Raw genomic sequence first — 72,089 nt, 5'->3', positions numbered from 1 at the left:
CTCAGCCTCAGTTCCCGCTGGTTTTTCACAGCCAGAAGTGATGGGGACTTCTCTTCCTGGCACTGGAACCCTGAGCTGGGTGCCTGGTGTGGGACAGGGACCTCTCACTCCTTGGGGAGGACCTTTACAGCCAAGGTATCCTCCTGATACCTGCCACACGTGGCTGTGGGACCAACCTGTCTGTGCCTCCGCCTCTCCCACCAGCTTCTTTTTTAATTTTGTAATTGTAGGACTTCCATTCAGCTTGATTTCAGGTGGTTTTAAATGATAATTGTTATGTAGTTTAGTTGTAATTTTGATGTAGTTGTGGAGGCATTTACCAATGCTGCCGTCTTGACTGGAAGTCAAACAATTCTGTGTGTTGAGTCTTCAAGTTGTCTAACTCTTGATACCCTCTCTGTACTGCAGCTGTGCAAAAGCCTGTGGTTTGTTCCCTAGAACTCACAATAGAGAGGCTTATGAAGCAGGTACTGTCATTCCAATCTGATAGCTGAGGAAACAGTATTGAAAGCACTATGAACTTTGGTTTCAGCATTTAAGTCCATCAGTCAATCTCTGGATGCAATAGCTCCTTGGAGCTCTCCTTTCTTCCTTTCCTCAGAAATGGGGATGTTATAGGACAGTAAGAAGCTAGGAGAATTCCAGGACAAGTGGAATAGGGAAAATGAGACATAGAGTTAAACAGCAGTTTGCAGCCACCTAGTAAATCCTATCTTCCCCAAACAGGGACACTTAAGAGTAAATGGTTTGGCCCAGGCTGGTTTTGCTCAGTGGTTAGAGTGTCAGCGTATGGACCAGAGAGTCCTGGATTTGGTTCCTGCTAAGGATACTACCTCGGTTGCAGTTTGTCCCCACCCCTGTTGGGGCCGTGTGGATGGCAGCCAGTTGATGTGTCTCTCTCACGTTGATGTTTCTCTCTCTCTCTTCCCTCCTCTCTCCCTCCTGCTCTATCTGAAGAAAAATGTAAAAGTGTTCTCGGGTGAGGATTAAAAAAAAAGAGTAAATGGTTTGCACTTCTCCCCAACCAGAGGGTAAACAGTTTAAATCACCCTACTCGGGGAGACAGATAACAGAAATTCCATTAGTACATTTTGTCAACCATACCCAAGGACAGACAAATTCAGAGAAGAAATCTCATGTTGGTACATCAGTATAAAGCTGATGAATAGTCTATTGATCCTCCCCTAAGCACCCAGCTTTTAGAATTCCTGTAAAAGAAGGTCCCAGTGTGCTCTCCCTCCAGGGAGCATGCCCATGCCATTCCCTTCCCCCTCTTCTTCCCCCACAGCCACATGTCTCCTGAACGCCAAGGGATCCCAGGAGATTTGCAAGCAGGGGAGCAATGGGCAGCACCAGCTCCTCCTGGGCTAACCTCCCGAATCTGTCTCCAATGGCTCCCTTCTCTCTGACTTTCCAGTGAGCCAAAAAGGCCCAGCCTGGGCTCTCCTGCTGTTTCTTCGAGGCCCTTTCTTGTCTCACTGTCCTCATTGTGTTTTTGCTGCAGTAGATAAATTCTTGCTTGCTTTTCTATACTTCGTCTCTTGATTGAAATCTTTCCTTGAAGAAGACAGGAACTGAGGTCTCATCATCTCACCAGAAACAGGGATGTTTTGCTTTTCTTTCTTTTAGAAGCCACCACCACCTACTCTGTTCCTTGGGGGCTCTTCTCACAGGACTGGCTCAGTAGGAATTATAACCTCTCTTTCTTCGTTAGAAACAAACAAAATCAATTCTGACAATTTAGTTATGAGCACATGTTAAAAACGTATTACAGCCCGGTTGGTGTGGCTCAGTGGTTGAACATTGACCCATGCACCAAGAGGTCGCGGTTCCATTCACAGTCAGGGCACATGCCCAGGCTGTGAGCCAGATCCCCAGTAGGGGGCATGCAGGAAGCGGCCAATTGATGTTCTCTCTCTTTGATGTTTCTATCTCTCTCCCTCTCCCTTCCTCTTTCTCTACAATCAATAAAGAAAAAAAAACAAAAAACCTTAAAAAAATTACAATCTTGCTGTAAAAGCAAATACTTCTAGCAAGCCAGTTCAAAGGTTTTTCTCAGCAGAGACATATTTACAAGGGAAAAAAAGAGTATTTAGATGCAAAAAGAAGAGTAATTCTTGACTGTCAGCTTGGTGAGAGAGGAGCTAGTTTCTCCAAACCATTAACTTTATCCAGAAATAGCTTATATATTATCAGGTTCTATCCAAGATCAAATTTGGAATAATTTTTCATTTACATTTGGTAGTTCTAAAGAAAATTCCTTTTTCTCTGAAGGGTTTTTTCCCTTAAAAAGCAGACTCAGGAGATAACAAAAATAACAAAAGATGTTTAAAGTGTTTCTGAATCTTAAATAAATGTCTTAGAACCACAATCCTTGACCTTTATAGTTCCTTTTTTCCTTTGAGAGTAACTAGAAGCCCTGTGAAGTACAGGTTCCTCCCCCATCACCATTTGCATCATGGAGCAAGGCCTGGACTATAGTTGTTGAGCATCTACTATGGATTGGATTCTGTATTGGGCTCTTGATAGTATGTAGCAGTTCAGAAAAGGTCACCACTCGATGTGCCCCTGTGGTATGCAGACTGTTTTGAGCTAAAGCCAACTTTAGCCTTGGGCTGAAGAGAAACTCTGCCCCTCCCTTAACTACCTAGAAGAACTTGAATTAAGGGTCTTGCTCATAATAAGAGATTATCAGTGATAGCCTTTTTGACCCACCAAAATTTTATTTACTAAATATCTGTTCTTATCATCCTGCAATGACTCTTTGAAGCCCCCAATTACCTCATCCCTAGCACAGAATGTCTTATACACCTAGATCGCCCCTTTCTATCTCTGAACCTCTTGTGGATTTGGGGGTTTGTGACTCTGTCATGTATGCAGAGTTCCTGTATGTATTAAATTTGGTTATTTTCCTCTTGCTAATCTGTCTGATGTCTACTTGATTATTAGACTGGCTGAAAGAACCTTGATGGTAGAGAAAAATTTCTTCCTCCTCCATGCATACATTAATTCACTTCTTCTTTTTTTTTTCTTTTTCTTCAATTTTTATTAACTTACAATTTATTTTTGTTACAGATGTTTCTTGTCCCCCACCCCAGACCTCCTCCTCCCCATCCTGCCCCCCCACCCCCCTAGCATTGTTGTCTATGTTCATTGATAATGCATACATGCATATAAGTTCTTTGGTTCATCTCATCTATCCCCACCCTACCCCCTTACTCTGAGGTTTGTCAGTCTGAACCATACTCCATTCTAATGTCTCTGGGTCTATTTTGTTCATCAGCCACCTTGTTCATTATATTCCACAAATAAGTGAAATCATGTGGCATTGGTCTTTCTCTAAATGGCTTATTTCACTTAGCATAATACTCTCAAGGTCCCTCCATGTTATCTCAAAGGATAAGAGATCTTTCTTTCTTACAGCTGCATAGTATTCCATTGTATATATGTACCACAGCTTTTTTTTTTATCCTCACCAAAGGACATTTTTTTTTGCATTTATCTTCAGATAGAGCGGGAGGGAGAGAGGGGGGAAGAGAGAGAGAGAAACATCAAAGTGAGAGAGACACATTGACAGGCTGCCACCCACACAACCCCAACCAGGGCTGGGGACAAACTTCAACCAAGGTACATACCCTTAGTGGGAACTGAACCTGGGAATCTCCAGTCCGCAGGCCAATGCTCTAACTGCTGAGCCCAACTGCCCAGGGCTGTACCACAGCTTGTTAATCCACTCATCTATTGATGGACACTTGGGCTGTATCCAGATCTCGGCAATTGTATATAGTGCTGCTATGAACGTAGGGGTACATATATTCTTTCTGATTTGTGTCAGGCTTCTTAGGATATATTCCTAGAAGTGGGATCACTGGGTCAAATGGCAGATCAATTTTAAATTTTTGAGGAAACACCATACTGTTTTCCATAGTGGCTGCACCAGTCTGCATTCCCCTTTTCTCCACACCCTCGCCAACATTTATTGTTTGATGATTTGTTGATGGCAGCCATTCTGGCTGGTGTGAGGTGATACCTCATCGTTGTTTTAATTTACATCTCTCTGATGATTAGTGATGTTGAGCATTTCTTCATATATCTCTTGGCCATTTGTATGTCCTGTTTGGAGAGGTATGTGTTTAGCTCCTCTGCCCATTTTTTAATTGGGTTCTTTGTCTTCCTTATGTTGAGTTGCATGAGCACTCTATATATTTTGGAAATTAACCCCTTATCTGATATATCATTGGCAATTATGCTTTCCCATACAGTGGGTTCCCTTTCCATGTTGATGGTTGTTTCTTTTGCTGTGCTTTTGAGTTTGATGTAGTTTCATGTTTTCATTTTTTCCTTTGTTTCTGTTGTCTTAGGTGATGTATCAGTGAAAATTCTGCTGCGTATGATGTCTGAAATTTTGTTGCCTATGTTTTTTTCTAGGATTTTTATAGATTCATGAGTCACATTTAAGTCTTTTATCCATTTTGAGTTTATTTTTGTGTATGGTGTAAGTTGATGGTCTAGTTTCATTTTTTGTGCACGTAGCTGTCCAATTTTCCCAACACCATTTATTAAAGAGGCTGACTTTACTCCATTGTATGCTCTGGCCACCTCTGTCAAATATTAATTGAGCATAATGTTTTGGGTCAGTTTCTGTGTTCTCTGTTCTATTCCATTGATCTATATACCTGTTCTTGTGCCAGTACCAGGCTGTTTTGGTTATAGTAGCTTTGTAGTATAACCTGATATCCGGAATTGTGATCCCACCTACTTTGTCCTTCTTTTTCAAGATTGCTGTGGCTATTTGGGGTCTTTTTTGGTTCCATGTGAACTTTTGAAGTATTTGTTCTAGTTCTGCTAAATATGTCATTGGTATTTTGATAGGGATTGCATTGAATCTATAAATTGCTTTGGGTAGTATGGACATTTTAATGATGTAAATTATTCCAATCCACGAACAAGGTATTTGCTTGCACTTTTTTTATATCTTCCTCTATTTCTTTTTTCAATGTCCTGTAGTTTTCTGCAAATAGGTCCTTTACTTCTTTGGTTAAGTTTATTCCTAGGTATCTTAATTTTTTTGCCACAATGGTAAATGGGATTGTTTTTTTAGTTTCTCTTTCTGTGAGTTCATCATCGGTGTATAAGAATGCTGTTGATTTCTTGACATTAATTTTGTTTCCTGCTACTTTGCCAAATTCATTTATTAAGTCTAGTAGATGTTTGATAGAGTTTTTAGGGTTTTCTATGTATTATAGCATGTCATCTGCAAATAGTTACAGTCTCACTTCCTCCTTTCCAATTTGGATCTCTTTTATTTTTTCTTCATGTCTAATTGCTGTGGCTAAGACTTCCAGTACTATGTTAAATAAGAGTGGTTAAAGTGGGCATCCCTGTCTAGTTTCTGTTCTTAAGGGAAATGCTTTTAGTTTTTGCCCATTGAGTATGATGTTGGCTGTAGGTCTTTCATACATGGCCTTTATTATGTTGAGAAAAGATTCCTCTATTCCCACATTGCTGAGCATTTTTATCAGAAATGGGTGCTGGATTTTGTCGAATGCTTTTTCAGCATCTATTGAAATGATCATATGTTTTTATCTTTCATTTTGTTTATATGGTGTATCACATTTATTGATTTGCAAATATTGTACCAGCCTTGCATCCCTGGGATGAATCCCATTTGGTCATGGTGAATAATTTTTTTGATGTATTGCTGGATCCGATTTGCTAGTATTTTGTTCAGGATTTTGGCATCTATGTTCATCAGGGATATTGGCCTGTAGTTTTTTTTTGTAGTGTCTTTTTCTGGTTTTGGAATTAAGATTATGCTGGCCTCATAAAATGAGTTTGGAAGTCTTCCTTCTTCTTGAATTTTTTGAAATGGTTTTAGGTATGAATGGGTATTAGATCTTCTTTGAATGTTCAGTAAAACATTCCCATGAAGCTGTCTTGACCTGGGCTTTTGTTTGCTGAGAGAGTCTTGATTATATCTTCAATTTCCTTAGTTGTTATTGGTCTGTTCAAGTTTTCTATCTCTTCCCGGTTCAGTTTCCGGAGACTATGTGTTTCTAGAAATTTGTCCATTTCGCTTAGATTGTCAAATTTGTTGTCATATAATAGTTCATAGTATTTGTTAATGATCTTTTGTATTTCTGTGGTGTCAGTTGTTACTTCTTCTCTTTCATTTCTCAGTTTGTACATTTGGGTTCTCTCTCTTTGTTTCTTGGTGAGTCTAGCTAAGGGTCCATCAATCTGGTTTATCTTTTTGAAGAACCAGCTCTTTGTTTCATTGATCCTTTGAATTGTTGTTTTTTGTTTGTTTGTTTGTTTGTTTGTTTTGTCTCTATGTCATTTATTTCTGCTCTGATCTTTACTATTTCCTTCCTCTACTTGCTCTGGGGTTTTCTTTTTGTTTGCTTTCTAGTTCTTTAAGTTGTGAGGTTAGATAGTCAATTAAGAATTTTTCTTATTTCTTGAGGTAGGCCTGTAGTGCTATGAACTTCCCTCTCAGAACTGCTTTTGCTACATCCCATAGATTTTGTGTCGTTGTGTGTTCATTTTCATTGGTTTCCAGAAAGTATTTAATTTCTTCCTTGATCTTCTTGGCAACCCATTCATTGTTTAATAACATGCTACTTAGCCTCCATGTGTTCCAATGTCTTTGCATGTTCTTGTTGCAATTAATTTCTAGTTTCATTGCATTGTGATCTGAGAAGATGCTTGATATGATTTCAGTCTTCTTGAACGTGTAGAGACTTAGTTTGTGCCCTAACATGTGGTCTAGCTTAGAGAATGTCCCATGTGCACTAGAGGAGAATGTGAATTCTGTGGTTTTGGGGTGTAATTCTCTGTAGATATCTGTTAAATCCATTTGGTCTAGTGCTTCATTTAGAGTCTCTGTTTCCTTGCTAATTTTTTGTCTAGAGGATCTATCCAGTGATGTCAGCAGGGTGTTGAAGTCCCCTGCTATGATTGTATTGCTGTTGATTTCTCCTTTGAAGTCCTCCAGAAAATTTTTAATATATTTTGGTGCTCCTATGTTGGGTCCATATATGTTTACCAAGGTTATATCTTCCTGATGGATAGATCCTTTCAATAGTATGTAGTGGCCTTCTTTGTCTCTAGTTATGGTTTTCATTTTGAAATCTATTTTATCAGACATGAGTATTGCTACTCCAGCTTTTTCTTTCTTTCCATTTGCTTGGAAGATTTTTTTCCATCCCTTCATTTTCCACCTATGTGAGTCTTTTGTTGTGAGGTGGGTCTCTTGTAAACAACATATATATGAGTCATGCTTTCTTATCCAATTAGCTACTCTGTGTCTTTTTATTGGAGCATTCAATCCATTTACATTTAAGGTGATTATTGATATGTACTTAATTATTGCCATTTTTGTCTAGTGTGGCTATGTTTTTCTTTCTATTTCTTCTACTAATTACAGCAGTCCTTTTAACATTTCTTGCAGTGCTGGTTTGGTGCTAATATATTCCCTCAGCTTTTTTTTTGTCTGGGAAGTTCTTTATTTGACCTGCTATTTTGAATGATAGCCTTGCTGGATAGAGTAGTTTTGGATTTAGATCTTTGTTTTTCATGACCTTGATTACTTCATGCCACTCCCTTCTGGCCTATAGTGTTTCTGTTGAGAAGTCAGCTGAGAGCCTCATGGGGTTTCCTTTGTAGGTAACTTGTTGCTTATCTCTTGCTGCCTTTAGGATTCTCTCTTTGTCTTTAATTTTTGACATTTTAATTACTATGTGTCTTGGTGTGGGATTGGGTTTTTCTTACTTGGGGCTCTCTGTGCTTCTTGAACTTGAATGCCTTCTTCCTTCATCAAGTTAGGGAAGTTTTCTGTCACTATTTCTTTAAATATATTCTCTAACCCTTGCTCATTTTCTTCTTCGAGGACTCCTATGCTGCAAATGTTGTTACGTTTCCAGTTGTCCCACAGTTTTCTTAAGCTGTCTTTCTGTTTTTTTATTTTTTATTTTTTTCCTTTTGATTTTCTGATTGGTTGATTTTTTTCTACCCTGTCTTCTAATTCACTAATCCAGTCCTCAGCTTTGTCTACTCTGCTGGTTATTCCTTCCAATGTGTTCTTTATTTCTGCTATGTCATTCTTCATTTTCACTTGGTTGTTTTTCAATATTTCTGTATCTTTACTCATGGTGCTGAGGTCCTTACTCATGCTGTTGAGCTTCCTGAAGATCATGGCTCTGAATTCTAAATCGCTTAACTGCATTTCATGTATCTCATCTTCAGTAGAGTTCTCTTGTTCTTTCATTTGGGATTTGTTTCCTTATTTCACCATTTTGGCTATCTCAGTGGGTTTTGGAGCCTGCCAAATTTTCCCTGTGGTTGTTGGTGTTCTGCTGTTTATGGCTCCCTCTACTTGGTTTGGATGAGTGTGGGAGGATCCACGTTAAACACCACTGTCAAGTCTTACTTTCCTGCGTAGATTTGTAAGCCCAGGAAAGGTTCGGTTATCCTCTAGCTTTTTTACTGGAGGCTATTAGTCTCAGTTACTTGATGCACCTTGGGTTGTAGGCCTCAGCTGAATAAAAAACTCTCTCAGGTGTTCAGCACAAGAGGATTTCCAGAGGGTGGGGCAGATGCTGGTTGTTAATGAGCCTCAATTTGCATTTCTTTGGCCCAGCTGGGTGGGGTTAAATCTCTGAGGAAGGGGCTACTGCTTCTCCCCAGAGCTCTAGGAAGGAACAAGATGGCCACCACTCTATGTGGCCATAACTCAGCCAAAACTCTGAGTGCCTTCCAAAACCCGAGTGTCCCCACACAGTTCCAGCCCAGTCCGGCCTCCCTCTGCTGGAGCCCAAGGTGAGTGGCTGTAGCCAATTTAGTGCTCTGTCCCAGCCCTCTGTGCTGTGGAGCCAGCTTGGGATTTTAACCCTGAGGAAGCTGCTCACAGCTAAAACTGCTGCTTTCCATGGGCCCCCAGCCCACTCTCTCATGTCTCCACAGACCTACCAGGCTCGATTCAGTGTCCCTAGTTATATGGTTCGCTCCAACTGCTTTTCTGTTGCTTTCTCCCGATGATTTGTCTTTATTTTAGTTGTAATTTCAGTTTGGTCGTGGGAGAACCTCTGTGTAGCTTTCATTCACTCCGCCACCATTTTGGAATCTGGACTATTAACCGCAGAGCACAGATTGAGCAACACCAGGAGTCAGTTTACTTATTCTTCTTAACAGCCCTGGCAGTGGCACAGATTATTGTTGACAAAAATTCCAAAAGAAATTGAAAGAGAGTTTTATTCATATATTATTCACAAATCAAAGAATATAGCCCTTGGTATGAATCAAAGATTTGTTCAGGGTTCAGGGGCTGGGGGAGAAGAAGTTTTTTTAAAAGGAGAGGGCTGCTAGGGAAAGAAGGTTATAAACTTACATCATTCATGTTCTGACTGATGGGGGCAACTGAACTTTCAATGATAAAAACAATGGGTATCATATGATTAAGCATTTCTCACTGTCCTAGTTTCAGTTCAGGCTCACAGAACAAAGGCTTTTGGTCAAGCAGTTCCAATACAGGGGGTGTTGCTTATCAACCACATGGGAGTACAATTATCAAACAGTGCAGTCAGCTCAGGGGGTTGCTTGCTCTGCCAACAGTTTCAGAGCCCCAAGGGTAAAGCTATGCTTGGTAAGCAGCTCCAGAGTTCAAGCTGCAAAAATCCAAATGTTGGGCAATAATATAAGTGATGATATTAAAATTCTTATATGTCCTCAATATTACACCTATTTTACAGATGAAGACAATTGATGTCTCAGAAAAATCAAGCAATTTACTTAAATTCTCAGTTTTTTAACTACAATTTTTTTTTTTATCCTCACCTGAGAGCATTTTTCCATTTTTTGTTCAGACAGAGTGGGAGGGAGAGAGAGGAAGAAAGAGAGAGAGAAACATCAACGTGAAAGGAACACATCGAGTGGCTGCCACCCACATGACCAACCAGGGCCAGGGACAAACTGCAACCAAGGTACGTGCCCTTAGCAGGAACCAAACCTGGGTCTCTCTGGACTGCAGGCTGACACTCTAACCGCTGAGCCAAACTGGCCAGGGCTTAACTACAATTTTTTTAAAATATGTTTTTATTGATTTTTTAGAGAAAGAGGAAGTGAGAGAGAGATAGAAACATCGATGTGAGAAAGAAACATTGACCAGCTGCCTCCTGCATGCCCCCCACTGGGGATTGAGCCCACAACCTGGGCATATGCCCTGACCGCGAATGGAACTGGGACCTCTCAGTCCATGGGATGACACTCAGTCCACTGAGCCACACAGACTGGGCTTAGCTACAAATTCTTAAACTTCTGGCATATTATTTTATCATACTGATGAAAAAAATGTTTTCTAGATTCTCATTTATGTCTTGATTTGATTTGAATACTTTGAAATTTATTTTACACAGGTTGTTAAACTTTCATTGATTTATTCAAGGCTACTTATCTAGAAAGTGGAAAAAGTCCAGGCTTTCCAACTCTGAAATCTGCATTGCTTTCACTATGGTAAAGAGGTATTGGGCTATTTGTTTCATGCAAGGCCTTTTTTTTTTTAAACCACCATTTGAAAACAGGGATATTTCTTAGAACCTCAGAGCTATTCTTGGACTTTAAGATATTTATTCTTCATCATTTAAAACATTTTTCAAAAATGTCTTTCTTGATCATAAAAGTAATTCATGATTGGTGTTCAATATTTGGAATATGAACAAAATGCAAATCTCCCATAATTCTCCTACTCAGAAATGGCCATGATGAACATTTTGGTGTATTTACCTTGAGCCTTTATTTATAAAGCGTAAGTATTTGAACAGAGTTTAAATGCCATTGTATATACTATTTTATACTAAAAATACCTGCCATCAGCTAACTGGTGTAAACCAAGAAAGAGGTTTAGCTAAAAGAAAACAAAGAAATATCAGGGCTTATAAAGGCTCCTTCTCAGTCTGGCCCTCTTTATGTAAGTGCAGGATTCTGGTTAGGTCAATTGGGATTGGTTGAATTTAACCTGGTTGGCAAGATGGATGGCTCATTTCAAAGTGAAGAATGTAGCCCTGGCCAGGTTGGCTCAGCTGTTAGAGCGTCAGCCCACAGACTGAAGGGTCACAGGTTTGATTCCCAGGCATATACCTGTGTTGCAGGTTTGATCCCTGACCCCAGTCGGGGTCGTGCGGGAGGCAACCAATCAATGTGTTTTTCTCACATCAATGTTTCTCTCTCTCTTTTTTCCTCCCTCCCTTCCACTCTATCTAAAAATCAATGAAAAAGTATCCTCAAGTGATGATTAACAACAATAACAAAAAAGAAAGAATGTAGATGATATGTTTGTGATGGTGAGGAAGAGATAAAGTCCAGGCATGGCTGGGTTTAAAACTTTAAGGAGAGCTCTTTCTGCCATCCTGGAGCCTATGGGGGCCTGCTGGGAACAAGACTTGTATAATGACAAATATGTGAGGAAGGCTGTGGTCCAAGGCCTTTTTTGCTGGCTATAAACAGGGTCTCCGGAACCAGAGGGAGCACACAGCCCTTCTTAAAATTGAAGGTGTTTATGCTTGAGATGAAACTCAGTTCTATCTAGGCAAGAGGTGCTTATGTGTGCAAAGCAAAGAACAACACAGTGACTCCTCCTGGCAAAGCAAACAAAACCAGAGTAATCTGGGGAAAGGTAACTCATGCTTATGGAAACAGTAGCATGGTTTGTTCTAAATTCTGAAGCAACTTTGCTGCTAAGGCCATTGGACACAGAATCTGTGTAATGCTATATCCATGTTATGAGGATTTAAACTTACTGAAAAGTAAATAAAAGTGGAGAAAAACAAGTTTATGGTGAACATGCTGGGTGGAAAGTAAGACAAAGTTTTAAAAAAATTTATTTTTTCTTTATTGATTTTAGAGAGAGAAAAAAGGAGAGGGAGAGAGAGAGAGAAACATCGATGAGAAAGAACATCAATTGACCACCTCCTGCATGCCCCCCACGGGGGATTTGGCTCACAACCTGGGCATGTGCCCTGATGGGGAATGGAACCAGTGACCTCTTGGTGCATGGGTCGATACCCAACCACTGAGCCTCACTGGCCAGGCAAGACAAACTTCTTCAAGGCCCTGGCTCCATTTATTTCCCCTGGCTTAAGTGGCTCCACTTTGGCAAACTGTTCACACTGGATCACTTGTTCTGCATTATCAGGGCTATTATCACTGATACTTAGACCGACAGCATGAATTGACTAATTTTACACCAGTGTCTTCCTACTGTATAATTAAAAATGAAAAATAGCTTGGAAAGCCATAGGTGGACTTTACTGTAAACACTGTATGAATTCCTTTGAATATTTATAATAAGAGTATTTTTATTTTTCATAAAAAAAACAAACAGCACCTGCTATAGTTTTATTCTAGTTTTTCCTCACAGGATTTTCCCTTTGGTGGGTTACTAAAAAGAGGACTAATTTTCCCATGGGGATGTAGCTGGTAGTAATGTTAGGAGATATTGTCAGCGACACAAGTTTTAACTTTGGTTACCTTAACAAAAATGTCAGGAAGGAGTTCTTTGGTGCGCCCCACCCTGCAGCGTTGCAAGTCTGACAGCTGTGCATTTGCTTACCGTGCGGTGCCTGGCAGAGGGAGCCAGGAGAGAGAATGACTCTTCATTTTTCCCTTCTCAGTTTTGATGTTCAAGGTATGTCTTATCTGCTCATTCTATTTTAACACTGTTCTAAACTGTATTCCAGAAGAAAATATTATTGAGATATCAAGTGAGTATATTTGAAAACCAGTGGCGTGTTAACAATACTAGTTTAGTAGGTGTCTTCCACCAGAAGACTTATACCTCATTTGATTTCTTTATTGTTGAAAGTATTACAGATATCCCTTCTTTTTTCCCCTGTTGACCCCCTCCTCCCCACTCCCACCCCCTAACTTGGCTCAGTGGTTAGAGTGTCGGCCTGTGGACCAATGAGTCGTGGGTTCAATTCTGATCAAGGGCACGTACCTTGGTTACGGTTCGTCCTCTGCCCTGGTCAGGGTCTTGCAGGAGGCAGCCAGTCAATGTGTCCCTCTCACATCTCTCTCTCTCTCTCTCTCTCTCTCCATCTCTCCCATTCTATCTGAAGATAAATAGAAGAAAAAAAATGTCCTTGGGTGAGGATTGAAAGAAAAGGTTTATCCCATAATAAGCAAAAGAAGTATTTTCTAAATGCAGTCATAAATAGTTGTTTGCAACAATATTAAACTCATGTTTACTGTGGTTTTCTTTAAATTTATGTCTTTTCTTGGAGACCCAACTTGCTACCTAGCTTTGAATTATCTGACATTTCTCCCTAAATTAAAGTTCTTGGTATTAGGGGTGAGGAACAAGAAAGCTACTTTGTATTATGCTTTTGCTTTATTTGCATGGATTACATTTCTTAGTGGGGTGTTTTCTTCTTTTTTTCATATTACAGGTGTTTTAAAATTAGCAACAAAATTTACAACTCATGTTTCTTACTCCTTGGTTCTAGAACTGATGAGTTTGACAAGAGATATTTCAGTTTCTAAATTTAGCCCTAAAGGAAACACCTGCAACTAAGATGAAACTGGGTTGCCCATCAGTGAAAGAACAGCCCTTCCTGAGATAGCTCAGGCACAGCTAGTCTCCTTCCGAGTCCTCTCCCAAGGGCTCTCCTGGGCACTGTGCCTGGGCCACTCTTTTTTTTTTTTTCTTAATTCTTTTTTCTTTATTGATTTTAGAGAGAGAGGAAGAGAGAGGGAGAGAGAGAGAAAGAAACATTGATGAGAGAGAACATCGATTGGCTGCCTCCTGCATGCCTCCCACTGGGGATCTGAGTCACAACCTGGGCATGTGCCCTGACTGGGAATCAAACCAGCGACCTCTTGGTCCATGGGTCTACGCTCAACCACTGAGCCACACTGGCCATCTGCCACTCTCTTTATGCCTTTTGTGTGTCTCCATATCCTGTCACCCCAATTTGTCATTCTCTGGACCCTTTTTGTCCACTTGCTAACTGATGAAACTTTGTCACCTAAAAACTAGTCTGAATAGCTTAGAACTGTTCCTTACCTTAAAAGTAGTTTCAGTTTCTATTCACTGGAAAGGAAAATGCAAAATGACAAAAACTACTGAGTTCAATACTTTGAAACAAATTTGTATTTTATTTACTACTAAGCATCCACAAACTTCCCCCCCCCAAAAAATAGTTCATAGATATGTGAAACATTCTTCAGTGTACAGAGAATGCTCAGTGCACACATAAACTGTGGAGCTTACTAAACTGTGGAAATTCTGCAGCCACAGGATATTTCGGCTATATTAACGTCTGTAGAACCAACATCCGTACTGCTGCTTCCCCTTAAAATACACTTTACAAGTACAGGCAAACTGAATAATAACCAACTCATCAACTTCTAAAAAGCAGCCCTGGACTTCCCTACGGTGTATTCTTTAAGCGCACGCATACACACACACACACACACACACACACACACACACACACACACACCCCAAAAGGTGGAGGTATGCCACACTCCATCTGCCTTCTAGCGTCTTGTGAGAAAATAGCTGAGGTGTCTGACTTCCCGGAAGTTGAAGTTGGTTTTGGGTGCAGATGTTCGTAAATGGAAATATATACCTTATATGCCAGAATAGGAATAGAGAACAAGCATTGGAGATTATTATTAGTTGGCTTTTTAAAAAGTAACTGAAAAGAGGAATACAGAAATACTTATTTGTGGAGATTATGAACATGCAGGAGGGAAGAAAAACCTGTCCTAATGTTTAACAAATGGTTCTTGAAACTCAGTAAAATCTCCACTGAGAGCATCCTACTCAATTTAAAACATGTTCTATCTTAAATAACTAGATGGGAACTTAGGTGACTCACAGTGTTGTTCCAATGATAAAGACCCTGCTTAGAAGACACCTGAGAAGAATTTAAATTATTTCAGTGAGGAAAAAGCAATTTTTCTAAATTAGTACTGTTTTGGGGTTTTTGGTTGTTGTTTTTTAAAATATATTTTAATTGATTTTTAGAGAGAGAGGAAAGGAAAGGGAGAGAGAGATAAAAATATCCATTGGCTACCTTCTGCATGCCCCCTCCTGAGGATTAAGCCTGCACCAGAGGCATGTACCCCAACCAGGAATTGAACCAGTGACCTCTTGGTGCATGGGACAATACTCAATGCACTGAGCCACACCGGCTGGGCTAAATTAATACCATTTTGTATAGTTTGTAGCAGTAAATGTGAATAAGTATTTAAATGTCTAAATTAATAAATGGTTTAAATAGACTTTTTAATTATTTAATTTATATCCATAAAATTATAAATTAAATAATGTATATTTGAAAAGCTATATAATCAAGTTGAAAAGTGACCCTAATATTCAAGGGTGTGTGTGTGTGTGTGTGTGTGTGTGTGTGTGTGTGTGTTTGGAGGAGTGGAGGAAGGAGGAAAGCTCTCCCAGGTGACAAGCCTAGTCCTCCACCATCTGCCCTCATCATCCCCTTTAACAACTGCAGGCCAAACATTGTCTCCCAAATTATAAGAATTGCCTAGGGTGCTTGTTTAAATACAGATTCCCTGACCTCTGCCCAGAGATTGATTCTTCAAGAAGACTGGGGTAGAGATAGAAATTTGTATTTTTAGGCACCCTAGATGATCCTTAAGATCAGGTAACTTTGTGAAAGACTGGCTTAGGGCATTAAATGAAACATTTTGACATGAGTTTGAGGTACCATTTCTTGCTCATTATTTTATTTTATTTTTTAATCCTTACCCGAGGACATTTTTGCATTTATCTTCAGATAGAGCGGGAGGGAGAGAGAGAAACATCGACGGGAGAGAGAGAAACATCGATTGGCCACCTCCTGCATGCCCCACTCTGGGGATTTGACCCACAACTTGGGCATGTGCCTTGACTGGGAATCAAACCAGCAACCTCTTAGTGCATCCGTCAATGCTCAACCACTGAGCCACACCAGCCAGGTGGGCCTTAGTTTTTTACGTTGTTTTGGGGGATGAGAAAAATCCCCTTGCCTCAGCAGCTTATTAGTACAGATTGAGGAAGCACGGTTAATGCCACATCCACCTCACTCCTCCACCCTGAGTTTAGAGGCTAGATCATCAGCTCCCGTTCAAGGGGAAGGGGCTTGTCCAGCTGGTTCTCGGGAGCATCAGAATAGCACACAAGCGCAAACTTGTGGATTCTTGATATTGAATAAGACTGATATCATCTGAATTAACAAAGGACCCCATTGAAGTTAGATATGGACTCATGAATTACTAAATTCCAAGTAGAGTTAATTACGTATTATAGTTAAAGGTAGAAGCTATAATAATAGACGATCCTATCAGGACTGCAGCCCCTTGAGAACCCCACTTTTAAATACAACCCAGCATACAAAAACATCCAAGGGATGGCAGTGAAAAGTAAAACTGCTCTGGTAAACGCAATAGAAAGCCCAACCAAATGAAAGAAAAATTCAATAACTTGATCAGAATTTACCACGTGTTTCTTAAGATCTTAAAATCAAGAGAGAGAAGGAAAATACTTTAGGCTAGAGAGAAAATCCTCAGGATCTCTGATCTGGCCCATGGGCTCACTCTAGCAGTGCTTTACAAATTGCAGGGCATGACCCATTAGAGAATTGTGAGATCTTTTTTTTAAAAAGATATAAAAGAACCCAGTGGTGTGGCTCAGTGGATTGAGCATTGTCCTATGGATTGAGAGGTCCAGGTGTGATTTCCTGTCAGGGCACATGCCTGGGTTGCAGGCTTGATCCCCAGTAGGGGATGTGCAGGAGGCAGCCTGTTGATGTTCCTCTCTCACATTGATGTTTCTCTCTCTCTCTCTCTCTCCCTTCCTTTCGCTAAAAAATCAATAAAAACACACCCAAAAAATAAAAATAAAAAAAACATGAGAGAAATACTAGAATGCATTGTGTGCAGAAAGGATAGTACTTCATGAAGTTTTTAAAAAGTAGTATTTACAGCCCTGGCTGGTTTGGCTCAGCGGTTAGAGCTTAGGCCCAAGGACCAGAGAGACCCGGGTTTGGTTCCCGCTAAGGGCACGTACCTTGGTTGCAGTTTGTCCCCGCCCCTATTGGGGTTGTGAAGGTGGCAACCAGTCGATGTGTCTCTCTCACATCGATGTTTCTCACTCTCTTCCCCCTTCTCTCCTTCTCGCTCTATCTGAAGATAAATGCAAAAATGTCCTTGGGTAAGGATAAAAAAAAAAAGTAGTATTTATAAATATGAGTGTGTGATCGTTTGCAATGTGAATTGTGGTTATTGTGGCTCACAACAAAAAGTTTCAAATACACTTCATAAAGGGTTAACTCTGACAGTTCAGTCCCAGGGCAGTTTTAATCATATCATTCAGACATTGCTTAAGTTCACATGGTCATTCTGTTGGTTTCTTTTTAATAATTTATTTTTTCAAGATCAAATACTGAGGACCAGACTCCATCTCAGCTTTAACTGAGAAATCACTTATTGAAATAAAAAACATAATATTCTACAAAGAAAGACCACTGATTTACTGGGCCAGTATTAAAGGGTCTTATTATGGATTATTTATTTATTTATTTCTAATAATTTTATATGTGATTTAAATTTGCTTGTTTTTATAGAATTGAATTGTTCCTTGGAATAACATGACACAATTTAAAGTATCTTTAAAATTATGATAGGGACCATTAAAGCCTATGTTTTCACTTTATCATGACTAGTATTTAAAAAAATCCTGCAGATGCTGGTGGTACAACTGAAATAAGATTACTGCCTGAACTTTACATGAATTCGTGAGAAAACAGCTATTCCTGAGGACCTGCGAGGCCAAGTTTGGCACATTTTAAAGTATCATTCAACCTTTCAAAGTTCTAAGTGGCCTAAAAGAAGCTCTGCATCAGTCTTGTATTCCATAGTCTTAGAAAGTCAAATGGCTATAAAAGGTAGTTAAACAGGGATTCCTCTCACGTCTGCTGCTGCTGCTCGTGTCAACACAGGAGAACACAAACATCTACCTTCGGCAGCTCTCTAGTTCCCGGGGGCAAACAGACTGAAAAGAGGAGTAACAGTAAAATAAACTTTTATTAAATCCAATTCTGGAAATGATATGCATAAGTTAACAAAGTATGAACATTTAAATAACTGACATTTGAAACACACTTTCTAGCCAAGGCTGTGGCAAAGGTTAAGTTGTGAACTTGAGTTGGTACTGTAATATATGCAAATACAATTGGCACCAGGTGCCATCTGTATACATTTTTTTAAAAACTCACACTTTTAACATAATTTACCTCTTAATCATAAGGGAAGGCATTGCAATAAACATTTCTACTTTCTCAGCCTACTTCTTATGATATATTTAGTCTTACTGTAAATTGATATTAAATATAGGTATTGATCTGCTACTGGTTGAACAACTCATCCTCTCAGATGCTGGTTATGGCTATCCATGGTCTCTGATGGAGAGCGGTCAAGTCCTATAGAACCATTGTGAAAATTGACACCTATAAGGGCCTATCTAAAGTTAGAGTAGTTTGTTATTTTTAGATATTAAAATCCTTCCATCTCCAGTATCTGCCTTTTAGCTATTTTACTAAACACAATCAATGTCTGGTATATAATAGCATTCCTCTCAATAACTGTTGAATGAAAGGAAATTATAATTTCTCTCAGAAAATGACTGACAAAGGAACCCAAATTCATGGTTCTTCTTATTTACCTCACCATGTGGGCATGCGGGTCCAACTCTGTTAAGGGAAGATGAACCACGGCCGGAGAGGGAGAAATGGACCGGGCAGACAGCATCTTGCAAATTCTTTTAAGGACTGTGACTGATATCTATAATGAAGAGATAGGAAGGGTGTTAAGCAAGTGAAATGGTCAGAATTGCGGAGGTGTAGAAAGATCATTCTGCATCTTGTGTAGAGAATGTATGGATGGGTGGATGAGGCAGAGACAGTTAAGAGTCTATTGAGATCCAAATAAGAGGAGATGGAGGTCTAAACCAGGATAGCGGCAGAAGAGATGGAGAGGAGATTCAATGGAGGTTTGTAAGGCTGAGCTGAAAGGAGAGGTGATTGATTGGAAGAGGTGAGCAGGAAGCAGGAGTCAAGAATGAGGACCCAGTTTCTAGCAGGGACGCAGGGAGGATAGTTATGCCATCACAGGAGATTTAGCGAGAAAGAGGCCAGTTTGATTTTGGACATGTTGGATTTGAGGCTTCTCTTCCAGAAGAGTCCAACAGAGGTATGCTAGGGGCAGTTTTGAAATACAGGTCTGAAGGATTAGGAGTGAAATGTTATCTTTTTGAACTTTAATCCAGACCAGTATTTTATGTTCTATAAATTATAGTTACATATATATTAAATAGACAAGGGTTGAATACAGCCTAGATCAACAGTTTATTCTCTCTTGATTTTCTTAGAAAACCGAATGGCTATGAAATGTATTTCATTTTTCTTCTGATATGTAAACACTCTGTTAATGTTATTTTTGGCAATAGAGTTCTTGACTGGATCAGGGAGAAAAACGTAATATTTGTTGATTTTCATCTGAGTGAAGCAAATTTAGAAGACTGCTCCTACTGATTCTCATGTAAGAAAAGGTATTTTAAATATCTCAGCCTTCATAAACCTATGCAACAGTAAATCCTAAACTTTAAGTCACCCTTCTCATATTTGTGAAAGGAAGCATTTAAGGGGACAATTGATGAGGCTGCTTAGAGTAGTAGCCAAGAGCGGACTCTTAAGTCAGACTCCGGACCTTGTGTCTTACTAGTAATATGATCTTGACCAAATTATTTAATCTCTTTGGACTCAGTTACCTCATCTGTAAAATAGGAGTGATAAGAGTACCTACCCTTGGATCTATGAGAATAAGTTATGTAAACACACATAAGAGCAGTATGTGGCACACGATGTGTACTCAATATCTATTATTATTAAATAATTGTTAAAGAGAATGTTTTCTTTCTCCTAAATGCAACATCATCACTGATTAAATATCCTGGAATTATTTCAGATCAGGTTTTCCATCAGAAACAGGATTTCATATATAAGATATAACATCTAATGCGAGCCCTCTCTGAGAACTCTGTAAAAGGCATTACAGAGTGGAATCTTCCTAAGCAAGTAAGGAGCGCTAAGATGGACTGTTAGCGCATTTCCAGATGTCTAGGGATGAGGGCCAGAGCAGCAGGATTAATATCTGAAGTTTACTGAAATAACAGTTCTATAGTCCAAACAGGTATGTCACCATCAACAATAGAGAAGAGGATTTAAAATAATAAAAAGTAAAAGTACAAATCCATAAATAAATAAGTGATTTATCCTCATTTCCACAAAATGAAAGCTGGTTAATCAGGATGAATACGTATTTTACTAAAGGGACCAAACAGAGCCAATAAAGCAGTAATATGCGTGTATGGTAAACAATCTCACAAATATGAAAGACCATACTTCCTTTTCACCAAAGTGACCAGTCTGCTTCCTGAAAGATTAATTATGAGTATGCTTACCATATCATGAGTGTATGACACAAGCTTTTCAATTGGCAGTTAACATTTGTGAAAGCAATAGTTTAACAATGGTTATAAATGACGAACCGCTTAAAGTAAAACTTAATACTATACTCAATTATAAATTACACCCAGTCCATATAAGTTGAATGCATACCATACTTTAATAATCAAGACAGTTGACTGTTTTTCTGGAGTATATTTCAAACAGTTAGCATATAACCCGTATATAACAATATTGCTGTTTTTAGTCATTTTATATTTAAGGGTTCAAAATATATTATGTTCACAAAATAACACTGTCAGTGAATGTCAACAGTTTTTATTTATATTCCTTCAAAAACACTCTACCCTGGTCGTACACACAAACTACATAACTGAAAATAACCGAAGATGATAAGTAATTCAGAGTCTCACCTCCACACAGAAGTTCTAATTGCCCTAGAAACCTGTAGCTCAAGTTCTCAACCTCTGAAAATGAGCAAACATGTTCTAGAGCTGTAGCCAGATATTTGGGCTTTGTATTAATAGCATTGGATTTGAGACCTAAATGTGGCCATAGACGTCACAGTAAGCTAAGTCCCATATCAAAAATAAAATGCAAAAGGAATTGAGAGGTTGTGATTTCAATGGCACAAACTTCGAAAACTGAACGCTTAGACATAACTCCTACATCTCTTTATGTAAGAATTTGTTGCCATGCTTACAGGTCTGAGGCAGTAATCTATATATTAGTGTGTGATTATTCAAAGAGTGTACTGAGTACCATGAACTTGGGTCCTTATGCTGCAGTATTAATTTTGCTGTTCCCCCAAAGAATCCTTTGCTTATGAAGTAAATAGGCTCTTAAGGCACATTTTAACAAAAAACCCATCATACTCAGCTCAAAAATGGAAGCTCCTTCTGGTTACAATAACATACGTTTATATATATATAAGTAATGTGTGATTTATCAGATAGGCAAATGTCTCTATCTTGAGGATAAAGTCACATTAGAAAAGCAATTATTTTTGTGTTTGCTCAAAAAAGCATTATGTAAAAATTATTAAAGAATTAGATCTATAAGAATAGCCCACCCATACCAGACCTGTTGGCAAAGGTCCAACAGAGTATAGGTCTGAACATTAGAGAAGACTTCTCTGGAACCCTGCGTTCCTGCTCACCCAGGTTTCTGAGCAAAAATTATGAGGGGGGTTGGGGGTCCTTCATGCTTTTTAGAAATTTTCTTCCAAAATGCACAGCCTCTTGGGAGAGCTGAAACCTTAAACCCCAATCAGCTACCATTTTAAACTGCAGTTACTAGACTCAAAGGAATGGGACTTGGAGAGAGGAAGGAGAGAGGACAGAAAAAAGTCTCAAATAGAAGTGGGATTATTTCAAGGACAAGTTGCTTTAGGAACTTGATACATTTTGCTAGGAGCAGCTTTGATATCCCTATGAGCCTCTGCTAAAAGAAAAAAATATATATATATTTTCTAATACCCACAAGCATGCCTTAGGCACTGACCCTTGGGATGGATCTAGAATGATCTACTTGGAATGGTTTGGGATGGGGATAGATTTAGGAGTCTCCTAACTTGCTACTAAAGTAAACATAAGAGAAAGAATTTCATGGAAACAAATATATAGCTAACTGTAATGCCTCCTCTGGCCATTCTCTTGCCATTGACCTTGAGGGGTTTTCAGGATAACTTTTCAGCTGTGCAGCGCTCTGCTGGCAAGCTGAGCTCTAGTTCAATCATAAGGTGGGAATAGGCAGAGTCTACAAGGTACGCCGTCACAGATGAGAAAGACACTCAGAGGTGACAAATGTGCCCAACAGGATTCCGCTCTATGGCAGAGATCTGAGACATTCTCTGTGATCATGGAGCAGTAATAACAGCTGGTCCTAAATAAACATTTCCAATGTTGCACAATAACAGGTCCATTTCACAGGGACCAAACATACAGACTTGTGTATATATTTTCATATCTGCAGTTGCCAATCACCTACATTTGGGAAATCACGTGTCCTCTGATGTTACTTTAGCCTGGGTGGCAGGTACAAAAAAACCTCCAGAATCCCTGCACTTCAATGACATTCTTTATTTGTCTCCAGTGATCGGCATCGTTTTGGAAGTCTGGTCCCAAAGGTTCTAAAGCACAGTAACACAGCAAAAAGAAACCACCTGTCTGTATAAAACGCAGATAGAGAAGTGTGCTGAGGTAAAGAACTTCGTAGAAACTGTGGAATAGGGAAGCACTGCCATAGCCATAGAAATGTTTAGATAAGTTCGGTGCTAATATTATTCATCAAAACTCCTGTTTGTATTAGTTATAAACAAGGGACAGTGCTTCTTGCTCCTGCAGCTTGCTGCCCCAATCTGTTCCATTGCCACTAAAAAATGACTTTTTTCTCAACAATTGGTAGCAAAGATTCCCAAATGTATAAAAATTCATTGCTGATGCATTACATTTTGATTAATTTCTGATTGCCATATAGCTAAGAACTACCATATGCATGTCCTTCACACCAAGTACAGAAAAGGCTTAGAAAAGTTATTTTATCAAAGTTTAGTTCAATGAAAAAGTGCAAAATATATACAGTTCCTGGCAGTTCTCACACAGGATTTTTCTGACTACAGACCATAAAAGTTTACATTTGTGTCATAAAATTACAGTGGATTTAACTTCATTGTTAATATACAAGTTTTTGCTTCAAAGTGCTTGCTTTATTTAAAAAAAGAAAACATCAAGAGGGTTGCAGGAATTATGTTTTTACAACAAATTTATGTTATGTGTCCCAGTTTCCTTCTTCTTCCTTTAGTGCAACACAGTGCAGCAGCCAGACTGAAAGGTCTGATTTCAAAAGCTGTTCCTGAAACCTCCCCTACAGCAGCACTCTCGGGTTTCCATTGGGGGTGGCTCCTTTTTTCTTCTGCAGCCGATTTTGAACCTTTCGTGATTTCACCACTTTCATTCTTACCTCAAAAACTTCATGGATGGCCTTCCGGAAGCAATGAAAATTATAGTCAATAAGCCCTGGAGATGAAAACAAAAATATTTAGAAATGTCACAGAAATAATCTCCATCTTTTCATGTTGGCCATGGCAAGGATTAACCAGCAGGGGGCAGCAGAGGAGCGGCCTTAACATAAGGGCCACAGACTGCCCTAGGAGGTCTGCAGCTGGTTATCAGGAATTACATGCAAAGTTTTGTGAATGTATATTTTTCCCTAGGAAAAGTTTCCAGAGTATATACTACATTTTCAAAGGTATCTATAACCCAAAACATTTGAAGAACCAAGTGAGCAAAACTTCTGACTTTTCAGAATTAAAGATTTTTTACAATAAAGATATATATATATCTTCAATGAAATATTTGTTTTGTTTTGTTTTTTAATCCTCACCCGAGGACATTTTTTCATTTTTTGTTCAGGTAGAGTGGGAGGGAGAGAGAGGAACAGAGAGAGAGAGAGAAACATCGATGTGAAAGGAACACATCGAGTGGCTGCCACCTGCACGACCAACCAGGGCCGGGGACAAACTGCAACCGAGGTACGTGCCCTTAGTGGGAACCGAACCCGGGTCTCTCAGGACCGCAGGCCGACGCTCTACCGCTGAGCCAAACCAGCCAGGGCTTCAATGAAATATTTATTAATTACTTTTCTCCAAAAGGCATTATTAAATTGACTCTTTGTGGAGGTAGACCCTGACTTGGAGTGTGGCTGAGGTATCAAAGCCACAGTATCAATCAATATTTACTGGATATATATTATATTTAAACCATTGTCATAAGCCCTGGGGAAAGCCAAGTCCCTGATTTTAGAATAGTAGCAGTCACCTCAGGTCAACTCAAGCTCAGGAATTCAATGACACTCAGTTCTTTTTTTAATCCTCACCCGAGGACATTGTTTGTTTGTTTATCTTCAGATAGAGCGGGAGGGAAAGAGGGAGGAAGAGGGAGAGAGAAACATCAATGTGAGAGACACACTGAGTGGTTGCCACCCGCATGACCCCAACAGGGGCCGGGGACAAACTGCAACCAAGATACGCGCCCTTAGCGGGAACCGAACCCGGGACTCTCTGGTCCATGGGCCAACGCTCTAACTGCTGAGCCAAACTGCCTAGGGCGACACTCAGTTCTTCAATATCATGTAAACTTTAAATGGAGAAATAGTAGGGGAGAATCTTCTTGTATTTTCAGAAATTAATTCATAGTACAATAATAAAAGATAATCCAAAGTCTTGAGTGTATTTTTCATCATCATTAGTTTGTTAGTATTGAGCCCAACCTTATATTTATACCAATTAAGATAAGCAGTTGGTTCTATTTACTATCTTTGCACTTTTTTTTTCTTCTTTATTGCGTTTAGAGAGGGAGAGGGAGAGAGAGAGATGGACACATTGATGAGAGAGAACATTGATTGGCCTCCTCCTGTATGCCCCCCACTGAGGATCTGGCCTACAACCTGGGCTTGTGCCCTGACTGGGAACCGAACCGGTGACCTCTTGGTGCATGGGTCGACGCTCAACTACTGAGCCACACCAGCCAGGCAACTGTCTTTAAACGTATTAAAACAACTAGCCCAACCATTATTTCCATCCACTCGGGTGATGTTTCCAGAAACCCAAAGAAAGAACTGAGATTCCAGCCAAGGAGTGAAATTCTTCAAACTAGTCATACAACTAACTGCAAGTGAGCCAGAGGCCGCCTCAGCTTCCGGAGCAGGAAACCCTGACTGACCTCTGCTGCGTCTGCAGTGGATGGTGACCACACGTGCAGAAAGAAAAAGACTAATGAGGCAATAAGGCATAAATAAGAAACAAGGAGCAAAGGAGTGATCTTACTTAGTGGGAATTTGGAAATGAGATGTGAGAACCACCTTACAATTCTCTGCCTATCATACATGCAAACAACTGCTTTACGAAGGAAGCTTAGCTTGACCGGTTCAACGAGAAGAGTGAATCAAACACTCAGCCTGGGAAATGTCAGACATTCTATTGATAGTTTTTGACAAATCTTAACTTATTTATCTTCGCACATTTTTACATGTGAAAAAAATAAAAAACAGTAATCTTGCTGCACTTAAAGTTTTAAAAGTAAAAATGTAAAAATTCACAACTGAGGTTTTTAAAGGAAGTAAACATTCATAAAAAGAGTCTGCTATTTATTTTAACCCTTTTATTAAAGGCAGTTGAAAATACAAGACATGAACAGAACAGAGACTAGCTTCACCACCAAAAACAGCTATGACGGTCCCACATTCCTCTCTAGTCCAGTGGTTAACAACCCTAGCTGCACATTAAAAACATCCAAGGAAGTTCAAAACAATGAACAAACCTCAGGCCCCCCTCCCAGGAATTCCATTCTAATTATATGGAGGAGGACCCAGATGTCCGTATGTTTTAACCACTTCCCATCCCAAGGTGCCTACAATGTGCAGCTAAGGCTGAGAGTCGTGCATCTGCTTTCAGTTCTCTCCCTTCTGCAAAGTAATCACAGAGATCATTAATGAAACCTCAAAAGACAAACATGAAGAAAAGCTCATCACCAAGTGTTGATTATCAGCACCAATAGGACTCAGCAATATGATATTCAAGCAACAAAACAAATCAAACCACTCCATGCATTTACATGCATAGGTTCTTTTTATTTATTATTTTTGTATCCTCACCCAAGGATATTTTTCCATGTATCTTCAGACAGAGTGGGAGAAAGGGGGAGAGAGAGAAACATCGATGTGAGAGACACATCAACTGGCTGCCTCCCGCACGACCCCGACCAGAGCCAGGGACAAACTGCAACCAAGGTACATGCCCTTGACTGGACTCGAACTCGTGACTCATTGGTCCATGGGCCGATGCTCTAACCACTAAGTGAAACTGGCCAGGGCACATAGGTTCTTTTTTTTTTCCCCCTAAATATTTTTTATTGATTTTTAGAGAGAGAAGGGAGAGGGAAAGAGATAAAAACATCGATGAGAGAGAACATCGACTGGCTGCCTCCTGCATGCCCCCAACTAGGGATCAGGCCCACAACTTGGGCATTTGCCCTGACCAGGAATCAAACCGGCGACTTCTTGATGCATGGGTCGACACTCAACTACTGAGCCACACTGGTCAGGCACATAAGTTCTTTTAAAAGACAACTTACCTAATAGGGTAACCAACTCATCCAGTTAACCCAGTTTCAGCACTAGAAGTCTACTGTACCATGAACCCCCTCTGTCCCAGACAAATGGAGATAGTTTGTCATTCTAAAAAGTACACAACTTTAACATGATGGATTTACACCTAGTCTGCTTATTTACATTTATTAGTTATGACATTAAAACTGGAAGACCCTACCTTAGCTAAATCAACATCAGAGTCACCATCAGTAAGACATACAAACAGGCTTAGAGAGACAGAGAGAAACATTGATCAGTTGCCTTCCATACATGCTCTGACTGGGAATCAAACCAGCAACCCAGATATGTGCCCTGACCTGGAATTGAACGGGTAACCTTTCGGTGTACAGGACGATACCCAACCAACTGAACCACTCCAGCCTGGCTTACCAGTTTTCAATGATTAATTTTTAATGCTAATACCCAATATTGAAAATACAGCAAAATTGTCACACTCATATTCTCTCAGTAGCATAAACCCAAAGTTTTTGTAAAGGACACTTTGGTAATAATGCATTAGAAGCCACCAAAACATGCCTACCCTTTGATCTAAGTAATTTCAAATGGAAGTTTTTCCTGAGGAAAATAACCAAAGATGTACACAAATATTTAGTGCAAAGAAGGGCATCATAGATTATTTATAACATCAAAATCTAATATAAATTCCTAACAATAGAAGAAACTAATACAACCATTAAAACGATGTAGTAAAAAAGATTTAGTAAACTAGAAAGATGTCAGTAATAATTTAAGTGACGGTTATAAAGTATTATGATCATACAATCTCATTTATATAGATAAGTTATATATGAAAAAGGCTGGAAAGTTATACAGAATATGTTAATAGTATCTGAGTGAGAAGCTTATCAATAATTATTTCTTTTTTGCTTATTTGTTATTTCTAAATTTTCTAAATGAATCTATTATTTTTGTAATGAAAAATAAAAATCTAAATTATGTTTTCATGCTCAATAAATTAAAAAATATGTCATGATATAAATAAGTGAAAACAACAGGATATAAAACTAAATAGACAACCTGGCCCCACTTTTGTTGGAAGGAAGAAGGAAAGAAGAGATGAAGGAAGAGAGGAAGGGAAGATGAGACGAGAAAGGGAGGGAGGAGAGGAGAAGAGAAAGAAAGCAAATTTCAGAAATTTAACATGGGTTTTAGCTCTAGATGATAAACTTGAGCGTTTTGTTATTTATACTTTTCTAAATTTTCAAAGTATTTTATAATGAACATGTATTGCTTTATAAGGGGAAAAAGGCTAATTCAGTAAATGTTACTATGGACACTTTGTTGAGAATTTTTTTTTACCCAACAAACGGGTAACTCATACCCCAGGTAACAGCAAAAATCCCTAGGTGCAGCAGTAAGGTGGCATTTCCCAGTTTAGGCAGCAGGGGGGAAATGAGTATCTTCATGAGGGTAACTGCTTTGGTTTTGAAATAACACTAAAAAGATATTTGGTGATGTTATTAAGTATAGTTATGTCTTCCCTTTTCGGAATCATGATGCCATCCCTCTGTTTTGAGGACTAAAGAATATACAGAGGCAGAACAGAAGTTAAACACTGTCCTGCGTAAATGTTGTGTGAGTTCCCTCCTTTACATGGGAGCAGAAGTGGTCACATGCCCCTAAAGCCTTCTAGAGGTGTGGACCGGGAGGGGGGCCCTCCCCTTAGTGAGAAACATTACAGCTTGGCAACACCCCAGCTAGCTTCACCCCCAGAAAAGCTAAGGCCCCTGGGAAGATGGTTGCTTCCATTTGCACCTCACTGCAGCGTCCACCAGAGGGCAGGCTGGGTCCCGGATCCAGGAGCCAAGGCGCCCAGGACTCAGTCTGCAAGCTTCAAGAGGCATGCGGCTCCCCCACCCACATCCGACAGGCATCAAGGCAGTATTAGTCTGAATGGAAATGCTTCATTTAAATCACACGCAAAAAGTTACCTTTTCTCTCAAAGCTTTCCTCTCTGACAAAGCAAACAAGAGCCAGGAACTTTGTCACCTCTTTTAAATAAAGAACTGTGGTATTATTCAGCTTTATAATGGCTGTTGATTCCTTGTCATAGGGGGTTCCTGCTCCATCTTCTTTGAGACTAAATGGGGACAGAAACCAAAACACATTTGACCATTGAGAAAGAACTACAAATTGTAACCTGGCAACAAAGACCAGTTTTAACACAGAATGATAATGACAAGTAGTTTACGCTTACAGTGCCTTTCAGCTAAAGATCTCAGAAACACACAATCACAAGAATGTACAAAGTGCCTGACATTCACTTTCCTACTGACACAGTGAGTGGCTGTTGCGGCAGCTGGGCACCTCTCCAGGCACCTGAGGAACACAGGTGAGGGTCGGTGATTAGCTCCCCTCCCCTCCACGGCCTGCAAGGGCTTCTCGTTTGCTCATGGTTGAATAACCAGGCTGTCAAAGGCATGGTCTGATGGAAGACCAAGAAGGACTAAAGAACTGCTCCAAAGTAAAGAAGCCTAAAGACACATGGCAGCCAAATGCTGAACTGGATGCTGGATTGGGGCGGGGGAGAGGGGGACGGCGATATAAAAGGTAGAAGTGGGACCACTGGTAAAATTTGAATATGTACTATATATTAGATAATCCAGTGATGGAGCCATGTTAAATATGCTTACTTGGATAATTAAAGTGTGGTCCTGTAAAAGAACGTCCTTGTTCCTAAGAGAGAGATGCTCAGGTAACTAGGATCAAAGAATCATGATATCTGCAACTTACTCCCAAGTAGTTCAGAACAAACAAACAATATGGAATAGAAAGAGAGTGATACTGAATTATGATAAAAATTGGTGAATCCCAGTAAAGGATATATAGGAATTCAGTGTACTATCCTTGCATATTTTCTGTAGGTTTAAAATCTTTTAAAATAAAAAGGTAAATAGATTGGTCTATATTTTTTGCTTTATTTTTATTTTTTTTATTGAATTTACTGGAGTGACATTGGTTAATAAAATTATACAGATTTCAGGTATATAATTTTACATCACCTGTGTATTATACTGTGTGCTCACCACCTCAAGTCAAGTCTCCTTCCTTCACCATTTATCTATCTCCCTTATGCCCTTCTACCTCCTCCCATCCCCTTTCCCTTCCAGGAATCACCATGCTGTTATCTGTGTCTATGAGGTTTTGGGGGTTTTTACTGTTGTTTTTTTGTTTTTCTTAGTCCTTACACCTTTACACTCAGCCCACAACTCCACTTCACTCTGACGCTGTCAGTCTATTCTCTACCTATGAGTCTGTTCCTACTTTGTTGTTTATTTTGTTCATTGGACTCCACATATGAGTGAAATCAAATGGTACTTGTCTTTCTCTGACTGGCTTATTTCACTTGGCTGCAGACACAGATGACTTGGGTTTGAATCCCAGCTTACTTATTATGTGAACTTGGGCAAGTTAGCAACTTCTTTGAACCTCAGTTTTCTCATCTGTATACTAACAATAATGATTTCAAAGTTTCCTAATGTAATGAATAATATATATATATCACTGAGCATAATGCTGAGATGATGTAAAATGCATAATGATGGAGAAACATCTGTAACAAAAATTAATTAATAAAAAAAATAAAATAAAATAAAATAAAACGCATAATGAATGTTAACTGCTATTATCATCATTATGACCTTGTGTGGAAGAAACAAAATTTCCTCTACCCTCAAGGTTCTCCTGACTGGTCTAATAAATAAACATGAGACAGCCCTGGCCATTTTGCTCAGCGGTTAGAGCATCAGCCCACAGACAGAGAGTCCCAGGTTCGGTTCCCACTAAGGGCATGTACCTCGGTTGCGGTTTGTCCTCAGCCCCAGTTGGGGTTGTGTGGGTGGTAACCACTCGATGTGTCTCTCACATTGCTGTTCCTCTCTCTCTTCCTCCCTCTCTCCCTCCTGCTCTATCTGAAGATAAATGCAACAATGTCCTCGGGTGAGGATAAAAAAACTAATAAAAATTTTAAAATAAACAAAAATGAGACAGATATGCAAGAGAAAATAACCAAATGTAATACATATGTAGTATGGGAACCTTGCATACATGAGAGTCAGAGTCCCCACATGCAGGAGAGGTTCAGAGACAGAAAGGGGGATCCAGGTATATAGAACATTCTGAGCTAGGGATGAGGTAATACACCTTATGGGCTTCAAAGGGTCATTGCAGGATGATAAGAACAGATGTTTAGTAAATAAAAGTTTTTGCCCTGGCCGGTTTGGCTCAGCGGTTGGAGCGTTGGCCTGCGGACCAGCGTTCCGGATTCAGTTCCCGCTAAGGGCACGTACCTCAGTTGCAGTTTGGCCCTGGCCCTGGTTGGGGTCGTGTGGGTGGCAGCCAACGATGTGTCTCTCTTAAGTCGATGTTTCTCTCTCTCTTCCTCCCCTCCCGCTCTATCTGAAGATAAATGCACACACAAAAAAGTCCTCGGGTGAGGATAAAAAAAAATTAAGTTTTATTTGCCATATAGGTGGGTAGAAAGGTTAGCATTGATAATCTTTTATTATATGCAAGGTCCCTAATTCAAGTTCTTCTAGGTAGTTAAGGGAGGGGTAGAAGTTTCTCTTGAGCCTGAGGCTAACGTTGCCTTTAGCTCAAAAACAACCAGGAAAGGTCATGGATTCCTGGTCAAGGCACATATCCAGGTTGCAGATTCCACCCCTGATCGGGTGGTTCAGGAAGCAGCAGACTGAGGTTTCTCTCTCACATCGGTGTATCGATGTTTCTCTCTTTCTCTCCCTTTCCCTTCCTCTCTAAAAATTTCAATAAAAAATATATATATTAAAAAAATCTGTATACGACAGGGGCATAGCTTGGGGTGACTAATTCTAAATCCCCTAGCCTTAATGATTGAAATTGGACCCTCTGAAACACTGATGTAATCAAAGAGTTACGTATCCTTTCTTCATGGGCAAAGGAGCACTTCCCTGTACCTCTTCCCCTTATTTGAAACCGTGTTTACATTTTCTGATTAATGTTGCTTCCAAAGCTTATAAATAATTGACCAGAAACCTGACTTAATTGGAATTGTGCTAACTAAGCCTTATTAATACAGCATAATAATTCAGCTGCTGCTAAACCTTGTCACCTGTGCACAGTAACAGCCAGCACCGACTGAACATGTACTCTGCCATGACACCGTTCTTAGTTCTCACCATGCATTACACTGTGTGGTGCAAGAGTTCTCTCAGGTAGGTACTGAGGAACTGAGGTTGGGGAAAATAAGATAACTTGGTCAAAGCTGATGGTGGGGTACAGCCAGGACCTCAAAGTCATCTGACTAATTTTAGAGTTAGTGCTTTTAATCTCATAAATGTCACAGGGAGGGGGGGATGACAAACCAGATTAAATAAAAATACCTGAATTATAGAGTACTTAAAAGGAAATGTAGACCCTGGCTGGTTTGGCTCAGCGGTTAGAGCGTCGGCCTGTGGACCCGGAGAGTCCCTGGTTGGGTTCCTGCTAAGGGCACGGTCCTCAGCTGCAGTTTGTCCCCGGCCCCAGTTGAGATTGTGTGGGTGGCAACCAGTCGATGTGTCTCTCATGTCGATGTTTCTCTCTCTCTCTTCCTCCATCTCTCCCTCCCGCTCTATCTGAAGATAAATGCAAAAATGTCCTTGGGTGTGGATAAAAAAAATTTAAAAAAAGGAAATGTAAGTTTTTAGTTTTGAGAGTATTTTTAAAAATATACTTAATGATTTTTTTTTTTTTAAGAGAGAGGAAGGGAGAGGGAGAAACATCAATGAGAGAGAACCACTGATTGGCTGCCTCCTGAAAGTCAGCAACATGGGCATGTGCCCTCATTGGGAATCAAACCAGTGACCTCTTGGTACATGGCATGATGCTCAATCAACTGAGCCACACAGGCCAGGGAAGGTTTGAGAGTATTTTAACTGGCACATACATAGCTACTTAAAAGTAAGTTGTGGAGTTAGTTTTTTAAAAGTTAGTTTTTTATAAAATGATGCAACTCACTATAACCTATGAGAACAATAAAGAAAAAATTTAAGAAGTGTTAAATATCAGATGTTAATGATGTTTTAACAAAATTCTTAACTTTGTACTATTTTTAAATACTGTTTTCCTAGACTAAATTTCTCTTGCTTATAAAGTAATGTTCTGAGAATAAAGTGAAACATTTAAAAATTGTAACCAATGAAGAAAACTGCATTTAAAATTTCCAAGTAAATATAATGCTATGCTATGTAGACACTAAATATTGTTTTTATTACAGAGAAAAATTCTTAAGTGATAATGTTAAGTGAAAAAAGCAGGATATAATATTAAATATACAAAATGATCACATTTCCTAAAAATTACACAGAAATATGAATAAAATATATAAAAATGTTAGTGATTATTTCTAGGCAATGAGATTATAGGCTATTTTAATTTTACTCTTTATACTTTTACATATTTTTTGCCATGAGCATGGATTACATTTATAATCCGAAAAAAAATAAACATTAAACAAATGGAAAAACAAAAAGAAGACCCAAAAAATTACAAGTAGAAACTGGTAAGGTTTTATGACTGCAACCACTATTTTCTTCAGATTTCCATCTACAAAGCCATAAAAACACATGGGGATGGGAGGTATTTTAAAGTGTACGTGTGTGTTGAGCTGATAGGCCTTAGCAGAAGCTCAGCTGAGATTCCTGAGCAGATGGACTGAGGCACTAGGTCACCTGCTTCTAAACCCTGCTGGTCTCCAGGGAGCAGCTGGGAACTGGCAGCCAGCCGGCTTCTTGGGCTGCAGTACACATCCCAGCCCTCCCCCCGTTCACTGGGCTGGCTCCTTGCCGGGCCAGCAGACAGTCTGGAAAACCCCAGGGCCATCTGTGACCTAGACTGGTTCTCACTGACCCTGGTAGGTTCCCAGGAACAGGGCACTCTACCCCAGAAACACAATGTGCTGGCAGGACCCAGCTACCTCCTCCCAGCCCCTCCCGCCCATGTTTGTTTAGCTGGGTAAAAGTAAGTCTGATTAACATAATTTACAGAAACAACTTACCACTTACATCTAATTACTATATGGCACAATAATGATTATGCATATCGTTAAATATGTGCCAGATTAATTGTGTTGTTCATTGTATTTGATTACCACAGCAATCTAGACTGTAATCAGGAGACATTCAGCTTCCTTGGCTATTTCAAGGTCATTCACTTAAAGTTTAAAAACATAGATTAATGTAGGTCACACTCACTTTAGGAAATAAGGTATATTTCTAAAGCCAGATGGTGCCCTGGTTGGTTTGGCTCAGTGGTTAGAACGTCAGCCTATGGACCAGAGTCCTGGGTTCGGTTCCTGCTAGGGCCATGTACCTCGGTTGCAGTTTGTCCCCGGCTCCAGTTGGGGTCGTGTGGGTGGCAACCAGTTGTGTCTCTCTCACATCGATGTTTCTCTCTCTCTCTTCCCCTCTCTCCCCCTCCTGCTCTATCTGAAGATAAATGCAAAAAAAATAAAAAGTCCTTGGGTGAGGATAAAAAAAAAACCAGATGTTTAATAATAATAGTAGTAATAATAATAGCAGCTATATTTATCCAGGATTTACCAGGTGAAACCTAATGATATTTCCTCTTCACTACAGCCCTTACTTTCCCTTTCTCATGACAGAAAGGACTGTGTTTGCACGTGTGTGTTAACAGAGTTAACAGAATCTGAACTGAGCTGGCAAAGGATTTCAGACAGTGGAGGAGAGAAGTGGCGAGACTGTCACAGAGGAGGAAGCTGCACAAAGCAGGTCACAGTGAGTAAAGAGGAGGATGAAGAAAGGCTTCAAGTCGGCAATGATTGGATGAAGATATAAATCCAACATAAACAGACAGCAACACTTTGATATCTTAAGAAGACAAACTAGTTCATATCCATTCATCCGGTATGACACCCATTCAGCAAACTTATAATTATGTGAAATTTTTTATATGTCTGGTAACACAATCAACTTTCCTCCCTCCTTGTGTACTTTATATGATTTTAAGTGTACAAAAAGTATTGCTTTCTAAGAATGTAAGACCATACTAATAAACAAGCAATGTTGTTTGCTTAGTTTTAAAATTCTCTGCTGCCCACAATAAAAGACAATCAAAAAAGATATTACTGGAGGGATCATTTCGTAACTTATATAAATGTCTAACCACTGAAATGCTGTACACCTGAAACTAATATAATATTGAATGTCTATTGTAATTGAATAATAATAAAAAATAAAATTATATTTAAAAACAACCCAGTAGTCATCTCCTGTAATGAAGAAGATAATAGAACTGTTGTTAATATGAGATATTTCTTTAGAGGTCAAGGATCCTATTAGTCTCTCCGAAATATGTAAGACATTATGATATGATGACAGATTTTCAGTAGACAAATCCCAGGAATCAGTTAGGCTTGAGTTCAAATTCTAGTTTCGTCCCTTATTGACAGTGTGAGCAAAGATTAGAAACTTAACCAGTGTGAACCTCAGTTTTCCCGTCTTTAAAGTGGGATAGTAATTCCTGCCTCATGGAATAGAGAATTAAATAATATAATGGATGCAATGAGATTATTAGCATAACACCAGGAATTTCCTCAATAATTATTTGTTATTTATTATTGAATGCTAAATGGTGTATTTAATTACAGATCTGTCACTTAAAAAAAAGTATTAAAATCAAATAAGTAAATGCAAAATGCCTCAAAGGTTATGAAAGAGAAGAATCACTTGATTGTAGCCTTTAACAATGTTTTACACTTACCCATAAATACAAGAGATGTCAATAACCACATCGATCATATCACAGCAGAGCTCATAGGTCTGCATATCTACCGGGGTACTATCAGTTGCAATATAAATTTTACTGACCACATCAAATAGAAATGCCTTTTCAATTCCAGAATTCTGAAACAAAACAAAAAGAAGATGCTGACTTAAAGCAACAGCTGATTTCAGACCAGGTCACAGTTACATAAAACTATATGCCATCCTCTATGTAAAAAATGTACAAGCAAAAGTTAAGTCACTAAGATTTTAGGTTCTTCCATTTTATTACAATTTAGACCTCATTGTCATATACTTCTTTATAATGGACTTGCATAGGAAATGAAAGTGGAATTGATTATCATAAATTATTTACTGTAGGTAAACAAGCTGAGTGGTGGCCAAGTAAAAACACTAATAAATTTAAGAAATCTGAACAAGCAAATGCAAATTGTGCAGTGAGAATTAATGTAATCACAACCAACAGGTCTGCTTCAATTAGCTGGTAGTTTATAGGACTCATTCAGCCAGCACATCATTCGGTCTTAACTGTGTGTCTTATCGCCAAACCAACTTTTATGCTCCCTACCTCTGGTAGGGCTCTGTTAACACTGAATGACTGCCTAGTTTGAATAAACACTCCAATTTACCAGAGAAGTACAAGAATTCATTTTGGGAGTTAAATTTTAAAGGACCCAAGTAAACAACCTGCAGAAGCAACCTCCAAAAGTAATACTTCAATGATCTTGAAATGCTGTAAGAGTAAGTAGAAACAAGGTAGTTTTCACTATTGCAATATTATTCTTAAATTCCGCAAATGACACAAGTAGGATGATATTATTTACTTACTGAGATAAAGATGTTTAGCAAATTCTCCAGGGTGGGGAGTTGTGGAATTAATTTCTGAACCACTTTGCTAAAAGCTTCAAATATTGAATGATCATATATGCTTGTCAGATAAAAGCTGAAAGAGGAAACAATATTTCATCACGTTTTCCCCTTGACTGAGGAAGAGACTGCTTAGGCTCTGGCCTAACACCAGTACCCTGCCTTCTGTAGCTACACTCCTCACACACGTTCTAGCCCTTCAGGATTCGAAACAGCCTTGGTTTTATAAAAACTGAATGTCTTAATACCACATGATCTCACTTATTTGTGGAATATAATGAACAAAAAAAGCTGATGAAGAAAATAGACCCAGAGACATAGAAAGGAGTACAGTTCAGACTGACAGACTTCAGAGGTGGGTGGGGGAGGGGTGATATAAACCAAAGAACTTATATGCATGTATGTGTAACCAATGGACATGAACAGTGATGCTTGGAGGGAGGGGGGCGGGATATGGAGGAGGCTGTCTTGGGGGGAAAAAGGAGAAACATCTGTAACAAAAATAATTTAATTAATAAATAAAAATTTTAAAAAACTGAACATGTCTTAACAGGTCATTCTTCCCCACCACCCAAAAAACAAGAGCTGTGCCCATTCTTATCTGCTGACTGGCTGGACAGGAAAGCTTAAAAATGCAAAAGAAAAAAAAAAAAAGCTTAAAAAAAATGCACTGTAGCCCGGCTGGTGTGGCTCAGTGGATTGAGCATCATTTCATGCACTGAAGTCACTGATTCAATTCCAGGGCAGGGCACATGCCCAGGTTTGGGGGCCAATCCCCAGTAGGGGGCATGCAGGAGACAGCCGATCAATGTTTCTCTCTCATCAATGTTTCTCTCTCTCTCTCCCTTCTTCTCTCTGAAATCAATAAAAACATATTTTTAAAAAAATGCATTGTAGGGTTCGCTTCGGCAGCACATATACTAAAACATGAAAGATACAGAGAATAGCATGCCCCTACACAAGGATGACAAGAAAATTTGTGAAGCATTCCATATTTTTTAAAAAATGCATCATGTGTGTCCATAGCAGCTTCCTTACATGCTGTGAGAAAAATGCACTACGGATCATCCGTACACATGCCTCATGGGCTGGTGACAGTTAGATTATTCATACTGAAGCATCTAAGTTTTTCATTTCCCAGTTTCTAAGATCAATGATACATGTAGCACCCCCAACCAAAATGACAGAGAAATGGTTCTCCTCTGTGAGTATTGCTATTTGAATTATCTTCAGAGTTCGATACTATCCTATTTATCAAGAACTGCAGACTGCAGCATCAGTTAACTTCCTGGGTTACACTCATGGATTCTGTGTCACGTGTTTTTCAAAGCGGGGAACCCTTAGCTTGTAAACCCCACTGCTTTCCCCAAAGATCAGAGTCAGCGCACGGAAAGCCTGCTTCCCCAAATACTGTTCCAATGTCTACAGTACAAAACGGGGTAAAAAGGTCAATCACTGCCCATGCCAAAGCACTTGTGGTGACTCTGGACCCCAAATTTGCTTTTTTCCGTTCATTACTGTGATCCTGAGGGGTTTCTGTTCTCACCTGAGGTGAATTTTTTCTAATCCAGCATCTGTGAGGTCGTCATTTGCCCTCTGATGAATATCTCTTTGGGTTTCAATTTTGTGGTCATCTGACAGACCATCCACTTTATGAATAAACACCTCGAAGTTGATGTCGGTGTTCACTTTGTAGGCCCTGGTCACTGTGAGGTGCAGCCGGGCCAGGGCTTCCATGTAATCGTCCTGGGGACAAAGCGCAGTCCTGTCAGCAGGGCGGCTCTGCCCCTCAGCCCCCACGCTGCCTCGCGTGGAGCCCTTCCCCCAGCTTCACCGTGGGATGCCTGGCAGACGGACACGGCATCTATCCCCAGGGTACCGCGCGCCCTGGCTGGTTTTGCTCAGCGGTTGGAGCGTCGGCCGTGGACTAAAGAGCCGCGGGGTCAGTTCTGGTCAAGGGCACGTACCTTGGTTGCGGTTTGGTCCCCGGCCCCGGTCGGGGTCGTGCGGGGGGCAGCCAGTCGATGTGTCTCTCTCGCATTGATCTTTCTCTTTCTCTGTCTCCCTCCCTCCCTCCTTCCCACTCTATCTGAAAAAATAAATAAATAAAAATAAAGGGTACAACATGATGTTTTGATACACATGTATGTTGTGAAATGATCCCCCCAATCTAGCACCTCACCTCACAGTTAACCATTTTTTTTCCCTCCCACATTCATTCTTAATTTGGAAATCATCTGGGTACAATCTCCAAAAATATTTTGCAAAAGCCCAATAAAGGTTGGTTTCATAGAATTCAAGTTGAAAACTTACTCTGTGAACAGAGAGATGAAAAAGAAAGGCCAGAAAACAGCGCTGGAGGTAGTTAGGACCAGCTTGACAGTCATAAAGATCAGAGCTGCAATTTGTGAATCAAAAATCCACCAAGGTCACCCAAGGCCTCCCTTGGAATACAATTCCTCCCAGATTTTCTAGTCTTTTAGTAAACTGTGATGAACAACTGGAGATGAAAACATGGTAAAGGGTCACCGGGAGGAGCCAGGAAGAAAAGACTTTAAGAACCACTGGTCTGGAGCAGCCAAACTGGGCCCACACTGTTGTTTGGAAACAGTTTTACTGGAACACAGCCACACTCGTTTGTCTACATGGTATCTATGGCTGCTTTCATGCTACAAATTTTCCTCTGTGGAAATGCCTCCGAGATGATATAACCTGTAAAGCCTAAAATATTTATCATCTGGCTCTTTACAGAAAAAGATGGCTGCCCTGGCCGGTTTGGCTCAGCAGTTAGAGCGTCAGCCTGTGGTCCAGAGAGACCCGGGTTCGGTTCCCGCTAGGGGCATGTACCTCGGTTGCAGTTTGTCCCCGGCCCTGGTTGAGTCGTGCGGGTGGAAGCCCCTAGATGTGTCCCTTTCACGTCGATGTTTCTCTCTCTCTCTCTCTCTCTCTCTCTCTCTCTCTCTCTCTTCCTCTCTCCCCCTCCCACTCTATCTGAACAAAAAATGGAAAAATGTCCTCGGGTAAAGATAGAAAAAAAAAAAAGACAGAAAAAGATCGCTGACCCATGGTCTACAATCATTGCCCCAAATAACATAATACTATTTTTTTTTCCTTCCTACAAATGAAACCTTTATAATGACACCTGTATATGCATCTCTTTGCTTAAAAAATATCAAACATTAGACACTGAAGCCCTGTGTGTGTCTCCCCCTCCTCTCAGCCCTCCCCCTCCAGAGGTGGCACTATCCCAAGCTTAGTGTTTATTCACTCACCTTTTGATACCTTACTACATACATAACTATCCTTAAACAACATACATAATTACATTGTTCTAAAATTCATAAAAATATCAAGTTACATGTATATTATGGTTTGTCTTTCTCACTCAACATTATGTCAGTGAGATTCACCTACACTGAAGTGCATAACTCCTTTTAACAGCTTTATAGAATGTCACTGTATGGCCTGGCCAGTGTGGCTCAGCAGCTGAGCATCGACCCACGCGCCAAGAGGTTACAGGTTCAATTCTGGATCAGGGCACATGCCCGAGTTGTGGGCCAAATCCTCAGTGGGGGACATGCAGAAGGCAGCCAACTGATGTTCTCTCTCACTGATGTTTCGCTCTCTCTCAAATCAATTTTAAAAATTGTTTTTTAATTTCATTATATGGATGGCCTATAATTTATCACTGTTGACAACTGTTGATAGACTTTCAGAATGTTTACAGACAAGGATAATGTTTCTAGACAATGATAATCTTTGTGTCTGTTTGTGAGTTTTGGGGGCACACCCTGAAGGCTGACCTGTTGGGTCATAGGAATGAACACCTTGAATGTGACTAGACAATATGTAAGAGTACCAGACGCTCCAGACCCTCACCAACACTCAGTGTTGTCATATCTCTCAATTATTGCCAATTGAAGGTGTGAACAGGTCTTATTTTTACAGTAAAAGAAAAGGGATCTGCTAGACAGTATTCAGAGGACATTTCACCGCCTATTCTGACTCCAAACCCGGACCAATACAGAAAGCCAATAAAACCAGGGATGTTTCTGGCATTCTCGTCCCCAAACTAAATTTATAAAAATATGGTCCTACTCTCCAGATAAATCAAAATAGTAGAGATACTAATAAGAAACTATGAAGGACAAACAGCAAATGGAATCGTTTTCATTCTCACAATCTAAGAGTCATTTAAAATGAAAGAAAATGTTGGACAATAAACTAGCAGATTAAGCATTTGGGGAAAATTCTAGAGGAATAATTTGCAGTACTTTTTTAATACCTTAAAGTATTTTGAATAAAAACTAAAGTTATTACTGTACGGTTCCACACATATGAAATTCTAGAAAAGCAAACTGATCTACGGTGACAGGAAGCACATTAGCAGGCCTGGGCTGGGTGTGGGGACTGACTAAAAACACAAACGTATCCTTTGAGGTGGCAGAAACAGTCTACACGTCTTGATTGTGAGGTAGCTACAAGGTGTATACATTTGTCAAACTCAATGAACCATTCACTTAAAATAAAGGCACTTTATTGTATGTATATTAACCTCAAAAAAAGTGTCATTGCTTATGTCTTTAACACAAGCAAGAGGGGAGTTAGAGGGACAGAACTGTGAGCAAAACTAGCCAATGTCAAGACAGCATCACAGTCTCAAAGGATTAGAAATTGCTATTCTAACTGCCCTGCCAGGCATATAAAATGGTCTGATTACCAACTAACTGATGAAGTAATATGTAGCTACTTGAATTACAAATGAACCTGGCTAGTGTGGCTGTGTGGATTGAGCGTCTTACCATGCACCCGAGAGGTCACAGTTCAATTCCAGGTCAGGCACATGCCTGGGTTTCAAGCTCAGCTCCCAGTAGGGGGGCATGTGGGAGGCAGCTGATCGATGTTTCTCTCTCATGGATGTTTCTATCTCTCTCTCTCCCTCTCCCTTCCTCTGTGTCAAAAATCAATAAAAATTAAAAAAAAAAATTACAAATGACATTAAAAAGAAGAAATACTTAGTTTATTAGAGCAGAGGGATAGTGGATGATTTTTCCTACTGTGTTTGTTATTATCTTCCATAACAAATAAAAGTAAAGAAAAAACATACTGCCTGGTTCACTAAAAAATTAGATCTAGGGCCCTGGCCAGTTTGGCTCAGCAGTTAGAGCATCGGCCTGTGGCCCAGAGAAACCCGGGTTTGGTTCCCGCTAAGGGCACATACCTCAGTTGCAGTTTGTCCCCAGCCCCGGTTGGGGTTGTGTGGGTGACAACCAGTCAATGTGTCTCTCTCACATCGATGTTTCTCTCTCTCTCTTCCCCCCTCTCCCTCCTGCTTTATCTGAAGATAAATGAAAAAAAAAAAAAGTCCTTGGGTGAGGATTAAAAAAAAAATTAGACCTAGGAATTATAGATGTGTGTCCCAAGGCACACGTGGAATGGCTCCAGGGGGCCGAGGGGGCGCTGGAGGTGTGTTGCACTCTGTGGGCTTAGCTGGGGGGCTGGGGGCATCACACATTTAGGTCGTGAGAAATGACTCTGAATGCTTTCATTCTCTTTTATTTTACAACATTCTGTGAGGACACATTTTCTCCTTGGTGATATATGTATCTCTCAATCTTCTGATTGTGAGGAATTCACAAGCAAAAAATAACAATATGAGGTGTCCAACAAACAGAGCACTGCTTAGAAATAAAGAAAAATGGCCCTGGCTTGTTTGCTCAGTGGTTAGAGCCTTGGCCTGTGGACCAAAGTCTTGGGTTTGGTTCCCGCTAAGGACATGTACCTCGTTTGCAGTTTGTCCCCAGCCAAGGTTGAGGTCATGTGGGAGGCAACCAGTCGATGTGTCTCTCCCACATCGATGTTCCTCTCTCTCTCTCTCCCTCCCACTCTATCTGAAGATAAATTCAAAAAAAAAAAGAAAGAAAATGATATTCAGGAGCAGTTGATATACTTCCCTACTGTGTGCTCATTTTAGTGCTTGTCTTGCAGATTCCCACAAACATGATTTTCACAGACTGCTTCCAATAGAAAAGTATGTTAGACAGACTTTGAATCTACTGACTTAATTACTTTATATGTTTTTAAGTAAATGACAGGTCTCAACAATGTTTTTCCTACCCTTTTTAAAAAGTATAACTTAAAAAGATGAATTTTGCAAGCATTTGTATACCTTTCTCTGCCTTACAGCTAAGAAATAAACAAAAAAACTGAGAAACAAAATAAAACAAAAAAGACATTTATCAACCCAAACTTAAGGTCCAATTTCATGTGCAGGTAGAATTAAAACCAAATTATGGTTGTAATTTAACCTATTTTAGCTCCATCGTATAAATACCCGAGATGGATTTGCTTTGGAAACTGAAATTCCATAAATGCAAATTGCTAGGTCAGCACAACATGGTACTGAAGTGAGTATTTACTTACTAAGCCACTGTCTTGAAATGATGAGTCATGTGGTTGGAATCTACTCACTCACAGGCTGCCACTACCTAGTACAACTACACAAACAGTGGCCATGTGACTTAGGGAAAATGGAGCTTAGAAAAGAGATAAGGTTGACATCCCTGGAGCCTCACCTCCCATGCAGCAGCCTGTACACTGGCTGCTCCTTTCCAGCTCCAGGCTCCCTAATTTATGGTGCTGGCAGACCTGAGACAGGAAGGCAGGGGATACTGCCAAGGCCACAGATGGGCCAGAAAACAGATCACTACAAGTGGGACAGCCAGAAAAGCAGCGACTGACAGCAGGCCCTGGACCTGATGCAGGTGCCTACAAGCACGCACTTCTGGATGGGTCCAAGGGAGGAGGCACTGTTCCTGGATCGGGCATTGGAATTTGAAGTCTCTCCCTCTATGCCCCAGCAGAAAAGAAAGAACCCTTTCTAACCACATGGCCAAGCTCCTACAGCCACACTAGAAGTACAAAGTGCAGTCGCTCGAAATGAAAAGGCTTTAGTTGAAAATTTCGTCATTCTATTAAACACTTAGTTCCGTGCATGCTCTCTAGCATAAGCCGTCTTCCCAGAAAACGGTTTTCCAAGCGAGGGCTCAGACCCATTATGATCGAGTCTTCATATCCCTTCCCTGCTAACTACACTGATACTCCTGCAAGGGCTGGGTGTGCTCAGCCCACCTGTCTCATTGTAGGGCCACAGTTTGGGGGAAATGTCTGGACCCAGATTTGGAGTTGGTATAGTGCATTCCTGTAAGGCTCGTTGCCTTTTATTCCCCCACAACTGCAAAAGGGAGCCCTGGGGAGGGCCTCCAGGCTGGTCACGCATCAGTGACACTTTCTAAGATACTTGGACATGGAGAGTTCGAAGGGCATCAAGGTTCCCAATCCGGCTCCCTGTACTCTTTCCTATACTGACCTGCCTCAGGTGCACCGGTAGTCCCGCTGCTTCCCTTCTCCACCTCCCCTGTACCACAGGCTTGGCTCCACTTACCAGGGGAAAGGCTCAGGGTATAAAATCCCAGGTGCCAAAGAGACCACTCAGAAGGCTGGTCGAGCAACTGATAAAGTGAACGACTCAATGCCTGGGCAGTACGTCCAAGGGCTCCGACTTCTTTGCTCTCAGAAAGGTGAGGAGGACCCAATCAGCATGTCTATTGGTAAACACTAAAAATAACTTTTTGTGATAAAAAATTGGGCAATTTAGGGAGTATAACTTGGAAGGAGTTTAAATAATTGAGTGAATGGCTCAGCTGGTGTGGCTCAGTGGTTGAGCGTCAACCCATGCACCAAGAGGTCGCCAGTTGGATTCCCGGTCAGGGCACGTGCCCAGGTTGTGGGCCCAATCCCCAGTGGGGGGCGTGCAGGAGGCAGCCAACTGACGTTCTCTCTCATTGATGTTTCTAGCTCCCTGTCCTTCTCCCTTTCTCTCCCTCTAAAATCAATAAAGAAAATAAAATTTAAAAAATAAAATAAAAATAATTGAGTGAATGCTATGCCAAAACCCACCCTCTATCTACCTATTTAGGTGAACAAGGTTTCTCAGTGCTTACATCTATACCAACAAAAAATGAAAATAGAACCCATGCTGGATCTCATCTTAGTCAAGCTTGGATACATGAAATTGGGACTATAGCCATCTCCTTAACAGAGATCATTATCTCAAAATTTACTTTTTATGTTTAAATTACCTATAAAATACGTAATCGTTAAGCTGTCTTTACCACTGTGCACTAATAATTACAATAATTTTCATTCAGAAGAAAACCTTTCATACTTGAAACTTTATCTTAATAGGAAATAGTAAACATTTTAAAATGTAAACTTATATACTTTTTTTTTTTTTTTGCACAGACCCTATCGAGAACATCAGAGGGGGGCCATGTACTTGCTGTCTTTGGCCTGTACGGAGGGCCCCTCCACCCAGGAGGTTTCCCAGGTCTGGGATTTGCGGAGAGGTACACAGCTACACGGCTCCCTGCATCATCGCGTATTGGCCAGGGTTGCATGAAGGGAGACTTCTTTGCAAACCCTGAGAACCCCAACCGAGCAATGCTCATTTGGTAGAGAAGTCTATTCTCAATTCTAAAAACCAAACCCCAAACTCAAACCACCACAAAGGAAACTGTTTGAACCCAGGGGAACAACTACCTATGCGAGGGGGAGAGGGGCCTGCTGTCCCACTGTACCCAAGACTGGGCTTTACCTGGGAGTCTATGACAAATATCAGTGCTCCTGTTCCCCGGAAGATCATCTCATAGTCAAATGTAGGGTCAAAAAAGTCAATCTGTCCTGGGAAGTCCCAAATCTGAAAATTCACGAAGGAGCTGTTGGACACATCTTCCCGGCAGATCTTATTCGTGCTCTCCAAGAACAGTGTTTCGTTGGGAGACATTTTGTGAAAGACGACTTTCTGAATAGATGACTTGCCACTTCTCCTCAGGCCCATGAGCAGGATCCTCGGCTTCACCTCAGTGCTGAAGGGATCGCTGAAGTCCAGAACTAGAGAAAACCACAAAACAATAACGAGGGTCAGACGCGTTCACAGCGGTTAATTCAAGGAGTTTCACTTCCACCTCAAATGTGATTTACGATTCACAGACAGATCAACTTTTCCAAATATGGAGAGTGCTAGCTAGGTCGCCCCACTCACTGAGGGGCCAGCCTTTAGTAAGTGCAAAACACTGAAAAATGCTGGTTCACTACCTCTCATACCATCCCAGGGGCCAGAAAACCATTCCACGTCATAAGCAGGGAATCCAGAGTAGAGGTATTCTGGAGCTGATCATCTGGAAAAATAATCCAGTGTTTGCTTTCCAGCGCAATGCCCTTGTTAGCCTGAATCGTCAGGGTCTCCATGCATTTACCCTCCCCGCGTTACCCTCTCTTGGCCAGTGCTCTCATATGCCACAAAGGCCTGGAAAATGGGCATGTCCTAGACGCCTCAGACTCAGACTGTGTTAGAAAGAGGACATAAACTTTGTGGGAGGCACACCTCTCTCAGGCCCACCCTGGCTCTAAGCCCGCACTGACCACTTACATTAAAATTCACTAAAATTAGGACTCCAGAACCACTATGCTATGCCCCTCAAACTAATACAAAATAATATTGAATTGTAAACTGTAATTGAAAAAAATAAAAATTTTAACACCTCCCCCCGCCAAAAAACCCAGTTCCTAGAGTAGTCAAGTTCATAGACACAGAAAGTAGAATGGTGGTTTCCAGGGACCAGCGGGATGAGGAGTTACTGTTTAATGGGTAGAGTTTCAGTTGGGGAAAATGAAAAAGTTCTGGAGATGGATGGTAGTGATGGTTTAACAACATTGTGTGTACACTTAACATCACTAAACTGTACTCTTAAAAACGGTTAGCCCGGCTGCAGTGGGCGTCATCCTGTGCACCAAAGGATTGCTGGTTCAATTCCCAGTCGGGGTACATACCTGAATTGCAGGTTCGATCCCAGGTAGGGGCATACATAGAAGGCAACCGATCAATGTTTCTCTCTCACATCCCCTTCTCTCTCTCTCACTTCCTCTCTCTAAGCATGTCTACAGGTGAGGGTTTAAAAATAAATGGTTAAGAGAGTAAATTTTATGTTGTATATGTTCTACTGCAATAAAAAAAAATTCTATTCCTCACTTGCAAGAGTCATGCTTCAGGTATTCAATAGCCACACTAGGCACGAGCACAGACATAAAACACTGTCATCATCACAGAAAGTTATAAAGATCAGCATTACTCTAGTCGCTGGTAACAAAAATTCAATCCTAAAATCCTTTGTTAAGGGTCCTGGAGAGATTTGGCATCACTGGATAAAAGTAGGAATTGGTATAAAAGTTCAAAACCCCATTGAGCTTTCTCTTTTCTTTGATCTTGAAACATATAATGTTAGTTCCACAATGTTCTAAACAACCACTTAATTTCTGAGAAGCAGCCCTACTTTACCAAGAGTGTGTATATTTACAGAAGCAAAGGAAGTATCACTTAGTGGTTATATTTTAGGGCCTGAAGTCAAGACCTGGGGTTTGAGCTATGAGACCCTGGACAAGATGCTTAGCTTTTCAGAGTCAGTTTCAAATCCATAAAATGGAGTTAATAATGACAATAAAAACCTCAAAGAGCTGATAATTAAATGAGATCAAGGACCTAAAATGATGATTAAAAATAAGATCCATTCAGCAAATGGTGCTAGATCAAACTCGATATCCAAAAACAAAAGAATGAAGTTGGAAACTTATCCTACACCATATACAGAAACTCACTCAAGCCCGGTTGGTGTGGCTCAGTGGTTGAGCGCTGACCCATGCACCAAGAGGTCGCCAGTTCAATTCCTGGTCAGGGCACATGCCCGGGTTGTGGGCTCGATCCCCAGTAGGGGCACGCAGGAGGCAGCCGATCAATGTTTCTCTCTCATTGATGCTTCTATCTCCCTCTCCCTTCCTCTCTCTCTAACAAAAGAAAAGTCGATGAAAATATTTTTTAAAAATTAACTCAAAATAGATGAAACATCTAAATTTATGAGGTAAGATGATAAAACTCTTAAAAAGAAACATAGGTATAAATCTTGATGATCTTAGATTAGGCAACAGTTTCTTAACTATGACACCAAAAGCACAAGTAACCACAGAAAAAATAAACTGGACCTCATCAAAGTGAAAAACTCTGGTGCTTTAAAGGACACTATCAAGAAGTGAAGACAATCCACAGAATGGGAGAAAACATTTGCAAATCATATATGTGATAAGGGGCTAGTAGCCAGAATATAAAAAGAACTCTTACAATTCAATAATAAGACAACCCAATGAAATACAAAGGATCTACAGAGACTTTTCTCCAAAGAAGACAGACAAATGGCCAATAAGCACATGAGATGATGCTCTACATCATTAGCCATCAGAGAAATACTAATCAAAATCACCATGAGATTCCACTTCACAGCCACGAGGATGGCTACAATAAAAAAGACAGAAAAGCCCGGCTGGTGCGGCTCAGTGGTTGGGCATTGACCCATGCATCAAGAGGTCACCAGTTCAATTCCTGGTCAGGGCGCATGCCCAAGGTTGTGGGCCCAATCCCCAGTGGAGGGCATGCAGGAGGCAGCCTCTCAATGATGTTTCCATCTCTCTCTCCTTCTCCCTTCCTCTCTCTCTAAACAATAAATTTAAAAAATTGAAAAAAAAAAAAAAAAGACAGATAATAACAAGTATTGGTGAGGATGTGGATAAATTGGAACCCTCAGACACTGCTGGTGAAAATGTAAAATGGAGTGCTTTGAGAAAAAAAAGTCTGGCAGTTCCTCAAAAGGTTAAACATGAAGTCACCACATGAAACAGCAATTCCACTTCTAGAAATATATTCAAAGGCATGAAAGCATATGTCCAAACAAAAACCTGTACATTAATGTTCACAGCAGCATTATTCTTAATAGCTAAAAAGTGGAAACAACTCAATGGCCATCAACTGATGACTAGATTAACAAAATGTGGTATATACATATAATGGAATATTCGACCATAAAAAGGGAACAAAGTACTGATTTATGCTACAACATGAATAAACATTGAAAGTGAAACAAGATACAAAAGGTCACATATTGTTTGATTCCATTTATAGGAAACATACAGAATAGACAAATTCACAGACAAAGGTACTTTGTGGTTGCCAGGGGCTGCAGGGAAGGGAAAATGGAAAGTGACTGTCAATGGGCGTGTGATTTCTTTGGAGTAATAAAAATGTCCTAGAATTAAATAGTAATGATGATTACACACCTTTGTGAATTTATTAAAATCACTCATTTGTATACTTTAAAAGGGCAAATACTATAATGCGTGAAATATATCTCAATTTTTAAAGGCTTCATGAATAACCAAATTATATAAAATAATAAATAAAAATAAAATAATAAATAAAAATGAAGCTTGGAGAAAAGTCAAGAAAGGAAAACCAACATTTTAAGAAAGACAGAATATAGGCAAATATGGAGATATAAATACATTAAATTCTTTTTCTAAATTTCTGTTTGATTTCTTTCTGAACTACACCTCTTAAATCTTTCTCAGTCCCGTACTCGAGCCTAAGCCTACTCAAATAGAGACTGAAAAGTAATCCTTTATTTCCCTATTGTAACACAATTTTTTCCAAAAACACACGAATACTTGATAATCTACTTAATTTCATTTACTATAAACAATATTTTGATGTTTCAATTTACAAGAGGTGTAGGTAAACACACCAATTTTGGGTAAAACAATAATAAATAAAGTAAGCAGGTGCAGATGTACACAGAAACTATTATAAGCAACATCTCACCCCCTCCTACCCACACACTTTTCCAGTTCAGCTTAACCCAATCCAACAAATTGCTGATAAGGTTGAAGCAGTGAGGGGACATAAACTACCAAAAAAAGTCACCAGCTTTCTTCTTCGTTAGTGATTATATGCTACCCATTCGCAGTACTGCCATTACAACTCAATCTTAGAGAAGGCAGGACATCTCAAAACTGACAAATCATTGAAAAGTTCCCTAAGAAACACACAGAGCAGACTGAAGAGGGAACCTGCAGCCTTGCCGTGAATGGAAGGAAGAGTTCTGCTGCAGAAGGTAGAGCTGGTGGCAGCCCAAACAGGAAGGGGCAGGAAGACAACCAACAGGGTCGTTATTTGGAGAATCAAAGTGAGAAGAGCCAAGGACATAAACTGCTCCACTGCTTATCTACCTAACACCATCCTGCACACACTCTAGAGCATCTTCCAGGAGGAGCGGTGAGCCTGGAGCTTGGGGGTGAGAAGGAAGGCAGTGTTCCAGGAGCTAGTGATGCCCCAGAGGAACAGAGAGCAACCCCACTCCAAATACCCTGACCTCACCTGACTCTCACTACAATACGTGTGGAGATCAAAAGGTGGGAGCAGCACCACTTTGCTTCAGACATTTCCTCAAATGAGGAAAGCCAAGAGTATAGAAGAGAGGAGTCCCAACAAGTGGAAGAATGTACACCCGAAGAAGAAGAAGTCATAATGGAATCAGAGCAAACTTTGAAACCAAGATAAGAGAAAATACAACATTCATGAAACAAGGACAGTTTTCAAATAAGAGCAGTCATGAAAAAGGGCCTTAGAGGTCTTGAAAATAAAAATGTAATTTTAGGGGAGGTAAAGATAAAGGGATTGAAAAGCAGAATAAACACAGATAAAGAGGGTAATAGCGAACTGGTAAATCAAATTCTCTCAGAGTGCAGTACAAAGGGATAGAGCAGTGGAATGTGTGAAATGAAAATTAAAGTGACATCAGAAATAAGATTCAGAAGCTCTACTATGTGCCAAAGAAATTCCAAAAGAAGAAAATACAGAATATAAGGGAAGGCAATATTTAACTAAATAGATAAGCCTCTTCCAAACTAAGAAAGGATAACACTCAAAAGGAACAAAACAAGCAATTTAAACAAAAACAAGCCCACACCTAGAATAATCATAGTAAAACTTCAAAACATCAAAGGTAATAAAACTCTTCAAACCATCAGAAGGGGAAAACGATTCCCTACAAAGAAATCAGAAAGACAACAGACTTCTTAACAACATGGAGTACAAGAAGAGAATGGACTAGAACAAAATCTTTAAAGGACGAAAGGAAAATATCTTTGAACTCAGATTTATATACCCAGTCCTACTATTTTTCAAATGTGGGACTGAAATAAAGACATTTTTAGACATTCAAGGACTCAGAAAGTTTATTGCCCACTTAATCTCTTTGAAGGAATTACTCAATGATGTACTCCTAAAAGAAAAATACACCCAAAATGTAGTGAAATGTATTAAGCAATGGAAAACAAATTTTAGTGAAACCTATTAATTTTAAATTACTGATTTTAAATATTAAAATAGAAACCAGAAACTACAATTTCAGACAATGCAGACATGTGACATTGGTGAGGGAGAGGTAGGATAAAGGTAAGTAAAATAATGCTCTTGGTTCTTGTTAGAAAAAGTTATGCAGCAGTTTTTTTAAATTTAAGGATAATCACCTCAAACCAGGGAAAAAATATTAGAAAAGGGTTCAGAAAACAGTTTGGTGGTCTTAAGAAGTTAAACAACATCTATTATAGTATTCCAATCATTACACTGCTAAGTATTGACCCAAAGAAATAAAAGCATATGTCCATACAAAAACTTATACCCAAAGACTCATAACAATTTTATTTGTATCAGCCAAAAACCGGAAACAACCCAAGTGTCCAAGTACAGGTGACTGGATAAACAAATTGTGGTGCATCTCAACAAGAGGGAATAAACTATTGATATACATAACACAGATGAATCTCAAAATGATTATGCCGACTGAAAGAAACCAGTTGAAAAAGGACATATGCTATAATTCCATTTACATAAAATTCTAAAACTATAAACTACTTTTAAAAGTGATGGATATGTGTTCCTCTTGATTGTGGTGATGGTTTCACAGGTGTAACACATATCAAATCTTATTAAATAGGTACACATTATTTTGTCAATTATATCTCAGTACAGCTGTTTTTTAAAAATGTACTCTCAAGGAAAAGAATCGTAAGTTAAAGAGCTTTAGTTCTATTATCGCCTCTCAAACAGCCAGTGTTAAGTCAATGCAAGGTAGGGGATAAACGCCCATGGGTTGTAGGGAGTAACCCAGTGGATTACAAGGGTTATAAATACAGACTTACAGTGGTGCAGGATTTGAATGGGGTTCAGGTGGGTGAGGGGGAGGAGGCTCTCCAAGAGAGGGGAGTCCAAGTGTTAGCAAAGGTACAATGCCTTGCATGGAACAGGAAAATACGCGTGCAATAAAAAGTCATAGCAACCACTGTGCTAGGCACCGTACACACTTCATCCCATTCATACTCCTTCAAGAATAGATATTATCCACATTTCACAAGAAACTCAAGCTCAGGAAGGTCAAGTAACATTCAAACTGAAGGTTGGACCATCCAAAGTCTGTGCATTCATCCTCTTTCTGCTGTGCAACACTATTTCCAATTAAAGAGAGCAAAAGTCCACATTAAATTATGTATAAGCACAAAAATATATTTAAGTGTTTATAAATGTCTTTATTTCTCTCCAATTTATACTGCTGGGTGCAGGTGCAGATTTTAACTTATTTTCAGCAGGGTCTCTATGTGGCATGATCATCCAACCTGGTACCCTGGAAGTTGGATCTCCTCCCCTTGGGAAAGCAAGAAGGTGATGGAGACCATAGTAATGAGAGGAGGGGGTGTATATGTAATGTTTACCTACAAAGAATGGCTGGGAAGTGAATTATACATACAGCCATAACAGACACATACAGCTGTAAGGGAAATGCCGGACCGTTTTCAAGCAGGCCACCAACTGCAAACAGCCAGAAACGGTGGCCCATATCAGCAAGAGTACCGTCAACGCTTGGAGACCCCTCCGACACACAAAGACACATTTTATCACATTTAGCTGGTGTGTAGGGAAATGTACTGAGTGTCAGGGACCTCACTAGACATTTCTACAAACTTTATCCTCCCCATGAGATACAAATCTGTTTTACACATGAGGAATTTGTGGGACGTAACCTGCCCAAGGTCACAGGGTTGGTATGTGGTGCAGTCCAGACCCAGAGCCTTAGCCACCCATCAGGTGGCATTAAACAAAAACTGCAACAAAGAAAAAGGAAGAGATTAGAAAATATCCAAGTACATCATGCATGATAAGAGTAAATACTGCTAGGTTTATTTATACATAGGTGGTGCTGGTTCACAATATAAGTGTATTTTTATTGTGGACCACAGTTAAAATTTTTTTGTAGCTCAGCTGGTGTGGCACAGTTGGTTGAGCATTGTCCCATACACCAGGAGGACACAGGTTCTATTCCCAGTCAGGGCACATGCTCAGGTTGCAAGTTGTGGGCTCGATTCCCAGTAGGGAGCATGCAGGAGGCAGCCAATAAATGTTTCTCTCTCATCTATATTTCTATTCTCCCTCTCCCTTCCTCTCTCTGAAATCAATAAAAAAATATATTAAAAAAAAAATTGCAGGCCAGTGCTATTGATCAGGAGAGGTTTCTTACCTCAGAAAGGACTGCTGACAAAATCTCCCCTCTAATGCTCTCCCACCCTTTCCTCGAGTATCTCTGCTTCTGAAATCCTATGGGGTTTCTCCGTTTCTCAGGTCTCATTCCACTCTGGGAGTGGGAAGCAGGGAACTTACATCAGGAAAGTAAACACCTCTACCTCCTGGCCTCCTGGGGAGGGCTGGGCTCTCTCGCCAACACATCCCTGAGCACCACCTACTTACTCAAGTTGAATAAGAACCGGAGAGAGTGTGAAGAGAATGAAGGATGATAGCTGCTGGGAAAGGGACAACAAAAGGGCTAATACTTACCAAAAAAAAGGCAAGCAGAACAGAACCGCAGGACATCAGGATATTTGGGACTAGATGGAACCCCACAGAGGGCTCTTTAGAAGTGTCAGGGGCTGGGAGGAAGCTGCAGGGGTGAGGTGAAATTTACAAGAGGGCAGTTTGTTCTGTTTCATAAAGGTTCCCTGAAAGTCGGCCAAGTGTTAGACAAGGCTGAGCCAGGGGCTGCAGACACAAAGAAAAGATTCATCCTTCAGCAATTATAGGGGAAAATAGACAAGAAAAAGTGACAATCCGCTGCCTCCGAGGTGTTACGGGCTCAGAGGGGTGCCCTGGAGACAGAACATCTGAGTCTTAGAGAGGAGAAGGCCAAAAGAGATGAGTGAGGGGACCAGAGCGCCAGGAGATTTTGGCCTTCCAGGAATTTAGGGAATGTAGTTCAACGGCAAGAAAAGGCTCCATGCTGTCCACTGGTGTCTCACAGCATATAGAACACAAATGCCTTCCGGCCTCAGAGGCCCTGTGTGGGCTACCCTCTCTTCCCAGGCCTGGCTCATCTCCCCCACAGTTCCCGATGCTGCAGCCACACTGCCTCTGGTTCCTCCCCTCAGGACTGGCTGTTCCCTCCACCTGGCAAGCTTCCTCCAGCCTTCCACCTCAGCCCGGTGGCAATTTTACCTCCTCGGAGCGAATCCAGGCCCCGTCACTTCCTAATAACCCCGTGTTTTCTTAATAGTACTTATCACCATACCAAATGATCTTTTTACTTCATACCTGTCTTCTTGTTTACTTGTTTTTTTTTAATCCTCACCCGGGGATATTTTTCTATTTATCTTCAGAGTAGAAGGGAGGGAAAGAGAGGGAGAGAGAAAGAAACGATGATGTGAGAGGGACACATGGACTGATTGCCTCCCGCACAACCCTGACCAGGGGCAGGGACGAACCGCAACCAAGGTATGTGCCCTTGACCAGAATCGAACCCAAGACTCATGGGTCCGCGGGCTGATGCTCTAACTGCTGAGCCAAACCCGCCAGGGCTGTTTACTTGTTTATTGTCTGTCCCTCTCACATATGCCCACACAAAATACAATGGAGAGAGGTTACAGGCTAGCTCATGAATGAGATGCTGGGAAGTTTGGATTCTGGCCATGAGGAAATCACTATGGGTTTTAAGGGGAGACAAACATGATCAGATTTACACTTAAGTAAGTTCACTCCGGAAACAGAATCCTTAGAGGGGGTCAATGTGTAGACAGGGAAGGAGTTGAGAATAGTCACTGTGGCATAAAAATTATTTTGAGTTAAAAGGTGTTTGAGTTCCTGATCCTTTATTTGCCTACAGCAGTGCTTCCCCAAAAGAACTCAATTGTCATAAATTTCCCCAGGAACAACTCTCATCTCCAGTTGGAAGGTTAGAGGCCGAGACTGAACCAAGAAGAGAAGTCAGCACCACACCCAAACAGACAATGTCACAAAACTATGATATCTCCCACATATTATTCTCCTAGGGGTCCATTTACTGTTTCCAAAAAGCCATTTGTTTTTCCATAAATGCCTTTCACCAACCCCTTCTAAGAAGTTACTTGCTCTCCCAGAAGTGCCCCTCTGCCCTTCCCCATCCTCTATTAATATGGTATGTATGTAAGCCCCACATTCTATGCCACTTTAAGTCAAAATTATTGTGGATTGTCATGCATCAGTACATAATTAAATCTGTTTTTCTCTTGCTAATCTGTCTTTTATCAGTTTAATTTGCAGGCCCCCAGTTCAGAACCTAAGAATAGAGAAAATGTTTTTCTTCCCGACCATACAGTAGGAAGTTGTTTTAGGACTAAGAAATGAGAAATGGAAGAACTAAGGGATAGACTGTGGACATTGGGAGAAGGAATGGATTCGTTAGAAGTTCAAATCAACTCAACAGTATGCGGTGATCCATGGGACACGGGGGACAAGGGACAAAGAGGCTCTGAGCTCCCAACCTAGCAGACCAAGTGAAGAAGGGCCCATTCACCAGGACGGTACAAGGAAAGAGGCTACTGGACATCGTTCAGTCTGGGGTGCCTGTGGGCCTGTGGCTCGGGTGAGAAGAGGATCTGGGGCTTCAGAAGGGCCATAAAACTGAGGCCGCAGAAAGGTTTGAAGGGGAATTCAGGTTGCTAAGGCCATCCACACCTTGTTGGTTCTTTTTACCCGATCTCTTGGCTGAGTGTGAGGGCACATTTGAGAGGTTTTAGCCTTGACCACCAAGGAACAGTTCAAACCAACTGGCTCTTATCACGCGGCAGTTACCATTTACTGACCACCTGCAGAGCAGGCCATACATGTGTAAAAACGAGGCCTCGGGGCTTACCACAATAAACACTCAATAGGTGTTTGCTGGTTGGGATGATTGAAAGTGACTGAGCAGAATTTGAAGATAAATTAACTGAAAGCTTTAAAAAGAAACTTTATATCTGACCTTGGCCCAGACCAGCACCTGGGTATCAAGAGCATGAGCTTTCTGCCTAGGGAAAGTTTATCTACCGTGGTCAGGGGCACTCAACATACCTCACCTATTCTGCACTGGGTCCTGGCAGTACCCAAACTCCCCAAGCAGCCCAGCTTTGTAACTAGACTGCTGGAGATCCCAGGGGCACTCATCCCCCCAAAACAGCATTATGGAGAGGGGTTTTCTAAATCCCCATTTTCAGTCTTTAACCCCTGCAGGCGAACTGTAACTGGCAAGCTCTGTCAGAAGCCCATAGGCCTGCTAAATACAAAGGAAGGGAGAGAAAGGAGCAAGCGCCTTGATCTAGGTCTGGCTGATCTGTGGGTTGGGAATGTCACAACAAAGGAGGAGCAGGAAATCAGGAAAATGGAAATTGAAGGGCAACGTGCCCCTCCTTACACAGTTCTAACTGCGCTCAAGGGGTCTGTCTTCCCTGAGAATGAGACACCAAATGAAATTCACTTAATAAACTCTGATATATTATACAACTGAGAGCTATTATAATTAAGTTCTCCCAGAGGTGACACCTTTAAATAGGTCTAAAAACGGGAAAATAAAACAAAGATTTGATGAAAGAATAAGAATGACATGGTAGCAAATAGATGGCAAATGGGATGGTTTAAAAAATACTGGATTCGCCGTGGCCAGTTTGGCTCAGCGGTTAGAATGTCAGCCTGAGGACCCAAGAGTTCGTTTGATTCCGGTCAAGGGCACACCCCTTGGTTATTATGGTTTGTCCCCGGCCCTGGTTAGGGTCGGGTGGGAACTAGCCAGTTGATGTGTCTCTCTCACATCAATGTTTCTCTCTCTCTCCCTTCCACTCTATCTGAAAATAAATGGAAAAATATCCTCAAGTGAGGATTAAAAAAAAAAAGTACTGGGTTAGTGCCAGACTGGAGTTCAACTCCCAGCTCTGTCATTTACCAGCTATGTGACCCTCTACACATCCCCTAGCCCATAAATCATTATTTATTCATCTATCAGTGTCTATCCAAGTGTGTACACACATACATGCGTGCACACCCACAAGCACATTCAAACACACATGCACGCGTGCACGCGCGTGCACACACACCTTTTTTCCCCCAGCCCAAGCCCAGGTAAGGAGAGGGTCTTTTGTGGAATGTGTTACAGTAAAAGGCTCACTTAGCCTTAAGGGAAAGTTAAATTTTTTTCCCTATTAATATTCTGTGGGGTCAAACAAAGACTTAAGGTTCTATTTATTTATGGCTTTAGGAAGAGGCCTCCATTCTATCTGCAACATTATCTGTGGGCCTTTACATTTCTGATCAATGGAACCACTTATACCTTCAAGACCCAGGAGTTCAGTAAGAAATTCCATACATAGTGGAAATTAAATACATGCATAATAATAGTACCATTAACAAGAAACTACAAAGTCAGGAAGATTCACTTTCCATTTGATTAACTATTTAGTAAGGCGAATTGAATGCAAATAAAGCATATTCTCAAAGGTATAAAGGTGATTTTGCTTATTTTTATTTGTATGGGAAGACCAAACCTTTCTCTACGTAACCCTCTCACGGGCAGGAAACTAAAGAACATGATCCCATCTGCGAATATCTCCTTAACATATGTGTTCGATAACATTTCCAATGTATTCTGATCTACCAATATTCCCACCAGAAGGCAAGCGTTCTCGTGAACTTTTTTTTTTTTTTAACAATCGCTTTGAGAGAGATCAAGGCTGGTTTTATGTAGTCCTCTATGTTACACACTGGCGGACGGAGCTGGAGCCTTCCCCAGAGGGCCTCGAGAGGGCCTCCGGAGGCCGGCCTGTTCCCTGCACGCTTCAGGCCAAGGATAGAAAACCTATTTGTCCGAGCGTCACAGCAGAATCAGGGGAAGCCACTGAAGAAGGAAAATAAAGTGGGTGAAAAATAAAATTTTTTTAAAAAGCAAAAAAGGTAAGGAAGAATAAACGAGATAGAGAAGAAGAAAAATGAGCAGGAAACAAGTGGCTGTAGTAGGAAGTGAAATGTGTCACCAACAATAGCTATGGGTGTGGGAGACTGAATAAAGCAGAGTGAACTCTGAGAGAAACAGTCATCTGGGGACCGGAAAGGATGATCTTTCAAACTCAGAGCCATACCCCTTACCCTGAACTTGATGTTTCTGCCTCTTACTTCTATTATACTACCCTATGTCTGTTCTAATACTAAAATGGGAGAGATTGCCCTAGCGGTTTGGCTCAGTGGTTAGAGCGTTGGCCCAAGGGCTGGAGAGTCCCGGGTTTGGTTCCTGCTAAGGGCACGTGCCTCGGCTGCGGTTTGTCCCCGACCCTGGTTGGGGTCGTGTGGGTGGCAACCAGTCGACCAAAGTCAACACTTTGGGTGGCAACGTGTCTCTCTCACATCGATGTTTCTCTCTCTCTCTTCCTCCCTCTCTCCCTCCCACTCTATCTGAAGATAAATGCAAAAAATATCCTCGGTGAGGATAAAAATAAATAAATAAAATGGGAGAGATTTCTGATAAGAGTAGAGAACCGAGATCTATGATACACTGAATCACTGAAACATGTTTACAAAACATCTGATATAAAAATATGCTCTCTAACTACATGTATTCAAATAAGCATTATGTCTAAAGGTGTGGCCTTACATAATTTCTGAGTATTCTGTATTTACATCTAGTCCAACTCTTATGTATCTTGGTATTTCCAGGGCCAGAAGGAAACCAAAGAGATTAGCTATGGCTAATCTTTTTGAACAAGGCAGAGTTATAAGGAAAGGGACTTACATTTTCACGAACTTGACCCTCTCTTAAATCTTGCTCAGTTCTACATCATGTTGTGGCTGCAGAAAAGTCCCCTGGCATCTCTGGCATATCAAGAGAACAATGATCTCTGCTCACTCCTCAAGGAACTGTAGAAGATGAATTCACTAATAATTTTTAAATCATTTTAAGGGGGAAAAAAAGCTGACACTAATGATTAATAGATGCAAATTACTGGATTCACAGGATTTACACCCATAGGGGAAGTACCACCTGCTGACCTTGAATGTGTCTGTGTGTGTGTGTGTGTGTGTGTGTGTGCACGCGCACGCGAGAAAGCCTCCAGAAACCACCTAAGCTGTCACTTCCTCGGATCCTAAGAGAGTACACAGGCTGCTATGGAAACAAGCCTGCACTCAGCTGGACTTCGGTGAGCAGCTGTCTTAGCCAGGCTTACCTTAACTATTGGGACTTTGGGGAAATAAACAATTTCACTTTTTTATTAAATATGGTCTTTTACTTGCTTTATTATTATAGTTTTACAAGCACAGTAATTTACTAAAGATTTAAAGTCCATGTGTCAAAAACAATTATTATTTTTGATGCAATTATTTTCAATGGCTTATTTATTGCCTCCTCTGTCTGCAGTTTTATCTGGAGCCCGGAAGTTGAAGGTGAGACAGGCTCACCTTATCTCTGATTAACTACCCTGAAAGGGGCGTTGAGAGGTGCCCAAATCTGTCCATAAGAGAACTAAAGTGCCCCAGAACACTCCTGGTATTCATGAATAAAATCTGGAGTACAAGCCAGGGAAATGCAACTTAAGTCTCACCTTAGCTGCACTACGTTTTCAAACTTAGCACAATGTGGTAAAACTTACAAGACACTCAGTTTAAAAATAAAATCAGAGGTTCCATATAAGACTATGAGAAATAAAAATCATACTGCCCACCTTCAATCCACTTTCTTTTGCACAGGATGTTAGTCATTCCTGCATCCCACCCACCAGGGTAGATTTCTGAACCTCATGGGAAAAGCCCCAGGTTTCCACTGAGTGCAGGCACCAAACCAAGTCCATTAGGAAGGTGAATAGGGAGGAACATTCACTAGAGAAATGCTTTGCTCATAGTTCAAAGTGCACCTCATCCATCTTTTCTCAGAGTAAATATGTCCTCAGCCCCATACACACATCATCCCCCTCTTTTTTTTAAGTTTGAGAGTAGGTAAATATAAATTTTACCAAAAATAACACAGGATTATAATGTAACATGTGCCCAGGGCCTATTAGAAATCGAGATGACCCTTTGGTGACATCGTAAGGTCCCAGGAATGGAAGTCAGAACTCCCATCCTCTTCCTTCATTCCAACTCCCGGGGACCATATCAGCTGGCATGACTGTTGTCAGGGACAGTCTTTGCTAGAACTGCTGACCAAGGAGTCTATCTGCTACTCTAGAAAGCTAATGTTCTCACAGATTATGCATTCAGGCCCAAAGTCCCAAATCAGAGCCAGGAACACGTGGAAAGAACAGGAGCCTGAGATAATGGAGAAAGTCTTCTGAGAACAGACCACCTACCCACAGCAGGCCCAAGTAGAGAAAGGCCTGGCTTCAGTAATGTTTGAGGGAGCAAATTTTCATTTGTGGGTCCTCTTCCACATAAATTGAGTACAATGCTTTTATTTGTAGCAAGATTCCAAGTTGATCCAATAATTTACAAGGATTTTATCAGTGAAGTAATCAAAAGGATCAGTTCTGGGAAGGTTTGCCTTTAGGTTAGGAGTGGTGGGAAGCACCCAAGACCAGGCTCTGGGGAAGCCCTTTGTTCAGGAAACCCCACCCCTGAGGCAAAGCTTTACTTTCACTTCAATTTCAAGTCCCCATATCAATTTTAAAAGTGCCCCCTTAAAGAGCTGCAGAAAAAACAGGTCCTGTGCTTTTCCCGAAATCTCTCTGGCCCCCCAAGACAATGTCAAATTACAGGACTGTTCTTCCCAGACATGGTCTCTTTATTTTCCTTTTTTTTCTTTAGAGTACCACAAATACACCCTATTGTGTGTCTACCACTTCAAATACCTTGCAAATACTACCCCATTCTGAAAGTCTCAAGTCTCCCAAGAATCCACGAGGAGCCAACGAATGCAATTTGAATAATAATGAAGTGACTGAACAATTTAATTACCAAAGGTAGCCCTAGGGACACCAACAAAAGGGTTGAACGCCTTTATCTACAAAAATGTAACCACGTGCTCAACTGTGGGACCAATTATGGAGAGTGCAGAAGAGAAAGAGTGCACAGGTGCACACACCAGTTAAAGCAAATGGGGAATTAGCACAAATCCTCCCTGGAGACAGGCCACGATGAAAAAGGGTGACTTGGAAAGCTCTCTCATCTATCAGGCTCAAGGTTTAGTTAACTTTTTTCCCTTTCTGATTCATTGAATGTAGCACCTACCATATGCAAAATAATGAAACTGTTCCCTGGAGAAAGGCTTTGGAAAGGGAATTTAAAATAAGTTCAATGAATTTCAATAAAAGTTCTTCCAAATCAAGTCACAAAGGTACTTTTATCCCTTACACAATCTCTTTAAAGTGAAAATGTTTCAAGTTAGTTCCTTCTTTGGATGCACACAGCTTCACCTTGATGTTATGTTTAACAGCTTCCTTCCAGTGACCTTTTCAAGTGACCTCACAATAAAGGACTTCTCCCTTGCTTTGGAGGAAAACAAAAACGATGAACCTTTCTGGAAGCCTCAAAAGCTCTCAACTTCCTTAGGCCTTAAGAATTAAATGCAGGAAAGCCCCCCACAGGCTGAACAATTGCTAAATCCTGCTTCTTGAAGAGTAAACAGAGTTTACTTCTGAGTGGCAATGTATTCCCCTACCACGCGCTCACTCCAGGGCAGGCAGAGTCATGCCCAGGTGATGACACTGAGCGCAGATAAGGTGTCCTAACAACCGTGTTTGCTTGGATCCCGAGAAACCCTCGGCCACTTGACAACTACCATATCACCTGGGTGCATCTCCCCACCTCTCGAAGGGTGCCCCTAAGCTCAGACCTGGGCGTCCCCAGGACCCCTCCCGCGACCACGCGGGGCAAGACTGACATCCACAGCTGCTGACGACCCTGCCAGTCACGCTGCCGCCGGCTGCCTTTTTTAGCTATGACATCTGACCCCAGCTTCAACAGCAGCATTCAGGAAGAGGTCCCAGGGCGAGCCGGGCGGTCCCCTTCCCTCCCCAACCCCCAGATCCTGCCAAGAGCTCAGTTGAGAGGTGGTGGTGGTGGGGGGGGGGTACCCGCTCTGGAACCGGCCAGGGAGCGCACGTTTCTCCAGCCCAGACTCTTCCTCTCTCTGCTCTCCCCACTGATCCCGCTCCCCGCCATCGCTGCCTGCACCCGGGCTCCCCCATTTTGCAGCTTGCGGTTGCTCCTCTGGCGCCCTCCCCACCCCCACCCCGCAACTCCGTTCTCCTGGATCCCCTCCAAGTCCGCGGCCCGCGCGCGGCTGGCCGGGGGCGGGAAGACACAGGCGGGACAGGGTGCCGGCTGAGGACGCGCGGGGTTGGGGGACGGGCTGGGGACCCCGCGCTCACCTCCCTCCTCCGCCCCGCTGTCCGGATCCGCGTCCGAGGAGTCGGGCCCGTCCCCGTAGTCCGCTAGTCCCACCAGCTCATCCTCCTCGTCGTCGTCCTCGTCCTCCAGCTGCGGATTCCCCAGCACCTGGCTCATTGCGCCCACCAGCCGTCCGTCTCCGGGGGTGGCGAGTTCCGGGTTAGGGGCTAAGCCTCCTCTCTTGCAGCTCGTAATCTATCTGAATTGGGGTTTTGTCTGGAGCGTGGCGGGAGCCGACGGAGGCGGGGGCTGCGAGTCCCCCCAGCGGGCGGCGTCCTGGTCTGGGTCGCGCGGTTCTCAGCGCTGCCGGAGCCCCCTCGCTGCCCCTCCCGCCTGCGGGCGGAGGACTCAACCGGAGCGCGGCAGTTCCTCCCCGAGGAGGGAGAGAGAGACTGCGTGACCCAAGTCACCTGACACACACTGTCACACACTCACACACACACACATACACACACACCCCGCACGGGCGCGCGCGCGCTCTCCGGGCGCAGGCACCGCTCAGCGGGCTCCGGGCTGAGGACGCGCACACATTTAATGGGGGGTGGGGGTGGGAAACAGGGCGGCGCGGGCCCTCCGCCCACCCAGAAATGCACTCGGACACGCGCCGGGTACCCCCGGCCCTGGGCCTGGGTGCAGGCACCCACCACGGCTGCGCGCCAGGAGCCCCCCACGCCACTTCTGCACGTGGTTCCCACACTGGCAGGCGAGCTGGGGGCCTGTTCACCCTGAGAACCTTTCCTCCACCCACCTCCGACACACACATCCTACCTTGGGCAGCTATCTCCAGCTTTTAGTTCTTGGAGAGGGCTCCAGTCCCAAGTGGGTTGCCCCCCTAACACTGCTGTGCCTGGGCTCCCACCCATAGCAGCGTTCCTAGGACACCCAGTGGATGCTGAAGAGCCCCAAGAAGAAAACTCAGAGAAATGCACGGCAGAGGCGCAGTCTCCATAGCAATTGCCTTTTAGTGTGCCTTTATGGTTCAAAGTGCTTCCCACCAAGAATATGAAAAAAATCAGGCCTACCCAGATGTAAATATTACTGAAAAAATAATACGCCTCTTGGCTGCCTATGCTGAATAATTTTTCAACAGTGTTTTGTAAAAACCTCAGGTATGTAACACACTTGACGGCTATCCATGGTCATCTTGTCCTGTCTCATTGCATAGACTGTAATCCCAAACATCTCAAAATTAAATGTTTCAAAGCTTTTGTGTGGGGTTGGGGAGATAGTGTTTCGTGAAGGGGGACAATTCTCACATAGCAATAGCAACAATGTGGGGGGTAAAACTAAAACCTGCATTCCTCCAAGAGCTTTTCATCACAGGACACAGTGTACCCACCCTTTCTGGATATTGCAAAAACTCACGTGGATGAACTTCCTCTGTCAAGAACAATAAGAAATAAACCAGCTGGCCAGCATGCTGATACAGATCCTACAGGTGCCAGCAGCTCAGCAGGTGGTGTGAGGGAGGTGAAGAGGAAGAAGGGAGCTGAGGCTAAGGTTCTTTGAGTCCAAAGGTTCTGTCCCGGTAGGGAACATTTATTGAACACCTACTATATTCCAGGGGCTAGGAAAATGGGGGGCAGAAATTCCCAGATGCTCAGAACAGCATTGCTGCCCATGGAAGAGCCCTTAGTCTAGCAAATTATGATTTATGTTCTGGATTTTGTATTGTGAATATTGATGGTGGATACAAACACCATTTAGGAGGCAGCGGCTTCTAATGGGAAAGGTCTTTAGATTTTCCAGGGGAGGCAGTATAACTTGGTATGACTGTGTCAGTCAATGTCCTTCCCAGGAGGAAAATAGATGGCACATGCAAATATTTTTCAACTTAAAATGCTTTAAGTGAAGGGACAATTTACAGGGGTGTGGGCAGAGTTCAGGGAATCAACCAGAGCTTAGCAACAGTGGGAAGAGATCCTCACGCCTAAACTAATAGGAGTAAGGAAGGGCACTAGAGTCTTGGAGAGGGGGTGCAAAATAGGAACTGCAGATGATGAGGAGGCAGCCACTGCCAAACCATCTCATGTAGAGGAGACAGCAATGGGAGAAATACCATGACCTCTCTCTCCTCCCACCCTCCATTCTCCTGGAAGTGCCTCTCATTGGCCAAATCCATCTGGAAGCTAGAGGTCAAGGGAGCCTGGAACCTAGTCCAGGACACAGAGATTGGGGAGGGAGGGCAGAAAGTGGGTACAAGGGTTGGGCAGGTAGAGTGGGAGGCAAACAACATAACCAACCAGCACAAGCAGGCTCTACTTGCTCTTGTAAGAGGAAGTTACTCCAGCATAATTGTCCTAGTCCATTTTCATCCATTCTATTAAAGGAAGTCCCCAGGAGAAAGGGCTTTCCCAAAGTGGTTTTGGAGACTTTCGGCTATTCCAGAACAAACCCACCAACCTGGCGCAAGGCCGTTGAGCTGGCCTGATTCAAATTAATAAAGCCCTAGAAGCCAGTCCAAGATCAGCCAGTCCATCAAGGCGTCCCTGGCTGGTTACCAAGTATGTAGGCTCCAGGACCCCAAAAGCCTGTACCTGAGACCCAGAAAGAACAGAGACATCTGATGATCCTCTCCCTTTCTCAAGAATGGAGATCTTAGGGGGAAATACCAGCAACAGATTGGAACACACCCTAAGATATTTGAGAATTGGACCATTCTTGAAAAAATAAGGGAACAAATCCACAAAAATTATGGATTTTTATAATCCTCAATAATGTTCCACCTCATGGTAGATAAAAGAATTATGGACAGGTTTAAGAGTTTCTAATTCACTATCATTTCAGAAATGTATGGTACTGATAAAGTTTGAGCAAACAGAACAGGAAGAATCTATTGCTTTTGCTGTTATTTCAATACTGTCAGCTTTCAAATATGTTTTAAAATATCTTAAAAATAGAAGTTTTAAATTTAAAAAGTCATGTATGTGGATTCTTTTAGAATTTAAATAAAAATAGAAAAACACTAAAGATTGAATGCCTCTTGGAAAGTCAGTGTGGAATCTCCTGAGTATTGGCCATGGCATTGGCCACTCTCTGGCCTGGAGCTCTGGTAATGTCTGTGATGTCTCAAGAATGTGAGGATTGTGCCCTGGCCGGTTTGGTTCAGCAGTTAGAGCGTCAGCCAATGGACCAGAGAGGCCCAGGTTCAGTTCCCACTAAGGGCACATACCTCGGTTGCAATTTGTCCCCGACCCCAGTTGAGATTGTGTGGGTGGCAACCAGTCGATGTGTCTCTCATGTCGATGTTTCTCTCTCTCTCTATTCCTACCTCTTTCCCTCCCACTCTATCTCAAGATAAATGTGAGGAGTGTCCAGCCAGTGTGGCTCAGTGGCTGAGTGTTGACCCATGCACTAAGAGGTCGCTGGTTTGATTCCCGGCCAGGACACATGCCCAGGTTGTGGGCCTGATTTCCAGTGGGGGGCATGCAGGAGGCGGCCAATTGATGTTCTCTCTCATCGATGTTTCTCTCTCTCTCTCCTCTCACTCCCTCTCTCTCTAAAATCAATAAAGAAAAAAAAAGAATGTGAGGATTTATCTATGGGCTACTCATGGTCTTGGCTGGTGTATGTAACCATGGCAGAGTGCTGTATACATACACGATTGGCATTTAATAAATGTTTGTGGAATGAATGAAAGATAGTACATGGCCAGCTCTTTACACAGACCTGGCAATTTTTTAAAAATTGATTTGAGAGTGAGAGAGAGAGAGAAACATTGATCAGCTGCCTCCTTGCCTCCTGCATGTGCCCTGACCAGGATTGAACCTGAAACCTGGGTATGTGTGGGGCTGGGAATCAAACTGCCACCTTCCAGTGTACAGGATGATACTCCAACCAACTTAGCCATACCGGCCAGGGCCAGACCTGACTTTTTTTTATCTTTATTGATTTTCAGAGACAGACAAAGGGAGAGGGAAAGAGAGATAGAAACATCAATGAGAGAGAACATAAATTGGCTGCCTCGTGCATGGCCCCCACTGGGGGTCAGGCCCACAACCTGGGCATATGTCAGGAATCGAACCTGTGACCTCTTGGTGCATGAGTCAATGCTCAACCCCTGAGCCATACTAGCCAAGCTGGACCTGACATCTTTTTAAGAGAAACTTTAGGAAGATACAGAAGCCAAATTTTCCATTTATTCTGAACCCTGGAAAATGTTCTAGTGAGGTAAATATGAACTATGAGCTACAAGAGCACAACCAATGAGCAGGCACGCAAGAGATGATGACTCTTAAGCCTTCGTCCCTTCAGGACTGTTTGAGACTTGAAGGAATTACAATATGACTATTAAATGCTTATTTTATTTTTACCAACTCTTCCTTCTAAAAAACTTAGCAGTTAGAAATATTTTGTGGCATCTATTGCCCACTAAAATTTAACCAACTAATATTTACTGAGATTTTCCATGAATAAGGTCCTGTTCCAAAATAATGTAAACTTCAAAATATCCCATTAAGTAAGTAATATTATTGTCTTCACAGGGAAAGAAACAAAAACAAAAACTGAAGTTAAACAAGTTGTGTAAGGTACATTATGGAGTGGATGGTGGAACTACTTTGGAACTCAGTCAGACTGTGGACATTATTCCTCTTTAATAGCCCACAGCTTAAGTTAAATTATAGCCATTAAATTGAAAAAGGGAGAAGGGAAGTAAAGAGCTTGTTCCCAATCTCCCAGGTGAAGAAGCAAAACACACACAGACAATCTTTGATTGACATCATTCCTTTTATTAGGATTACAAATAGCAAATGATTTAGCATCCTTTCTGGATTATATGACTGTATCATACTATATGCTAAGCTAAAATAAAATATTTGTAAGTATACTTTTGTTTTAAAATTTGAATTTTAAAGGTCAATAGTTTGTGCCCTTATTTTAGTGAATTATTTTGCTGTTACCAATTTGATGTCTTGTGACAAAGAACATGAGAGCTTTTAAGAAGAAATCCATACAATTTAGGCAGAGTAATTGCAGTCCTGAGCAGGGCAAGCAATTAAATACAGCCTGCATCCTGCATCTTAGAGTATTTTGAGGCATCTGATGGCATTGTGCCTGGTTCCTGGGATTCACATGCTGAAAGCCTTTCAGGCTTTCTTTTTAAATTTGTATTTAAAGCTATTAATTTTTTCTTGAAGCAAACAAAGGAAGAGCTTTCTACAGAATCTTGCTGGACTCCTGCTGATCCAGGGAAGCCAACCAAATTTCTCAAGTGGGCATCTCACAGCCTCCAGTTGTCCTAAGACAGTTGATAACCTGATCAACTTATTAAAAATCATTAAATCCTTTTCACTGAGGCAATCCATCATTAAAGAGATTTTATTAAAATAATATTTTAACATTTTAAAAACATGCATATGGTAAAAGAGTCAAACAGCATAAAAGAATATCCAATGAAAAATTAGTTTCTCTCCTTCCCCTGACCTACACTCTTGGCTTCCCTCCACAGAGGTAAGCACTCTACTTTTAAATGTGCAAACATGAGTCCTGGCTGGTTTGGCTCAGTGGTTGGAATGTTAGCTGTGGACCAGAGAGCCCCAGGTTCAGTTCCCACTAGGGGCATGTACCAAAAAAAAAAAAAAAAAAAAAGAAAGAAAGAAATGTGCAAACATGATTGTTGCCATTATAGAGACTTATATTTGATAACTTCATTTCTTTAACAGTCCACAGACTTTTTTTTTTCTCCCCATGAAGACAATTAGATTTTCAGGGCTGTGCTTTAAGGAAAATAAACAGAGGGAGGTAAAAGCATAACGGGGTGAGAGGAGCCCGATTTAGATGGGGTAGCCAGAGAAGATCCCTCTAAGAAGGTGACACTTGAGTTGACCATGAGAAGGTCTCTGCAGTTGGAAGAGCCAAGGAGAAGGGAAGAGGCTTGCTGTTGGAGGAACAAAAGGTCTATGTGATGAGAGGGGAAGGTTGGCAGGCACAAGAGACGAGTAGTCTTTTCAGCAAGGATAAGCATTTTGGATTTTATTCTGAGTGCCACTAGAGACTTGAAGAGTTTTAAGAAGGGAGGTGAAATGTGTGGTCGCCTTTTCTAAAAGCTCACTCTAGTAGGTGGTTTCCAATGATGGCCACAACCATCCATGCCAGCCCACATCCCTTTTGCAAATGTGACTTTGCCACTTCTCCAACCATTTTCCCTCCTCTTGAGTGTGGGCAGGCCCTGTGACTTCTCTAACCAACAAAATGTGGCCAAAGTGATAGTGACATTGTACGACTTCTGAGATTGGACCATAAAAGGCCTTGTTACTGTCTTTTGTAGTTTCTTGGAGCCTTGAGCCACCATGGAAAGGAGTCTGGGCTAGCCTGCTGGAGAGGCTGCATGGACAGAGAAGCCCCGAAGAGTGCTGAACATAAGAGTAAAAAGATCCCAGCATTTGAGTCATCCCAGCCGAGGGACCAGACAAGTGAGTGACACCATCTTGGATTCTCCAGCTCAGACTGCAGCCACATAAGGCAAGAGCAGCCCACACCACGTGAAACAGACTTGCTGGTCTAGTTGACCCCTACTCAGTCAATCCACAGAATTGTGAGCTACTAAAATGTCTGTTTTTTAAAGCCATTGAGATTTGGGGTATGTGTTTTGTTTTTTACACAGCAGTAGATAACTGATGCGCAACCTCTGGCTAATGTGAGGAAAATGGATTGTAGATTTAAGGTGAAAGCATAAAATAACAGGTAGGAGGTCACTGTCATAGTTCAAAAGAGAAATGAATGAAGAGAGTGGAAACTGAGAGAAGTGGATAGATTGGATATAAATTTTGGAGGTAGAATAGATAAATTTCACTGATAGCTTTTTAAACATAGATGGTCAGGGGAAAGACTTCTTCCAGGCATTTGTTGAGCAACTAGATGGATGGTAATATCATTTATTGAAATTGGAAGACCCAGGTAGGAACAGGATTGGGGGTGGGAGGTGAATCTAGGTCCTTGATTTCTAACATTCTAGTTACTGCATATTGCCAAATAATGAATTTTTCTAATCATAAGCCACAAATAAACTAAAGATAATATTAAATTTTTTTATTGACTGATTAATTTTAGAGAGAGAGAAACGTTGATATGTTGTTCCACTTATTTATGCATTCAATGGTTGCTCCTTGTATGTGCTCTGACTGGGAATCAAATCAGCAACCTTGGCATATCAGGATGATGCTCTAACCAACTGAGCTACCCAGCCAGGGCAAGATGACTTTTCTTTTTTTAAAGATGACATTTTAATTTACTTTTTATTTTTTTATTTAATTTTATTTTTTAATCCTCACCCGAGGACATTTTTGCATTTATCTTAAGATAGAGCAGGAGGGAGAGAGGGAGGAAGAGAGAGAAAGAAACATCAATGTGAGAGAGACACATCAAGTGGTTGCCACCCACACGACCCCAACTATGGCGGGAACAAACTGCAACTGAGGTACATGCTCTTAAGGAACCAAACCTAGGACTCTGGTCTATGGGCCAATGCTCTAACCGCTGAGCCAAACCATCCAGGGCTAAAGATGACATTTTTAATTGTCCAAGAAAAGTTCCAAACTACTGAGATGGAATTGCTACACATAGACTTCTATAATAAGTTAACTTTTTATTTATATAGATTTTTAAAGACAAGCTTCTGACATAAATGAAAGCAGAAAACTCTTGATAATAAAGTCAGATGAACAGAGGTATTAAAGGTTCCATGTGTCTGTAGGTCAGTTTGGACTTGGCAACCCCTATTTTGTCTGGGAGAGTTATACCAACTTATATAGTCAATGATACAAGAAAGCAGATTCTCCAGAACAAATGACCTTATTAAAAACCCACTAGAGCCCTGGCCAGTTTGGCTCAGCAATTGAGCGTCAGCCTGCGGACCAGAGAGTCCCGGGTTCGATTCCCGTTAGGGGCTCATACCACCAAAAAAAAAAAAATCCACTAGAATGCAATCCAGGAACTGTCATTTATACATATCACTCACTTAATGTTACCAACAAAAGTGGCAGACACTGTTGGTCAGCTACTTGCCAGCCATTCCCAAACCCTTCTCCGTGGCCTGCAAGTCTGTGACACTCCTTTATGTCTGGTCAATAAGAAATAAGGAGGGATCCTGCTGGGGAACTTCTAGGAAAGAGTTTGCTTCCTGATGAAAGAGGCCAATGTATCAGAAGAGCCCCCTGACACCAGCCTTTGCCGCTTTGAACACAGTTGTGTAAGCACACGGTACCTAAAGGTAAAAAAGCCATCTTACAACATGAGGTAACAGGCCTAAGACCAAACTTGTCATGTGAATGGCAGAATACAAACAGAGAAAGGGGCTGGATGACCTTGCCAAACTGCTGTACTCAAACCTGGAAGTGCCTATTCCCAAACTTTTTATTTCACGAGAAAATTAGAAGTCCATTCCTTAAGCCAGTGCTTCCCCATCGTGTCCAGTCATGGTGCACATACGAAATGATTTGTCCACTGACAAACCAACAAGCGGCTTGCAGGCAGAGGGGACTGGCCCAGAGTCTTTGGCCACCTTAGGCCCTGTCCAGCTGCCCCAAAGGCTGAGGGGATCAATAACTCGGCCATATCTATAATCCACTTATGGCACACAAATGATGGTGGTAAATCAATTGGGAAGTTCTGCTTAAGCCATTGAAGGTAGGTTGTTCTGAACTTTACAATAGAAATATCCTAACTGGCCCTGGCCAGTTTGGCTCAGCGGTTGGAGTGTCCGCCTGCGATCCGGAGAGACCTGGGTTCAGTTCCTGCTAAGGGCATGTACCTCGGTTGCGGTTTGTCCCCGGCCCTGGTTGGTCGTGCGGGTGGCAGCCACTCGATGTGTCCCTTTCACATCGATGTTTCCCTCTCTCTCTCTTCCTCTCTCTCCCTCCCACTCTGTCTGTACAAAAAATGGAAAAATGTCCTCGGATGAGGATTAAAAAAAAAAAAAAAAGAAATATCCTAACTGACACAATATAAACCTTTTTAAAATATATGTTTTTATTGATTTTTTTAGAGAGAGATAGAAACATCAATGTGAGAGAGAAACACAGATCATCTGCCTCCTGCATGCCCCCTACTGGGGATCGAGCCCACAACCTGGGCATGTGCCCCAACCAGGAATAGAACCAGGACCTCTCAGTCTATGGGAGGACGCTCAATCCACTGGCTGGGCACAATATAAATCTTTTATGAGTGGAGGGAGGGAAGGATGGATGAAACCTGATCATATACCTGGTGGTAAAGTTCAGAAGTTATGTCATATTCAGAGGATCCTGATAAAGATGTCTGAGGATAATACAGGAGATAATGGAGGTTTCATATGAAAGGGAACTTGTTTTTGCTTCTCTCAATACTTCTCATTTCACTCTATCTCTTCATGAAAACTGGCTTTCTGTGCTTTTTACACCTGATGGCAGGAGATGACTGCCCCAACCTTCTTGTCTCAGTGATAGTGGGCCCTGGCTCATGAACAAGGCTTCCTGGGTTTAAAACTTAGCACCACCACTAACTAGCTGTGTGATCTGAACCAAGTTACTTAACCTCTCTGTGTCTCTATTTCCTCTTCTATAAACTGGTGATAATGTTATATACCTCAACGGGGTGGTGGGAAAAATTAAACTATATAAAATAATTTAAAACAGTAAGTACTACAGAAGTATTAGCTATTATTATCTTTGATTCCTAGGCAAGAAAATATGATTGAGTTTGGGCCAGTGGTCCATTCCTTCCCTAATCATACTTTATCTAGCACCATGTACTGTTACTCCTTCAGAGCATTTACTCAACTGTAGTTTAATATTTGATTGCGGCTTGTATTCACCACTAGACTCTAGGACCATCTGTTTTTGTTCACCATTCTGTCTGTCCTCAATGCCTAGCACAGTGGTCAGACTCTCCATGAAGCATACTTCTAGGGCACACCATTTATAGTGTATTCTATGTGCAATATGGTAGCTTGATGGTGGTCAAATCCCAATAAATGTGCTGAATTAATGGTCTAATCCACTATGGCTGGGGGTGCAGTTGGTGGCTGCAGAGGTCTATTCTCATGAATGGAAAAGCAGTTCTTAACAAAGAGAAATACACTGAAGAGAAATCTTCAAATGTATCCACCATGTGCCTCATACATGTACCGCATATACTGGGCTGTGAATAATT

The 72,089-nt window shown here is 41.3% G+C and overlaps 1 protein-coding gene and 2 pseudogenes across 2 annotated transcripts; 2 read left to right on the top strand and 1 right to left on the bottom strand.

Annotated features, from left to right (window-relative positions):
• Positions 1-11,451: 11,451 nt before the first annotated feature.
• On the top strand, positions 11,452-11,806 carry LOC118620734 (annotated as a pseudogene).
• An 8,477-nt stretch (positions 11,807-20,283) lies between these two features.
• Positions 20,284-62,283, bottom strand: RRAGD (Ras related GTP binding D). Of its 2 annotated transcripts, none has more exons than XM_036248823.1 (7): positions 58,372-58,390; positions 44,979-45,274; positions 37,869-38,068; positions 36,284-36,398; positions 35,433-35,575; positions 28,625-28,773; positions 20,284-23,542 (listed from the first exon to the last, which is right to left on the bottom strand). In XM_036248823.1, the coding sequence occupies exons 2-7, from the start codon at positions 45,219-45,221 to the stop codon at positions 23,391-23,393; spliced, it is 1,002 nt and encodes a 333-aa protein (XP_036104716.1). In that variant the 5' UTR covers positions 45,222-45,274; positions 58,372-58,390; the 3' UTR covers positions 20,284-23,390. The 2 variants fall into 2 exon arrangements, with proteins under 2 accessions (XP_036104716.1, XP_036104715.1); XM_036248822.1 differs by lacking the exon at positions 58,372-58,390 and adding an exon at positions 61,943-62,283 and having other exon boundaries at positions 23,199-23,542.
• On the top strand, positions 37,221-37,321 carry LOC118622073 (annotated as a pseudogene).
• Positions 62,284-72,089: the final 9,806 nt, after the last annotated feature.

This window comes from Molossus molossus, unplaced genomic scaffold (assembly GCF_014108415.1).
Source record: "Molossus molossus isolate mMolMol1 unplaced genomic scaffold, mMolMol1.p scaffold_m16_p_8, whole genome shotgun sequence".
NCBI classification, from domain to species: Eukaryota; Metazoa; Chordata; class Mammalia; order Chiroptera; family Molossidae; genus Molossus; species Molossus molossus.
Note: the sequence above shows the minus strand (reverse complement) of the source record. Positions and strands in the feature narration are given on the sequence as shown.

What these genes read in the sequence shown, in the direction of transcription:
- RRAGD (XM_036248822.1), bottom strand. Translation starts at nt 62,078, where the DNA reads ATGAGCCAGGTGCTGGGGAATCCGCAGCTGGAGGACGAGGACGACGAC. An exon ending in TTAGAAAAAATTCACCTCAG is followed by an intron (nt 36,399 to 37,868) that starts GTGAGAACAGAA and finishes TTCCTCTTTCAG; the next exon opens with CTTTTATCTGACAAGCATAT. An exon ending in TGCTAAACATCTTTATCTCA is followed by an intron (nt 35,576 to 36,283) that starts GTAAGTAAATAA and finishes GTTTTGTTTCAG; the next exon opens with AATTCTGGAATTGAAAAGGC.